General features: G+C 40.0%; 1 protein-coding gene across 6 annotated transcripts; it reads left to right on the top strand.

Annotated features, from left to right (window-relative positions):
• Positions 1-1,589: 1,589 nt before the first annotated feature.
• On the top strand, positions 1,590-25,424 carry ppfibp2a (PPFIA binding protein 2a). 6 transcript variants are annotated; one of them, XM_061666115.1, is made up of 22 exons: positions 1,590-1,630; positions 6,420-6,506; positions 7,784-7,897; positions 9,345-9,476; positions 11,860-12,048; positions 12,431-12,523; positions 13,761-13,872; positions 16,448-16,509; positions 17,112-17,190; positions 17,327-17,451; positions 17,548-17,612; positions 17,696-17,756; positions 19,200-19,311; positions 19,826-19,940; positions 20,518-20,646; positions 20,841-20,991; positions 21,387-21,498; positions 22,476-22,564; positions 22,641-22,763; positions 23,459-23,584; positions 23,675-23,863; positions 24,713-25,424. In XM_061666115.1, exons 1-22 carry the CDS (start codon positions 1,616-1,618, stop codon positions 24,935-24,937), a joined length of 2,505 nt encoding a protein of 834 aa, XP_061522099.1. In that variant the 5' UTR covers positions 1,590-1,615; the 3' UTR covers positions 24,938-25,424. The 6 variants fall into 6 exon arrangements, with proteins under 6 accessions (XP_061522099.1, XP_061522081.1, XP_061522108.1 ...); XM_061666097.1 differs by lacking the exon at positions 1,590-1,630 and adding an exon at positions 3,642-4,106; XM_061666124.1 differs by lacking the exons at positions 1,590-1,630; positions 6,420-6,506 and adding an exon at positions 3,644-4,106.
• Positions 25,425-60,948: the final 35,524 nt, after the last annotated feature.

Here is a 60,948-nt window from a genome sequence, read left to right as displayed (position 1 = left end):
CCAAAGACAACCACCGCTCACTCTGTTTCATTGTGATAAGTGTTTATATAATATATTCATTATGCAAAGGCTTGGCATCTGTAATGTTGTGCTCTGTTATGTTGGCCTAACTACAGTGCTGTAAGAATCGTAATACTTCTGGGAAATCCTCTCATGCGCGTAGTCTGCACGATTTCAAGTAACTTTAAATAAGTAGCACGGTTATGTGTGTATAGCAAATCTCGTGTGAATGCAAAAAGGCTCACGGGAAGACTTGTTGCGTTGGTGCCTCAGCCACATACAGTCTGCATATGCTGCTACCCATTATTTTATTATAGTTTGAATATTACATAAGACCAATTTACTTCATGTTCCGTTGAGAGCTTTGCTGCATTGTTGCCATAACCACAAAAGGCTTTACATAGCTTTGCTGATTCTGTTTAGTGTCTATTATGTTTCCCCTCCGCAAGTGGTCCATAAGGTCCTTAAGCTTATAAAGTACTCCAACTTGTCCTTGAATGCATTTTAAAATTATTATTATTTTTATTTGCAACTTATGTTCATTTTAAGTCTATTAACATAATATATCCATCCATCCATTCTCTACATCGCTTATCTTGTTCAGGGTCACGAGGAGCTAGAGCCTGATGTCAGGTGAAAGGTGCACCTTCACTGGCATACAAGTGTAATAATAACTTAATTTTAAAAGTACTTTTAATTGATAAAACATACCTGGTAATGACGCCTTGTGTTTAGCGAAGTGGGGAGAGGGAGGCTTAACACGGGCCACAATGTCTATTGAAATGAAGCAAAAAATGTTGCAAAAACTGTTTATTCTCTTTACATTCTATTCAATGATGTCATCGTTTTTTTTTTTTCTGAAAGTCTAATATTGTCGAGTGCTATTTTATGTTTGTAATTTTTGGGAGGCTGCAATGGATTAGTGGCATTTCCAGTCATTTCAATGGGAAAAAAATATTTGAGATACCAGCGTTTTGAGTTACGAGCATGGTCACGGAACAAATTAAACTCGTACCTCAAGGCAACACTATATACATTACATTATACCAAATATATTTATTCATATTATAAATGTTAAATGTTTAATCTATAACAACTGAGATGTAAAACTCATTGTACAAACACATGCAGTATGTTATACTATAAATCTGGGGTGGAACAATCCAAAATTTGGACAGATTTATGACAGGGTGATCATGACAAGTCAACTGTTAAACCAGATGCTGTTTTGTTGCCAAGTACATTGTACACCATTTATATACTGCAATGAAGGAATATGTCAACATAAATCAACACAAACTTAAAAGAAAATGCAGGGAGAAACAATTCTAAATATGACAGTTGTGTAAGAGCTCTGACAATGGGTTTATAGTTTGGGAGGAGTGTTTGAAGCCAAAGTGAGAGTCGGGGTGTTATTTCAAGTGGGAAGTTGGTCAGATGCCTCGACAGCTTTTGGAGCTCAGAGTGATGTTGTCTTAGGAGAAAAGCTTCCTCCAGCTCAAAGTGACCACTTTAAGCCACTAAATGAGGATCTAATCGTGCTGCTTTCACTGTCATCTGGTTGTCATGGCGTCAAATGCCCGCAACATGTTGGCGGCTGCTTTAGAGCAAATGGATGACATTATTGCAGGTAAGAATTTCCATTTTACTATGATACTTTCCAATCTCACATCTGCACTTGATTTTACTTTGGCGTATCGCAAATAATTATTTTGTTATGTTCTGACTGATGTGCTTCATTCAAACATCTTAACAATAAAAAAAAGTTTACAGATGAATTCATTTTTTTTTTTTTTTTTTTTTTTTTACATAAGTAGAGAGTAGTCTGGTGAATGCCAACTGTTATTTAAACTTATTGACTTGTAAGCCCTATACATTCAGATTTCCTCTACAAACTTATTAATGACAATGTCCACCATCTAATGAGCATAGCTGGTCCCTTTACCCTACTTTCACAAAGAGGTGATAGATTTTTGGGACTGCCGGCTGTTATTCTGAATTCTCTCCTACTCAGGGGGTCAGAGGAGACACTTCTATTAATAGAAGCAGCAGCCCAGCCATTTGCACACGGCTGAGACCCTAACACGCCTGATTACAGGTTATCACTTGAAGATACAAAGGGTTACAATGGAGAAAGTCGCATCTTCTTCCCTGTGTGTTTGATTTCATTTAGGGATCGGAACAGCGAAAGCGCTTTCTGCTCAGACGATGCCATTATAGCGGCACACAAATTAAACCTTTAATTTGAGGGTGCGTGAGGTGGGAGTGAACTACACTCCAAATCATGTGATGCCATTTACTTTACAGTTGGTAAAAGCCACACTCTTGTGAAATATTGCCCCCAACAGGGAATCTCAGGAACTGCTCATAACAGGGGCCACAACATTAGGTACACAATCCCCACAGATCAACAAATTTGAATATAATTTTTTTTTTTAATGAATATTTGCATGTACGAAGAAAACAATGCTCAGTCTATTTTCAACACTGTGAGAACAGTATTCATTAACTACTTAATTATTAGTTTTATTACCCTGGCCGTAGTAAGGAACTACAGTACAGCGCATTACACACTGGCAGGTGTTTTTAGTAACCTGAATATTAGGAATACCACTGATTATGATACATATGTCAATTGCAGTACTCTATTATGTAACTACAAAGGTAATTAACATACTAGAAACAACTTTTACAGTTCTACACCACTGTAAAGTACAACCACAATAATAAACATAGTGCTGAAGTAATACCTCTCTGTCAGTATCAATCGAAATTGAGCATTTGTAAAGATTAAGTTATTATTATTATTATTATTTTATTTTTTTTGAATGAAGCTCGAGTATGGTATACCATTGGATTGTGCATTGTTACGTGTAATTACGTGTCCAGTGAGTATAATGGAGTACTTACAAACTCAGTATCGATGCAGGGAAAAGGAACTATCACGTTGCACCCCTGCCCACCCCCACTGTTCCTTTACTTCAGGTAAAATAGAAGAAAGGCTCTATTGCACCCTGATGTCATTAAATGCTCAAACCCCTCCAGCACAAATGAAGTCCTCTTTAAAGGCTCTTAAGTTGAACCGACATTTTGAGGGCACTGCAGGAGATCGAGGGGGGTGATGAAGAACATGTTTTCACTGAGGGAGTACAGGCTATATTAACACGATTGCATAGAGACAAAGTGAGTATTCACACACACGCACGCATCATCCAGTACAGCAGCAAATCAAATGAAATTATGAACACCACTTACTACTACAATTATCGTCTTTGTGTCTCATACTTTGATTCTGCTCATCAACATCTGGCTCAGCGTATCCTGAGGGAGTTAGGTGAATGATGGCCCTAATGAGAACCAGAGTCGCTGTTCAGATACAAGCAACCCTATTTTTCTCTCCATTACGTCCTTTCATCTTTATACGTGCATTTTTCCTCCCAAATTGGCCCCACTTCAGTTTTTCTTCTTTCTTTCCATATTTTCTGCTTTGAACTGCTATGAACTCTACACTCCCTGACCTTTCTCCTTCCTCCTCCTTCTTTCTTTACGAACCCCCTCTCTCGACACCACATCTGAGGAGCATGTGCTGCAGAGAACTCCACCGAGCCCCTGGAGATACTTGGGCTGGAGTGACATAGAGTGAAGAACCGCAGGAAAGACGGGAGATGATGAGCGCAGTAAAAGTGGCGTTTTTGTGCATAATGAGGCAGTTTGAGTCATTTTGAGAAAGAGAAATAAAAAAACTCAGCAGAGGAGGTAGAAAAGAGGTAGGAAAAGAAAAGGGAGCCGAGCCAATTGGCATCATTTGAGTTATTCAGCTCAGCTCTAAAACTCTGTCCAGACTCAAAAACCGCCAAGGGCCTCTCGGTATTGTCAGCACTGTGGATAGTCTGCAAGAGGAGCACACAAGTCCAGAAGTGAGACGATTTATCGCTGGGACTCACTTATGACAATGGACTCTTTTATCCTTCCTGGCTCTATGCAGCTCTCCAACTAAATTATCTTAGTAATAGCCAACATTGAGAGCCAGAGCTACTACAGTACAATGGGCCTGCAGAATGGAGTATGATATTGACTTCTACAAACACTTTGCTTGGCTTAGAAAGGTAAGACACTCGCCACGTGCATGTCCTCCCTCCTCTAGTGTTATTCACAAACTCGCTTATTTTTCTCCTTTGTTGCCATGATGTCACACACACACGCGCACACACACACACAACCACACGCACTCAAAGAAGAATGTAAGTGCATGTGATTTTCAATCATTTCCGGCCACTCAAAAGTTACATCGTCAACAGAACACCAGCGTGATGCCATTAGGGAGTCATTAGTCATCCAGCTGTATTCATTACGTTATAATTATACATATAGTGTAGGAGCCACAGAAGACGACTTTTCACACAAACACTCATTTACATTCATTTGCGGTTGCAATGGAAACCTTTCACACACACAAAAAATGCTAAACATAAATGTGCTTTGCTCAAGATATACAGAGACTCCAGCATAAATGCCAAGATTGAAAACAAAACCGTTCTCGGACACTGGTTGACGTACGATTTGTAATTTATGGAAATAGAAATAATCTTTCCCAGAGTCAAATTGTTGGCATCATAAAGCGTTTATGATATGATAATCAATGTTTTAAAATAAGGTAACTGCTGTGAATAAAATCTTAAATGCAATCAATTGTATACTCGCAGCAGTAACTTTCACATCATGTGATGATGTGATGTGCTTGAATAGGAATCGGAATCGATCACGCTGCAGATAAATTTCTCTACGGTTATCACTCTACTTTTATACTTTGCCATCACTACTACCCTCAACTTAATTCAATTTATAGAGCACTTTACCAACAACCACAGCTTAACAAAGTACTGCACGTAAGATTGAACATAAAACATAAACCACGATAAACAAAATAATAAATTGATCAACATTTGTTTTCTAATTAGAACATACAAGCACAGCTCTCTTCTTATTTGCCAATGGGATACAGGAGGTCCAGAGTTTTATTTCATGTTGTTGCACAGTCCACGTTGTGCGAATTTGTTCGTAGATGAAGAGAGAAGAACATAAATGACGTCTCCACTGAGTAGTATGAGGGCACCAGGATGCTGAAATTGGAATCTTGCAATCACAGTGTATCATGACGTCGCTCGTTTGATGCAAGCTGAATTTTGAATGTAATCAAACAACTGCCGTTTTCTAACAGTCGTTATTTCAACCGTTAGTTGGCGAAGCACCTCGCGGTTGTAGCGTCGTAACACACAGCGAAGGTCCAATAGTGCCTATATTCTCCTCTCAATAAAATGCTGTAATAGTTCAAACGGTTTAGCGCAAAGCAAAAAGAATAAAGGGTAGAAAGGGAACTAAAGGAGAAAGTTCACGGAGCTTTTGTCATCAAGCTACCGATTCACAGGCGCACACGACAGCTAGTGCCGATATTCTTCCGAAACGCTGTAAATAGTTCAAAAAGGGTTAGCACGACGAGAAGCGAACATTAAATGATTAAAAAGGGGTGGAAATCACCAAAGAAAAGAGAAAGTAAGAGGACCTTTTATGACAGGCTGCTTATTCTCAGGCACCTTTTGTCCTGTAATAGTATCACACAAAAAAAAACAACAAAGCCAAAGAAAAAGTAGAACACACTAGTGCAGTTAAACCTTTAGACAGCCATATGACATCTGAAGCATTTTGAAACTGTTGATTTGTACTTTGAGAAAATTGTCCTAATTTTACAATTTACAGAGCATTTGAATTTGTAGATTTTAGAGTATAAATATGGGCAGTGTGGATTAACTTTACTGTGTATGAGATGGGTCAATATTTTTCCTGTTAAAAAGCAGTAGTTGAATTACCAAACAAGAGCTTAAATAGTGTACCAGATTCCAAAGTAAGGAAGGATATAATAAATCTAGCAACTAAGACAACATGGTTACATTTGGGAATTATAAAGCCTCAGAAAAAGAGTCTGTTGAAGACCTTTTTTGGTTTTAAACAAAACTATTGCAAACCACTTGGAATTTCTGGCTCAGGCTTGAGGCTGAACTACATAATGTTTCCACCAGTGTGGTTTTGTGAAGATTTCTGAGTAAATGTAGCTTATTGGGCTGCAATCATACATCCCTTGGCCATTGACTGTTCTAAAATATCCCTAAATACACAGGAAACCCTGAGGCTTCATCCAAGTCCCCACTAATCAGATGGAATACAACATATTGTACAATTTCAATACAGGATTAGGAGGAGTAAACCTCTTCCAGGCGGAGGCAGTGAGGAGCTCGCCAAGTACATTTTTTTGCTGCGAGTTGGTGCAGCCTCAACTGAAGAATGCCACATTTGACCTATTGGGGAACTGTTCTGTCTCAGCAGTGCAGTCACTAAGCTTAATAGTTGACCTGTATATTCCTAAGGTAAACCACCAGTCATCAGACAATGGTGAGTCCTACCAGGAGCGTTTATTACGTCTGGAAGGAGACAAAGAATCTCTCATTTTGCAGGTGAGATGAATCCGTATGTGCTTTCAATATATTTTTCGTTTCAATTTTACACTGCATCTGATATTTCCTGCAGTCATAGTAAGATTGAAGCCACCTTTAAAATAGTTGACTCAAAGCAGATCAAAAGGTAGCGGTAGATTTCAGTGTGTCATGCGACAAATGTTGGGTAACTGCTGTGTTTCTCTTCCAGCAGCAGGAACAAAGCTCTAATGTAGGTTTCGTGCTATTACAACACTAGAGTGTTGTGCAAAGATTGTAAAATGGAGTTTCAGGAACAGCTGAACAAGTGCATACCTCTGACAGGTTAAGGCTAGTACACAAACACGTGCTGTCGATGTGTGAGAACAGTTGCTCTATTTGTTGATTTAGTTCTCAGATACAAAATCTAATCAGGGAAATCAACTCCAATTGAATGCTACGTGTTGTAGCTTACATGATGCTGTTAAGCCACCTTTCTAGCCTCTTTGCAGTTTTACATTCAACTTGCATAAACTATTCTAACAACGCTCAGGCCACTGAGTTCTGGGAAGCTTGCACTTGAGCTTGAATATACATACAGTAATGTGAAAATTATGAGTGGTAATCATCTGAGAGCTTTTAAGTTTGAAGTAGGAAATAATATACATCGAAATAAATGGTTACACAATCATAAACTTAACTAAACATCATGAACATTTTAGCAAATCTTTCCTGTCTTAAGTGTACAAACAGGTTAACCACTGCTAGGAGTAATACATAAAAGCAATAAAACAGTCTTAACTTTAATAGTCCTTTATTTTGGCTATTTAGACTTCTATAGAGTGACTCTCTAACATGGACTCAGTATAAAAGTGTCAATTTCATTTTAAAAAACACCTTGGATTTGTCATACGAGTTTGACACAGTTTTGTATCCACTTTGTCCATATTTGGCTCAGACCGCCCCCTTTCCTCTGATTGGTTGCCTCCGTGTAGACGGCCCACTTGTGAGAACACACGTGTTTGTTATGTTGACAAAAAAAATAAAAAATAAAAAAACGCACACTCCCAGAGTTAATCCTTGCTGACTGGTGTAAACTCAGAGGTTTCCCCAGAAAATGTGGTTGAATTCCAAATCGTACGACCTCATTTCACTTAAGATGTGACACTGTTTTGACCTGTTGCAGTGCTCAAAACTTGTTTTGTTTGTTTACACACACACACACACACACACACGCACACACGCACACACGCACACACGCACACACGCACACACTCGCACACACACGCACACACACACACACACACACACACACACAGGTGGGTGTGTTGACAGACCAGGTGGAAGCTCAAGAGGTAAAAATCAGCGACCTGCAGAGTTCGGTGGTGGCGCATCGGCTCAAACTCAACGCCACAGAAGAGATGCTGCACCAGGTACGATTGAGCTTATCTTCCATTACTTTTGATTTACTGTTTCAAACTCAGGAAAGAAACTTTTGACCAGAAGGCAATCTTTTATTTCAACATTATTCTCCTAATGAATGAGCTTCAAGAGGACCCAAGCTGGTCAGTCATTCACAACAGATTCATTCTGCAGATTCAGTCGCTGCTAATCTATTTTGCTCCCTGGAAAGAAATTCCTCTTTTTGAATTCCACTCTATGGAGCCTCAAATTACCTTAGAAACCAAAATATTTAGGATGCCCAGACTCATTCCTGGACGGTGTCTCAGAATCTTTGCGTGATTTATGCTGGGCTCGACTGGTCTGTCTAGGCAGGTGATTAGAGCTGAAATAGCCACACCCCTAACCTTTAACCACAACTTACTCTATGCATGCACCAATACAAAGAAGAGGGAGGCAGAAAGGAAAGGCAAGAGTGAGTAATGGCTTAAGAATGGAGAAAAAGCTGAAAAAGGTGACGAGATGGGCGGGAGACTGGGTAGCGAATCTTCCACTTAGTTATTTACTCTTGACTCTGCAATTTCTAAACTCCATGAAACACACCATGGAAAAGGATATATGACATTTCAAGCTTCATGAGCCTGGGAACTATTCACCCCCATGCGGGAAGCACGCTTTGCTCAACTGCAGGCAAACGTTAAAGTACAAGGTAATGCTCTGCATAAATCCTCTTTTCAACTTCAGTATTCCCATATTACCAACCTGTGATCTTGCCTCGTAATACAATTTCCTGGGACGGGTTTCATTGTTGGTGGTTCAGAGCTTTATGGGTGCAGCGTATCAAAGGGCAGCCAGGGCCGGTTTGCTTGAGGCTTGGTCATTATGAGGCTTTGGACCTGAGCCGTAAATCTCTTCCTGGTGACAAAGCTCTAATATTTTCCATATGCCCTTGAAAAGGAAGGCGGGATATTTTCCAAAGTCAGTCTTTCAAATAAGCTTGTCCACGTTGGCCTCCTTCAGATGCTCATTTTTAGGCTTTGAATGATTTAGCACCTGCTTGGAAAGAACCAAATTAGCACCACATTGCCTGTGAACTCTCAATGTTGAGAATTCTCTGTAGTCGCTCACAGCTTGGCAGCAGTTCAAATTAATTACGGGACCTGTTTAAGTCATTTTACTGTTGTTTTTCAGAATGTTTTGCATGTCTATGTCCCCCTTTGCCCCATCCCCACTTTCTCCCCACCAGTCCTGCTGTGTACTTAGAGTGAGCTGTGAAATAGGCATTATAAATAGTGGTCATGCGTTGTGTATATTTAGCCCCCTGAAAGCAGTGGGTTTGTCCAAGGAGACTGTTATTACAGACCTTGTAGCTTGCTGTGCCTCATACCTAATGCCGCCTTTGTAAGGGTCGCATAGCGCTGTGTGCATTCTGTGCTTGTATTTGCAGCATGTGTTTTGTTTTTTTGTGCCGTATTACAGGAGCTCCTGCATAGGACGACACTGGAGAAGCAGAAGCTGAGTCTTAAGGGGGAGGTGTCCTACCTGAAGCTGAAGCTGTCAGACATGGAGGATAAACATGGCCATGGAGAAGAGAGGCAGCACAAAGCAGAGGTAGGGCTTTTTAATGAGCCGTACAGTAAATGAAAAGACAATATTTCCATTGACAAGAAAAGTTAATGAGGGTAAGTGACGTTGCAGTTTCTTAGTATTCAATCTAAAAGGGGTCATTGGGTTTTGGGAACCTCTTGACTTAAGACATTTTTGCAAGTGAAAGCCTTTTCATTGAGCCATATTTTCAAGGAAGAGCGAGTTTAACTTTAATCTCCCAGGACACTTCAGTTTGGAGACCTTTGGAAATTTTAGCACAAGTCTGCCAAGAATGACAAGGCAACACACGGAAACCTGTGCCATACTGTGGACTTGAAGTCAGCTGCTGATTTTATGGAAGTCCATAAACACTCTCTGGACAGATGGGGAAGAACATTCACAAAAACTCTGCCAAAGGTTTGATGCTTAGGAGAGGGAATATACATTTCTGATTTCTGTTCTCATTTCTAATTTAATTGTGCATTTGCTTAAGACTGCTGTGTCAGATTACTTGTGGAAGATCTGGTAATTTGGTGGCTGCTATGAAACTGAGAAGAAGTACAATTAGAGCCAGACAGAATGCTGTAATGTTACTGTCAAAACATGGCCAGTCAAAGAGCCTTTGTGTCCTCTGGTGAAAAGAGTTCAGGCATAGTAGAGCTGGCATGGTGGACGGAGGAACACGTGCGGTTTCACAGCCCAGAAGATTTTGTTCCTGGAGGTTGGCAACGATTCACAAAGTCATTATGAAGAGAGGAAGTTCTTGGGGAGTGAAGGAGGGGGAAAGCCCAATTTGTTCAAATGCATGTGAACAAAAGTGTGTTTGACATGGGAGCAAAAAGAAATTGCATAGTCGATATAACGATAGCAGATGGCTGTACTTCTTGTCAATGCTCCTTCATCGCATGCACGTTTCCCTGTAACATCTGTTTGGAATCAAGATGAGAGAGAAAGAAAAAAAACAACAACTTCTTTGAACACTTACAAGGCCTCTCATGTGCTTTTTACTACACGAACACACACAACGTGTCGAAGCCCAACCCCCCATCCCCTCAAACCCCTTTCAAACCAGTAAACTCTGAGTTAAAATTAGCCATGGGGGGGCTTCATATCATCTGTCATATCCTCTATACTGGACCCCATGTGAGACTTCCTCTGACCACCGTCCCAGCATTCCTTGAGTGCTGTTTACAACCCCACTGACGAGGAACACTGGCACCAATTTCCTTCAAACTATTCACCCCTGCTGCATTTACCAGTACAAACTATCTGTAGCGGAACTTCGAAAGCAGATTTGCTGGTCGATGAATTAAGTTTGCCAACATTTATTTTTTGGGGGGAAAAACACGGTTTTGAATTCGTACAAAAATCCAGAGCCTAACTGCCGTGATGCGTCTTGTAGTACAATAATTCACCATATCTCAGCTCAGCGGGCATCTAAAGGAGGTGCAAGTATGTTTTTTGATTTCTCTTTGGCTTTTGCGGGTTTTGTTGTGATGCAGCCATAGAGGAGTGCCAGTGATGGCAGTGGGTTAAAATGTGATCACAACGATAGAACTGGAATGGAATGTATTGGGACAGGAAAGTGGTAGATGCATCACTGTCCAAGCTGCTCAGTACAATATGGTATTAGTGAGCTGATTATGTAAAGTAGGAAGCCTGTGTTGACTCATCTTTAAAGTTAAGGTAGAGCTCACGTCTTCTACAGCGCTTTTTCTCATTAGGGTCAGAGGTAAGTGGAGCACTATCCCAAATGACCTTTGGCAAAAAGCGGGATAAACCGTGGAGTAGTCACCAGTCATTGGAAGGACGGACATTGACAAACAACAATTCATACTAACATTCCCACTTAGACACAATTTATCGGCTTCAATGAAGCTCACATTCATGTTTTTCCAATGTGGGAGGAAGCAGGAGTACCCAGAGCAAATCAATGTGAGCACGGGGAGAAGACGTAAACGCCATACAGGAAGGCCGGAGCTGAGATTCAACCCAAAACATCTCGACTGTGAGGCAGACGTACAAACCTTGACGTGCTGTTGACTCTTTAAATTAATAAAGACAAAACCAATTGAAATCAAAATACATGTATGCTCAATCTGAACAAACCAGATGTCAACCATTGGATTAGAGTAATTTGCGCGCATGGATTTAACTAAATGACAAAGCATGATCGTATAAGAAGAGGTTTCAAGGAAAAATGCAACATAGTGTCGTTATCGAGAGCAGATAAGGATGTTTTTCATATGAGTCAACTATTGTACGTCTACATTCTGACCTTGTCTCCCTTGAAACAATGTGTCATTCAAACACAGATAAATACAGATAACTGCATGTCCTCTTCAGTGCTTTTTTCCCCTCTAAAATATTCTTTCAATTTTTCTCTCTCCCACACTGCATCCGGCAGAGCGTTGTGAATTTCATTAGTGAGCTGCAGGAGCAGATGTGTAGATTTCAGAAGGAGATCAATAGCAAGATCCAGGAGAAAAAAGCCTCTGAGAACCCAGCTGACAGCGGCTCACCAGCGCCATGCCCCGCCCCCTCCACGTCCCCCGAGGACTCGCACGCCGACCCCTCGTGTAACACGGCTGCAGAGGTGAAGCCCAAACTTGAGGAGGAGGCTGCAGACGGGGTTGATGAGAGTAGCTCAGACGCAGAGCAGCTGCGACACAATGGAGGAGAGAGCGTACGCAGTGTGATGCATGACTTGTGACGTTGTGCACGGCATGCTTTGTCTCACTTTGAAGTGTGTGCATCCTTGATTTTAGACGGAATGAAACATACACCCACAAAACAACAGTAGCAGCAATTGTCCATGGTTTAAGACCGTTGTGCTCTTTGTTCTGAGATGCACACGCATGCACACTGGGTGTAAAGATACAGACTTTGCACTATTCATGGGGAGGGGGGGGGGGGGGCGATTGGCTGCAAGAAATATTTAATTGCCACATTATCACTGTAAAAAATCCATGTTGCAGGGTTTGGTCCAGGAGCTCAAGATTCTCAAAGACAAAGTGGAACACTTGGAAGATGAGAAGTTAGAGTACGAGAAAAGACTCAAAGCAAGCAAGGTAAAAGTTGCAGCTCAGTCTAGACCAGTGATTCTCAACCGGTTTGTTGGGACCCAAAAGTGGGTCGTGGACCACCACCGCAATTGGTGAATTCCGGGAAGTAGCGACCACATATTGTATGAACCTGTATGAACCTCCCCAGACTTCCACACACTCCTATTAACCTTTACCATACTCATACCTTTTAAACTCTTAAAAATATACTAATGCACCATGGTACGCCACGCTACGTGTATTTTATTCCTTGTTATATGTGTTTTAATTACATTTTCCTTTTTCTCGCAGTTATAATGCTTTAGGCTACGAAATGTTAATTTTATCAGAAAAGAAAATACAGCATACACTTAAAATCCCACTATATGGCAAATTATGTGCAATAGGAATATGAAGAAAAACAAATCTGCAATGTACAGAATATTTAATAGTTGAACAACAATATTGCAAGGGAACACTACTGTATTTCCTGTAATTATGACTAGGTTAATGATATACTATGACACATTTTGACTTAAGTACAAATTGTAAGTGCGAAAACAGGAATTTTCTATGAAGAGGAGATCAGTGCCAAGATACAAGAGAAGTTTTGAGACACTATTTTGTGCAATTGTTATATTTATTTTAATCTATTCATTGATGCACATACAGTGATCAAGTTCATCTTCAGTTTCTTAATAAAGGCGCTTTGAGTATGTAATTACAGTGTAGTTATGTTTAAAATTATACGTTTTCAAAGGAAATGTTTGAACAAATCATTTTCTCTACTGTTCTTAATTTCTATAAAGAGGGTCACGACTTTGCAACAAGGAAACCGCGGGTTCCAGGGTGACAACAGTTGAGAACCACTGGTCTAGAACATACAGTATCAGTGTCCAAATTCCGTTGCTAACTATCCACTCACTATTCCTCCATGCTATCCAACCAATCAGATGTGCAGGCAGTTAAGTGAGTCACTCTCAATTTTATGTGCACTCAGATACTTATGCTTTCTCAGAAACTATTTTGAATATGGTGTAAAAAGAAGAAGAAAAAACTAATATTTATATCTTATACCTATATTTACATTTTATAGGATGTTTGTTTTGGACAAAATAAGTGTATCAGCATTCTTCCTGCTTATATGTGCACTTATATGTTTAAGTACAGAAAGAGTAGCTGTGTGCAAAAAAAAAAAAAAGAAAATTGAAATGTATAATATTTGCTGAGCTTAAGAATATAACTCTGTCTGCTCTACTCACAGGTGGAGATCAGCAGCCTTCAGCAGCTTCTCCTGAGTAAGAATGCTGAGATTGAGAGCTTGCACACTCAGCTGCTGACCAGACCTCCACTAGCTACTGAGAACTCTGAGAAAGGTAAGCAGAGCATTCAGCTGAACATTTAACAGTAGTCCATGCCTTTGTCACCACCCGGCTGGACGACTGCAACTGACTATGTGGGAGTCAGTGCTTCGGCCATTAGTCGTCTGCAGATGGTACAGAACGCTTTTAACTGGTACACGTAAATTTGAGCACATTTCTCCAATCTGGGCCTTGTTGCATTGGCTGCCAGTGCACTTCAGGATTCGTTTTTAAATGATTTATTATATTTATTTGCCGCTCCAAAACTATGGAACAAACTGCCTCAGCACATTGAAGAGGCTTCCTCTTATCTGTTTTTAAATCACTTCTCAAAACTCATCTCTTCTCCTTGGCCTTTGATACCCAGTGAGATGTTGACTCTTTTATATTTATTTATTTTTTCCTGATTTTATTGCTCTTTTTACGACTGACATTTGTCTTCATTTTATTTCCACACACATTTTTGTATTTTATTATATTTTATTTTATTTGAACCTCTAGTGGCGACACTGTGACCGACTGGTTAGAGCGTCAGCCTCACAGTTCTGAGGACCCGGGTTCAATCCCCGGCCCCGCCTGTGTGGAGTTTGCATGTTCTCCCCGTGCCTGCGTGGGTTTTCTCCGGGCACTTTTCATCCCACATCTCAAAAACATGCATTAATTGGAGACTCTAAATTGCCCGTAGGCATGACTGTGAGTGCGAATGGTTGTTTGTTTGTATGTGCCCTGCGATTGGCTGGCAACCAGTTCGGGGTGTACCCCGCCTCCTGCCCGATGATAGCCGGGATAGGCTCCAGCACGCCCGCGACCCTACTGAGGAGAAGCGGCTCAGAAAATGGATGGATGGATGGATGGATGAATTGGAACATCCTTTCAACTATTACCACCCACTGATGGGCTATACATACAGTAAATAACAGTTGCAGAGGCACTTTGAATTACAGGTATAAGAACAATTTGGTTTACAAACTACATTTGTAAGAAAAATTACCTCATTTCAAGCACTGTTTTCAGTTCAGCAACGGTTTTGTCAAAGCTGCGGAAGGCTCGGTTTTCCTTTTCTTGAGCTACGTGAACATCATTGGCTCCGTGCTTCACACGTAGTAATTATCTTAGTTTCTTTGCTCCATATTGGCCGAGTATTTTTCAAAAAGAACATGAAAACTGCTAGTGATAGTGTTATTAGGAAGCCTAAACGCAATTGAAAAAAGTCTGAAGCAATAGCTAAACACGAGAATGGTGTTTGTGTTTATTATCTCGCTGCTCAGTTTGGTTAGGCGAAATATACCATCTATACTATTCTAGTAACAATAATAATAAATCAAATATGCATAGTGCTTCTCTCAACACCCACAGAAGCTTAACATAGCACGTGCAGAATAAAGGGACGAGTTAAAAAAAATCAAATAAAATCCTTGATCCTTGGTGGATACGAGGCCAGCGACGTCGGGAACCCTCCACGGCTGTCCTTCCGCCGAAGAAGGAACCCCTAGCTAGTCTAGCAGCTCAAGGAAGCACCAGTCCCAGCCAGCGAAATTTAATTGCGCTGAGAGTGGTGGAAAGCTGCACCTTCAACCATGGTACGAGAACCCGTTGGTGATAGTGATGCTTATTGTCCAATTTTTCCCAATAAATACCTTTCCCTTTCTTGCATTTTAACTTGTCTGTCACTCGTGTGACAACACAGTCTTGTTTATGTTTTCCATGGATACCATGAACCCAAAATGGCCACCACATCCCACAATGCATCACAGTTCCCAAAGCATACAATGCTGCAAAAACACTAACTGCACAGTGCTTAACTAGCAAACACAGCACATTATTTCTTCATAACAACGTGAGTTGTAACATATTCCCATACTGTACTGTGTTTATTTTATACTACTTATCAATAAAAACAAGATAAACAAAACTTTGTTCTGGGGTTTCCATTCATTTCCACTGGAAACATGACCTTGGTTCATGAACTGAGTGACAGAATGGAATAAATATGTAAAAAGATGTTCCACTGCATTCACATTCAAAATCTTAAGCCGGTTTTGGAGTCACTCGTTCGAGAAAATTAGAAAATATGTTCATGAAGATAGAAGTCATGCACCGCATTTTACGCCTGTCATTACAGTATTAAATGAACACCAACTTTGGCAACATCAAGCCAAGATGGCTTCCAGGAACATCCACTCACCCGTCACTCATGTCTTTATGGCTTCTAAATCACAATGTGCTGTAATTTTTTATTTAATTAAATCTGTCAATCATGTCTGGAGCACTTCATATAATGTCAATCACTTCCCAAGCCGCATTGTTCACTGCTCGCCGACAAGTGTTACTTGGCCGAGTGGCTGAAATGACAACGTCATTTATGAAAAATGGCTCATTTGACTCATGTTTGACTACATGTTTACAATGATGCACAGAGATTTATGAGTCTTCAAATGCCCCAAACGTAGAACATTTTGCAATATGAAATATGTCTAAAAAGTTAAACAAAACCTTGGAAGTTGAACCATCACTTCGAAAGACAAAGTTAAACAAAATGACAAAGTGACTTTCATGATGATGATTTAAAATGTATTTCTCTTCAACATAGACCAGGAGCTGCAAAGATTTAAAAGCAACATTAAATCCCTGGAAGCAGCCAATGATGAAAAGGTAAGTCCCTCTTCTCTATACATCTGTGTACTATTAAGATAAACAGATTGTGGTAAGTTAGTGTACATATAGATAGACAAGGCATCACCAGGAAGCATGGAAGCTTGCACTTTCTAGATGTTGTCATTGCTCACAGGCACCGCCCTCCATCCAATTATAGTACAGTCTTGCTGTTGTATTCTCCCTCGTGGGGACTCTTGGACTTTAAAGAGTTGCAGGCGCGGGTCTACATGTGGCAGGGCTGGTGAACACACACGTACAAGCCCCAAGGCGAACCAATTCAGGCAAGCCACACTTAAGTAGGCCTCGATCTGCCAAGCCTAATTTGGGAGTGAGTTGCAGTATAAGAGAGCCACGATGAAGCCAAGCTCGGGTGCCACTCCAAAAAAAGACACATTTTCTTCTGATGGTCACCACAAGTAGGGCCGATGTCAATCCCCTCCCCAGATGCTCTTTTCATGTAGACCATATGCTGAGAGGGACATTGGTGTGGCCTAGTGGTCAGGAAGACAGGAAGCAGCATCTGTGCGTTTCTTAAGCTTAGATACAAATCTTAATGGGTTTTGTTGACCTTGAACGCCCTCTCATTCCTATTTCTGGAGGACCGCCGCATTGAAGAGCTCTCTCTGCTCTTAAACCAGTGCAAGCAATTCAGAGATCTGACACACAACGCAAGGCAAGGTAATCAACCATTCCTCTCCTGAATCCTCCCCGTCACCCTCTATCATTTTTCTAACCCTATAGTCAAAGGCAATCATTGAAGATAAGGAAATGTCAGCACAAACAAAATAGTTCAAATTTGCCTTTATTACTGTAGCGCCACCTGCTGGACTCTCCCTGTCGAACGGCAGGACAAATTCCAGTAGCAGTGAAGAGGAGGAGCAAGGTCTGAGGAAGAATGCTGATTCTGCTAGTGCTAAGTCTGAGGATCTGAAGTCTGATGTGGGTAACAGCTCAACTGCTTCTTGACTCAAACGTTATTTTTATTTATTTTTTTCTTAGAATGCTAGTGTCTATGATTTTCTTTTCACAATTCAGGGTTCCATAAACAGTGCTTCCTCTCTTCAAACATCAATTTTGTCTCAGAGGGACAGTGATTGCAGGTATTTTTAAGCCCTGTCACCCCAATGACATGATCCTTGACATATTTAGTTTTCCACTAATAATTCTGCTGGTGACTTTTCAGGCGAGAGATACAGACATCATCTAGTAGCTTGACTGACTTAACAACTGCCCAGACTCAAAAGGTATTTCTAGTTCTATTATACTTCTCATACACACACACACAATTAACTACTCAAGGGCTCGGTTTATCAATTCGGTTCTATGGCCTTCACCCTGGACTGGCTGCCAGGGAATCGCAGGGTAAATGTGAGAAATGCATTGCGGCAATAAATTCCACAACAGCTGCAAGACCCCGCCTTAGGTTTACTAAATCGTTTATATTGCCTAGGGAATGCCCTTTTCTGTTCCTGCATGAGTCAATTTTTGCCTCCAAATGTACAATTCTGCCCGTTACACATACCTGTAAATGTACCCAACTGGGCTAAAGGTCATTAGACTTCAAGGAGGTGGTTTGTATCTTTTCCAGGTCTAATAGGTAGACTGACCCACACAGAGGGCCTGATTTACAAAGATCCCAAATTGTGGGCGCTAAAAGCTGCTTTGGGAGAGACAAAGGTGTTTTGTCACAAGTGATATGGCATGACTCTTTCTTGTGACTGGCGCAGCCCTAAGATCACTCAGAAGCTCCAAAATGGCATTGCTGGATGGACGATCTGTTGCAGTATTTTCTTTTCTTTTTCTTTTTGGGCATTTCAAAAATACAAAAAAGGAAAGTTCTCCCCACCGCCTCTCATTTTACCTGCGCCTCCTCATCATGGTAAACACACAGCAGTGCCGTTTGCACCTGCCATTCAGATGCGCTGCTTAAAGATGCAAAATCAGCCATCGTAATTGGTGTAAGGTTTAGCATTGCATGTGCTAAATTCATCTATTTGCATGTACTCCTCCCAGAACGTGTGGGCCCGGTTTGTAGACCCACTTTTACATCTGTCTGCATGCGTCAGTCCTCAAACATCTGCTGTTCCAGTATATTATTAGAATAAGACATCATCAAACAAACTCAGCACTCTGAGCCAGATCCTCAGTGACCTCTGACCCCACTAATGTTGTTCTGGGTGGAAAAATATTACCGCAGACACACTGCAACATCTTATTGAAAGTCTTCCCAGAAGAGTGAAGCCTGTAAGGGAGGGAGTAGATGCTCTTTTTTTGCCCCATTATCACTTCCTGGAGCTATAGTGATCATACAGTACTTTATTAAAACAATTTAGGGTAAACTTGATATAAATCACAATTGTTTAAAACCCTGAAACAGTGCAAAATATTACGTCTCAGAGGATAATACAGCATGTGCTCCTAAAAATGTTTAGAATTGCCTGTATTAATATTATATAGTGTAGTTCAAACTGTAAATATATCAGTTTGTTATTTCAAACTCATCTTACAACATTGCCCTTAAAAATAAACAGATGAATAGATTTCTTGAAAAAATATAAACCATGAATGCAAGCTATTTTTCTGTTTATTTTATGACTGAAATATTTCATATTGCTGATGACCGCTCCGCATGTGCACATAAAATTATGTGTCAATCGTTTGTTTGTCTCTGTGTTGTCTTCAACCAGAGGGACACCAGGACTCTGACACTGCCTGTCCGTTCGTCTCCCACAGAGAGCAGCACTGAGCGCCACAGTGAACGATCGCCTGATGACAGTGAAGATGGAGACTCTAGCCAAAGTAAATACATATACAGATATTAATACAGTTGTAATATTATATTACCAGACAGAACTTCTATTCGGAGCTAACCGCTGGACCTTTGATCATGAGTAATTGCAGGGACTTAAGACAAGGACGGATCAGGGGATAGATGTTTTGGTTTTTTTCCTAACCAAACACACCCTTTCCTCTTCTCTGATGACCGCACACAGCCCAGCTCCACCCACCACTGACCATTATAACTCACCCCCATTGATATTGCTGCCTACATAAATAAATCATATAATTTGAAGCTCAAACCTTACAGCATGTACGCACACAAGTGCACACACACAGTGCAGAGTTAAGCAATAAACTGCAATAATTAATACCATCACATAGACACAGTTAATAGCTTTTTAAGTTATCAAGAAATTAGCTTGATGAATATATGGACGTGCTGTTGTACAAACCCGTAGCCATTAATAGCACTCAAATAGTGAGGCTATATTACGACAGTCTTTGTGCATAGATGTTTTGTAACTTGTTTCAGCCAAGCTGGAGAAAATGAGCAACTGCACTGGGACAAACAGCCCACCGGGCCAGAGAAATGTGGGCTCGCCAGAATACATGAAGACAAACCGGAGCCTCAAGAGACTTTGGGGAAAGTGAGTGTGGGAAATGCATTGCATATGGGAAATAATGAACGATGCATCAGTTTGATATTCTGTGACTGGTGAGGAAGATATTTTACTCCATCCATCAATGCCTCGAAATAGCCTTCGTGAGCACTTATTTAACTCAACAGGTAATGAGACAATTTGCAAAATAAAAATCAAGCATTAAAAACATAATGATTCATCATGTAATAATGATTGTGTACTGCATGTGTGTGACGAAATAATGATTCTCAGGGCCCGACTAAGAGGCCATAGGAAATGGACTTTCAATTCACGGCAATGAAGTGGTAGGGCGGCGGCACGGTGGCCGACTGGTTAGAGCGTCAGCCTCACAGTTCTGAGGAGTGGGGTTCAATCCTCGGTCCCGCCTGTGTGGAGTTTGCATGTTCTCCCCGTGCCAGCGTGGGTTTACTCCGGTTTCCTCCCACACCCCCCCGCCCCTCCTCCCAGTGCACCAAGTTCCTCTTACGCTGTTATTTCATTTATTTATTGAATCAGCCCACTCAGAGAATAAAAGTAGCCCACATCTCTCTAACTGAGGTCTTTGTCACTCTACTCTACCCAGACTTCGAAGAACAAATTCTGGAGGAGTCAATGCAGGTGACACAGATACGGGTCCTTTTAGAAGAGGGGGGCTCCGTGCAACAGCAGGACCTAGACTGACCCGTACCCCAGAATCTCCTGATTCTGTACAGTAAGAGTCCACAACATACAGGTTGTGCTACACTCAGCCTTGAGTGAATACTATTATATACTACGCTGTTGGTCTCAAACATTGTCTTATTTTCTGAATGAAGTACTGTACCTGTTTTACAATTTGTACTGTCACTGTCATCATCCAAATTTTTAAACACTGATTATGTGCTCATTTGCTTCTTTTCCTACCAGTGACATGAATCTCCCATTCAGCCAATGGACCAAGGAGCAGGTGTGCGGCTGGTTGGAGGACTATGGTCTTGGCCACTACCTCAACCTTACAAGACAGTGGGTTGAATGTGGCCAGACACTACTTTCCGCTACACCTCAGGATCTTGAAAAGGTTAGAGAACAGAAACACTTCTACATCAGTAGCAACGGGAGTAAATTGAAATTTAAAACAGACACTACCATCATGATCATGAGGTAGATATTGATCAAAATTGATGGTCCATTTGGTTGAACTGATTTGATCTTTTACAGTAGCTCCATCGGTAGTTTACAGCACCCGTGCACCGTTATTAATAGGGTTCTTCCAAGAAGAACTTATTGCAAGAAGTTTGGGAAATTTGGCAGCGAAAAGCTGTGCCAATAAACAGATACAGATGCGGCAGACTGTACAAGTCAGACTGTGGGGCCTGCAATTATTGATAAAATTAAACCGTTACCAAATTTAGAACATCAATTACAACTCAAACAAGTACAAATATTGAGATCAAGCGTGCTTTGTAACTTCAGGAGATGGGCATGAAGCACCCTCTGCACAGGAAGAAGCTGCAGTTGGCATTGAATGCGTTCACCAGTAAAATGACAGAGAAGTCAGCAGAGCTGGACCACATCTGGGTTACCCGTAAGAGTCTTTGCTTTTACTGAAAAAACAAATCAAACCAAACAAGGGACATGTATAGTGGCTGAAATAAGAATTTCAACATTTTTCTCACTTAATATACTTCCAAAGGTGCTATTGACCTGAAATGTTCACCAGATGTTGGGAAGAACCCAAGTAATCCATGCATACAAAGAAAGTAGAACACATAAGATCAGAAATGCAATTGTGTGTAATAATGTGAAATGACATTGGGAAAAAGTACTGAGCACGCCAACTGGTATTTATTTAATACTTTGTACAAAAGCCTTCATTTTCAATGACACCTTCAAGACACCTCCTGTATGGAGAAACTAGATGCATGCATTGCTCTGGTGTGATTTTGGCCCATTCCTCCACACAAGCAATCTTCAAATCTTAAAGGTTCCGAGGGCTTCTTTTATGGACCTTGAGTTTCAGTTCTTTCCATCAATTTTCGATTGGATTCAAGTCAGGTAATTGGCTTGCCCATTCTAGCAGCTTTATTATTTTTTCTTTCTGCTGAAATGTCCACCCTCGTTTCCTTTTCATCATCCTCATAGATGGCAGCTTATTTTTGTCAAGAATGTTTCGGTATACTTTCCCAGTCATCCTTTCTTCAATAACTGAGAAATCTACCCGTACCATTTGCTGAAAAGCAGCCCCACACCATAATGTTCCCACCTCCAAACTTCACTGTCGGTATGGTGTTTTTAGGGTGATGTGCAGTGCCATTTCTCCTCCAAACGTGGTGTGGGTTATGGCATCCCAACAGTTCAATTTTGCTCTCATCAGACCAGACTACTACTTTGTTCTACTTTCTTTGTACGTATGGATTACTTGGGTTGTTCCCAACATAAGGTGACATTTTCAGGTCAATAGCAAGCACCTTTGTAAGTATATTTAGTGAGAAAAACGTTGACGTGTTAAATACTTCTTGCAGCCGCTGTATGATACCTATCTGATACATCTGACTCTCATAGGATGGCTGGATGATATTGGTTTACCTCAGTATAAAGACCAGTTCCATGAAGCCCGCGTGGACGGCCGCATGATACAATACCTCACGGTGGTAAGTCGTGGTGCAAATGCAATTCCACATGTACACATTTAAATGAAGCTCATGTTGCCTTTTCCAACGTTCCTAGAATGATCTCTTAAGCTTAAAGGTGGCCAGTCAACTCCATCATCTCAGCATTAAATGTGCCATCCACGTCCTCCACGCTAACAAGTTCAACCCCCACTGTCTACGTCGCAGACCTGAGGAAGAGGTAAGAAAGCTCAAACTGTGTGCACATTTGTGTGTATAAATCACATTTTTTGTAAAAACCCCAGAACAGTGCAATGTCTTTTCTACCTACATTACAGCGTGGGCCCACAAGAGGGAGACAAATACATTTCTATTAATGCTACTTTGACTACAGTGAATACATTTGTATCAATAAGACCTTATGGTATTTATTCATTTAAGCAAGCATGGGTTTGACTACAGCTCTTAGTCCCCCGCTTAATCTTAATTCTTCCTCTGACCAAGACTTTGCTTCCATCTTTGAGTGAACTGTTGGGGAAAGTTGTTGTTTATTTCCAGCGTACAAAGAAAGGGCCATAAATGCATGTTTCTGTGAAAGAACCTGAGACCTATCTGTGATCTCAGCCCCATCAAACACTTTTGGAATGAACTACAGCAGACATTATGAGCCAGGCCAGGTCTCGTGACCTCTCACCATACAAAAGTTCTTCAAGATGAACAGAAGTTAAAAAAAAAGAAATAAATCACTACACAGACATGCTTCAGCATCTTATAGAAAGTCTTCTTAGAAGAGTGGAAGCTGTTACATACTTCATATTAATTTTCACTTACTTTATATATATTGGTCAGTTTCCCTTTAACTTTGCCTTAACGGCATATGACGAAAAATGAATGTGGATTGTAAAACCTTAAGTATCTGTTTTTATTGTACTTCAGAAACAGCCTTCCCCCTCTGAGGTGGTGCAGTGGTCAAACCACCGTGTGATGGAGTGGCTTCGAGCAGTCGATCTTGCAGAGTATGCACCTAATCTCAGGGGCAGCGGTGTCCATGGCGGACTAATTGTAATTCCCATCTTCACTAATGCTTACGACGCAGGCATGCAGGCCCTAACATAGTACAGTAACTGCAAGTGTCAATATGCACCTCTGTAGATCCTGGAGCCTCGCTTCAGCGCAGAGACTTTGGCCCTGCTCCTAAATATTCCCCCGCAGAAAACGTTGCTCCGTCGCCACCTGGCCACAGCCTTCTCTGCCCTGGTGGGGACTCAGGCGACGCAGGAGAAGAGAGAGTACGGCAATGCTACAGGCCATGTGCCCCTCACAACCACATCTAAAGTGAAGGTAATATACAAACGGTACAAGTAATGAATGAATAAATAAATGAGTAATGGATGAGGAATAAATATGTCAGAGTAGGCTGTGTCAGTGTTTTCGTCCGTGCACTACTTCAATTAATTTTGGGATGTTTACGTTGGAGGTACATTAAGTTGTTGTTACGTGTTACGTGTTAGACTTGGGGAACTTCTTTTGAAGCACTTACAGAGAATAGTCTGGGTCTTGCTGACCACACGATTTCCATCCAATGCTCCCATAGTGCTGAGCTAAATGAGGTTGGAGGGTCACAATTACAAGGTTGTTATGGATCGTGGTACGAGCCATGTTTCCTCCTCTCCTCCGCACCTATTAGCATTCGCATTGGTGGGAGCTACAGTTTTACTCACTGACCGTCACCAGAAAAAGTTATCATATGACACACAATTGAGGAAGCTTGCGGAAGAACATCCATCCATCCATTTTCTGTACCGCTTCTCGTCACAAGGGTCACGGGCGTGCTGGAGCCTATCCCAGCTATCTTCGGTCGACAGGCGGGGTACATAGACACAAACAAGCATTCGCTCTCACATTTACACCTACGGGCAATTTAGAGTTGCCAATTAACCCCAGGATGCATATTTTTTGGATGTGGGAGCAAACCAGAGTACCCGGAGAAAACCCACGCCGGCATGGGGAGAACATGCAAACTCCGCACTGGCCGGGATTTGATTTCTATCGCATATATTTTCTGGGCAAGAATTACACATTTTCTTGACAGTGTGACCACAATACTCTTTTATAACACATCAGAGAATCCAAAGAATACATAAATTAATAAAATATGTCCGTAATGTGTTTGGCTTGTGTGTGTTACAGCCTAAGAAGCTAGGCTTTACCCAATTTAGTCACCTCCGGAAGAGGAAACCTGACGAATCTGCAGACTACATCTGCCCCATAGAGGGTGGATCGTTGACTGTGAACGGGATTTCAAGGATGCCTTCCGCAGCACTCAGGGGGATCAGCCCCAATTTGGACAGACAGCCAAATATGCAGGAGCATGGCGAAGGAAAGTTATGGAGGACTAACACAAACAACTGCTAAGAAAATCACAGTGGTCATCTTCACACTTTGAGCTCATAAAATCCAAATATATGCATTGCTGGACAGTGTGAAATGCACATCATGTATTTATGAATCACATAATGCTTGAACATGGTTTCTCTGAAATGAATGTGTGAAATGTTAGGTGAAAGCTGCCCCCTGCATTCCTTTTACAGTTGTTCCAAACATTTCAAAGGACTTTAAGGACTTTTTAAAAGTGTGTTATGTGTCGCATCGAAACATCTAGTTTTGATGCTTTGTTCATATTTTACATCTGGATTCGCTGTGGACTTCTGCATTGGACATTTGTGAACATGGCTTTTTCAGTCGGACACACGCAAAGCCAAAGACAACTACGAGATCTCCAAGGTAGAGTCAGGGCCATTTTTCTTCCTCCTGAGACTAACGTTAGCATTATGCATGTTTGTAAATTGACAGAGTGACATACAATGCTGACAACACACACTGACTGTGAGATCTTTATTTTGACCCACTTATGCATTGCCGAGCAGCAGCAACATATCTTATAAAATAATATACCATAAAGGTAAATATTATAACTATATGATATAAATGTGCATCTTTTACAAAGTTATTTGAAATGTTACTTAAAACATGATCAGTAAAGTATTTCAAAGTTTGAGGGGGTGACGCAAGTCAAGCAAGCCATGATATGCCACTATTGCCATCGTCTTGCTATTTTAATCACTATAGACTTCAGCACTTAACGGTGTTATGTGAAGAAAGTTGCGATCTTTGAATTTCTTACCATATTTATTTTGATGAGTTGAATGTTTAACCGTTGTTGTTCTGTTTTTTGAGGGGTACCCCGCCTGGTACAAAAGAAAAACGTAACGATTAGCAAGCCTTACAACAAAAAAAGTGTGAAAAAAATTCTATGACCAGCAGATGTCAGTGTTGCCCGTGGGTTTGCATTCAGTCATAATGTCAAGCAGCGCACAAGGCTCATCAAATATCACAAGTGATATTTTCATATCACATAGTTGAAACATGGTGTCACTCGTGGGTCGGTTACCGTAGAATATCTATTCAGTTGTCTGTCACTTTGAATCAGGAAAATATTAATATTGTGTGAGCATGAGAAGATGTTTAATCACTCCTACCCGTTTTTTTTTGTTTTGTTTATTTCATTAGGTTAAGTGGCATTCAACTGAATTGCACAAATTGTACTTTCTACATCCTTACGAATCTATATTACTAATGCGTTATTATTGCCGCATCCACATTTATTTGCAGGTATACTACGTTTTGTGTTGAGAAATGCTGGCATTGTTTATAATAGTGTATCTCGGCTAATTTCACTAATGTGACTCAGCCTCCACTAGCTGACAGCTTAACAGCTATTATTTGTGTCACACTCTCTCATAACACTTAGCAGTAAATTGCTGCACGCAAGAGACACCGCGATGAGTGACATTTTACCTTGCAGTATGATATCTATTGTCATAATTAAGTGAAAGCGATTGTGGCATTTATTGTTTTCTAAGGCACTTACTAATGGCAGTGTGAGGGGGGGGGGAAAGTGGCGAGTAAATCATCACGGTTTACAATACATAAATATTTTGCAAAGCATTTGCTAATGATTACACATTAGCCTCCGCTGTGACTGTCAACCTATTGGAATATATTACAAATCAAATCCCTGTCACGTTCGAGACAACTGTTTATTCATCCTGTATCACTTTTGCGCTAAGTTAAAATGAAGGTGGAAGTAAAGCAGTAAGATTAAAGCATCACTTATGAATGTGTTGAACCTTTCAGGCAGCACCCACCTGCATGATCTATGGACTTACTCACATGTCGTAAGTGGATCCTAATCATGCTTTTCTATGATGTCATCACTTGTTCTTGTCATTAACTTACCACCAGCTTGCCACTTTGAGGAACATATTCTGGGGAAGGGCGGTGCATGCGTCGCATACTCCCCATCCAGACACTAAAGCTGAATCTCTCTCCCAGCACACCAGTTTGTTCTGACAGGCCCGCCACATTGATGACGGCCGTCACCCTGATGCGGCCTAGCAGCGTTGCTAGTCGACCCTGACGCGCCGTCAAAAGGAGCAGCCGGACGTCAGCGTGGACCTTTTTCTGCCCCGTTGAAACTCAGGCTGGACATCCTTAACGTACTGATGTGTATGGATCGGATGTTGAGTTGCAATAGATAATCAATAATTAAGGGACTATAAATGTAATTGAAATAAATGACCTTAGCGCTCAAGGTGTGCCGATGCTGTCATGCTGAGTGATGAGGGCTATTCACAAGTTTGAGGAGCCCCACAACTTTACAAAGATTGAGGATTAGGCAAACACTTTTGTTAATGTGTTGGAAGATGAGACTAAACACTTGCAGAATTAAGTAAAATCTATATTAATGACCTTTTATAGTCACCAAACAGTCTGAATAGAAAGATCAGGCTTCTTGGCTGCAGTATACAAAGGACTATGAAGGCCACACTGAAAAAACAAAAAAACAAAAACAAAAACATTATAAATATATAATTATTAAACGTATTATTATTTAGTTTTTATTATTTTAATTTTATTGCAGTTGTTCTTAGGATTGCATTATCATAATATTTTTTACTTTATTCTCATAGTAGTAATATATTTATTCTTTTCACTTTGGACTTTATAGCAAAGTGTCAACTCTACTCCTGATGAAACTGAAAATACCCCCAAAAAGGTAACACGTTAAAAGCATTTGGGGATATAAAACATGCACAGGGCAAGTCTCAACAGTCCAAATGGTTGTTCCAGCTGCCAAAACTATCAGAAAAGTGCTGAAACATAAAACAGTTTAGATGTCAAATGAAAGGAAGCTATTTGGTTTCCTGGGGGCATCATCACGGTTGATCAAGACTGACATACATCACCAGAGGCTTTCATGTCCAATGAGAGCACCTGTCCGACTCTCTGAAAGTGGACAGAGGCATGCCATTGCACATAACATTTCACATGCACCACAAAGCCTTAGTAGACACAGTGGGAGTGCAGATTATACAGTTGTAAAAATACAGAAAATATTTAAAGAGAGTTGTTTTTAAATGGAAGACAATGAACCTTCAGCATATTCACAAAATATGTGGCCATAATGTTGAGTGGTTGTCTTTGAGCAATGACACTGGCTGACCTCTCCTGTTGTGTTTGTTTCTTTGGTACACTAAATATTGTATGTTCATGGGTTAATCTGACCCCAGTGCATGTTTAACTACAGAAACATTAGTAGTAATTAATGAATGAATTCTGCCCATGCTGTAGCTACTTGTGTCACTGGCAGGTCAATAGTGTAAACATGTAAATTAAAACATATTTGAAAGAAGAAAATAAAAAGGTCATTTTTAACATGGGTCAATTTGAGAGATATGAGGAGGAGAGGTAAAGAAGCTCTGCATCAACCAGGATGATGCTGGCAATTAACTTAATTTAAGACCCACACCGAGCAAGGCGGCCGAACACGACTTATCTGTTGCGCAGTGTGCAGGGTTGGCTTCCAATGCAGCTAGTTTAGAATGGCAGGTGAAAGCCAATGAAATGTCGTCACAGATGTATGTACTGTATGTGCATACACACACACGCACACACACAAACACACACACACAGTGAAGCCAAAAAGTATTTAGTAAGCCACCAATTGTGCAAGTTCTCCCGCTTAAAAAGATGAGAGAGGCCTGTAATTTTCATCATAGGTATACCAGACATATGAGAGGCATAATCAGAAAGAAATTCCATACAATCACATTGTCTGATTTTTAATGAATTTATTAGCAAATTTTGGTGAAAAAAAAGTATTTGGTCACCTACAAACAAGCAAGATTTCTGGCTCTCACATACCTGTAACTTCTTCTTTAAGAGACTCCTCTGTCCTCCACTCATTACCCATATAAATGGCACCTGTTTTAACTCATCAGTATAAAAGACACCTGTCGACAACCTCAAACAGTCACACTCCAAACTCCACTATGGCCAAGACCAAAGAGCTGTCAAAGGACACCAGAAACAAAACTGTAGACCTGCACCAGGCTGGGAAGACTGAATCTGCAATAGGTAAGCAGCTTGCTGTGAAGAAATCAACTCTGGGAGCAATAATCAGAAAAGGCATACAAGACCACTGATAATCTCCCTCGATCTGGGCCTCAATGCAAGATCTCACCCCGTGGGATCAACATGATCCCAGAACCATATGGGGGTGGGGGGGGGGGGACTTAGTGGACTTAGACTTCTATTCACACTGTTTCGTGACTATGAAAGGTCCTTAATATAGATTTTACTGAATTATGTAAGTGTTTAGTCTCCTTTTACAACACTTTAACAAAAGTGTTGGCCTAATCCTCAATCTTTGTAAAATTGTGGGCTCCTCAAACTTGTGAATAGCCCTTATCACTCAGCATGGCAGCAGGGGTATACCTTGAGCGCTAAGGTCATTTATATATGTTAATATATATTAAGATTAATTAATTATTAATTAATTAATATGAATATATACACGTTTTTCATTAAATATACTTCCAATGGTGTAGTAGTCTCGCCACGCTGCACTATTTGCATATCTGTTGTTGACCAATACTGGCCACTCATGCCAGAGTAGCATCTGCTCCATTTGCACACTGATTGAGGAGTATCTGCAACATTTGCACAATCAACATTGTCACAGATTATCACACTACTTGCTTGAAGTCTCGGCGCCCTTTGCACAACGGTCATTGCACCGGACTATTGCAATATTAGTCTTTCGAACTGCTGTAAGTGCTAGTGGACTCCAACTACCGGAGAAAAATTCCTTGTGTTTTTTGGACATACATGGCAAATAAAGATGATTCTGATTCTGATTCTGATTGTGGACCTAAAAATTTCACCAGATTTTGGGAAGAACCCAAGTAATCCATACATACAAAGAAAGTAGAACAAATAAGATCAGAAATTGAGTGTAAAAATGTGAAATGGCACAGGGAAAAGGTTTTGAACACACGAAGAAAGGGAGGTGTAAAAAGGCATGGAAAGCTAAGACAACACCTAAAATCTAGCAATAATCAAACAGCAATCCAGCCCCTTGTCAGTGGAAAAGAATATCAGCTGGTTCAGTCCAAATTGATGGCCTACAAAAAGGTCTCATTGTCAAGGTGTGAGTCAGGACACATCTCATGATGGGTAAGAGCAAAGAGCTGTCTCAAGACCATCGGAAACTAATTGTTGCAAAACATAATGATGGGATTGGTTAAAGGCCCATATCTAAGCTTTTGAATGATCCAGTGAGCACGGTTGGGGCCATAATACCAATCATACCACCATAGATTTGGTGCCCCTTGCAAGATTGCTGACAGAGGAGTGCAAAGAATAATCAGAAGAGTTGTCCAAGAGCCAAGGACCACCCGTGGAGAGCTTCAAAAAGACCTGGAATTAGCAAGTACTGTTGTCACAAGAAAAACTGAGTAATGCACTCCGGCACCGTGGCCTGTATGCATGCTCACCACGCAAGACCCCATTGCTGAAAAACCAACATGTCAAAGCTTGTTTAATGTTTGCTGAACAACATTTGTACAAGATGTTTAGAGGAGAAATGGCACTGCAGCTCACCCTAAAACACCATACCAACAATGAAGTTCAGAGGCGGGAACATGATAGTGTGGGGCTGCTTTTCATAAAATGGTACTGGTAAACTTCACATTACTGGAGGAAGGATGAATGGGGAAATGAACCGAGACATTCTTCTGCTACCATCTACCAGGATGATGAAAATGAAACGATGGTGGACATTTCAGCAAGATAATGATCCAAAACATACTACCAAGGAAACATAAAAATAAAAAAATTAAAAAATAAAGCTGCTAGAATGGCCCAGCCAATCAACCTGACTTGAATCCAATCGAAAATCTAGTGTGGAGAGTCTCTGTCGTGGAAATGCATAGCACATTCAGTGAATAGCACATTCAGTGAATGGAACCAATAGCGTCTCAAATATCTGCACTCTCTCCTTTTAATTCTCACCTGTTTCCTCTCTTTGTATTATTATCTACAGCCGCTAGGGCAATTCGTTTCTTCCTTGACAATTGCACCGTTTTTGTTTGTGGGTCAATAGTATAATAAAGTAGTGTATGTTGCACCTCAAACCGTTGTTTCCCCATACGAACACCGAGGGGTCAGTCTTCCGTTGCAGTGAGGTGGTATATGGGCTAGATCCACTCGCTTAATGTGTGGGTGAAATGACTGAAATGACTGAACTGGACATTTCAGTTCAGTCATTTTGGCCGCATTGGCTCATTGTGCAGCGGGCAACTATTTTTAAAGATATACTGTAAAATCGCATGTCATACTTTATGTACAGTATGTTTGTGAGTTTCAGTTTTCTAACTCATTACAGTGCTACGAATGAAAAAGTCTGTCATAAATTGAAGAAAATGTAAACAGCATGTACAGTGGTACATGCAATGAAAGTAAAATGCGCTCCAAGAGTAAAAAGTAAATACCTGTTGAAATGTCCTATGCAAAAATTGCTTTCAAATTCGACAGGAATAAATAATTTTACAAGAGCTTAGAATTATTTTGCAGTGGTAATATAAAACTTATGAAAAGCTTAAGGTTTTATTGTGACTGTTATTACTGAAATACAATAAATCACATAAAACGTAAGCTCTAATTTGCATTTTAACTGAGTTTTGCCACTATATATGAATGTTTTATTCGGCCATTATTTTAGATAACGTAATATAATGAAAATTAAATAATCAGAGGTAAGTACAGTAGATACCTGTACTGTGAGTGTTTTGTTTTCGTGGGCAAAGATCCCAGAATGTAAACACAGACATGGTCCATGTTGCCCCCAACTGATTCGCCTTGAGGGGAGTTACAGTCTCATACTGAATCTTCACAAATCACACAGATTGGCAACACTTGGAGTACAACCAGAAAAAGTTGGATTGTAGCCAGTGTTACTTTTTTACCCCCATTGCAGCTCCTGTTGGTGTTTCAAGTTTGAGCAATTGTGTTCTAAATGTCTTCCGGGCCTCTAAAGAGTAGGTAGTAGGTAACTGCGTTCATCACCCTTTTGTAAATGATCTTGGCAACAATGTGGACGTCTACGAACTGATGGTAGTAACATAACTGGTGACTCTGCTGGAGAAAACACTTGCTCTTGTTGCGGACGAATGACAATGGAAGGTTTGCTGTGTCAGTCAGCGAAATGAAAAACAACACCCATGTTGAATAGGACCTCCGGATTGACCACCGGGCCAACACCAGTGAAAGAGGTATTGCATTACAGACAACAAGAACGTAGTGTAATGCCTGTTTTCCTCATCTCAGTCTAGTATACTGTAGCTGTACTTTTATGGTAGCAGTTCAGTTTAAATAATTAGTGTGCAGGAAATCCCCCCAAATCCACTGAAGCCTGGCTCAGTGATTTATTCTATAGTCCATTCAGTAGAACCTCCATAGTTTTGCGCAATCTGCTCCAGGATTTGTTTGGATTTTTTACATAGTAAAGAATATAAACATTGTAGTAATAAACATTTCCAGGATGAAACTGTTTCCATTACAAAACCTGATAACCTGATGATTCTCTCTCTCTAACTGTATTTTGTGACTGCCAAGAAATCCAGTTCTGCCCTTAGTGGGCTAGACTCGGTTTTGGTAATTCCGTGGAATAGCGTAACCCCAGTCCATTTTAAATGAGAGGCCTGCACATGTGTGGGCAGCATCACAGCCGACTTCAATCTGTCCAATCAAAGCCGCTTCTTTCATCCCCTTTAAGAGTGGAGCAAATAGTCTCACATGGAGTCGTCTCTATATACGGAAAAGGACACAGCGATCTGTGCATAAGCGGAGCATTGACCATTATGGTACACCCTTATTAAATACAGAACAAGCTGGTGAAAAACCGCTCACGACTTAATTACTATATTTCCACGAACCTCATTGATCTATATCCCCTTTGTTTCCACGCAGGCCCCCGGAGATGAGTGCCGGCCAGTACGTGTGCTTTTTTAAAAAATATAATAATGATGATAATAATAATATTGCGTTGAATGAATTCATTTCCACAATAATTCAGTTCAACTTCACCAAAATCACGTTAGACCAGTCATCAACATTGCGCCAAGAGCTAGAGGTGTAATTAAGTGTAAGCCGTAAGCTTAGACAGCAAATTGTCACGTGCGCCGGGCGGATGTCAAAGGACACATGATTGTTGCGTCGGTACGCCCATCTTGGACTGGACTGCACTTATATAGCGCTTTATCTACACTGTCACAGTGCCCAAAGCGCTTTACAAAGCCTCGCACTCACCCATTCACACACACATTCACACACCAATGGGCGACTACTGCCGTTCATTGGCAATTTGCTCCCATTGGGAGCAAATTAGGGTTCAGTGTCTTGCCCAAGGACACTTCGACATGCAGACAGTTGGAGCCGGGATTCGAACTAGCTACCCATCGGTCACTGGATGACCCGCTCTACCTACTGAGCCATAGCCGCCCAGGTCTTAATGCAGACTGGTCTGCCAAACTTGCATACATGCCACAATCATATACGCCATAATATACACTCCGGCTTATGAAAATGGAGCCCATGCTGTCAGTAAAGCACTTAAGAAAATTAATTTCCTTATTCCATCCATCCCTACATTTTCTTCAGCTTATCCGGGATGGGGGAAACAACCTTAACAGTGAAGCCCAGACTTCCCTCTCTCAGCCACTTCATCCAGCTCTTCTGGGGATGACCAAGAATTTCACCCTCTGTTTAAGAGAGACTCCATATGGAGAAAACACATTTTGGCCTGTTGTGTCCGCAATTTTGTTTTTGTTCAGTCATGACTCACAGCTCATGTCCATATGTTAGGGTGGGAACATAGGATTGACTGGTCAATCGCGAGCTTTGCCTTACGGCTCAGCTCCTTCTTCACCACACAGACCGATGCAGTCCACATCATTGCAGTCGCTGCACCAATCTGTCCATCTCCCGCTCCAGTCTTCCCTCACTTGTGAACAAGACCCCAAGATACTCGAACACCTCCACTTGGGACAAGACCTCACCCCTGACCCGGGGAGGGTACTCCACCCTTTCCGGATGACGGACCATGGCCTCAGACTTGGAGGTGCTGATTCTCACTCTAACTGCTCCACCAACTCAGGCTGCATTCTCTGGATTTTGTTTCTTTCTTCTCAAAATCTTCTGTTAACACGCCTCTTGTTGAGGCTGGCCCTTCATTTGCCATAAGAGTTGCAAGAGCCCCCCCCCCCAAAAAAAGAACAACAACAGACGCATAATTAATGACTTAAGCTCCAAACTTTGGTCAAATTCCGACCTGTACAATCAAATAGCATTCAACATTAGAAGTCCCACGGTACGTGCAGTATCTGACCAAGCCATAGTGTGTAATGACAAATAATGGCGTGGTATATCACTGTAGTGTGTTCGTGGGCCAGTTCTTCCTTTGTACAATCAACTCTAGTTTGATGGCACGTGAAGTACAGGGGCAGTGCAATAGTGTGTTATGCACACTTGGTAATCAAACTAGTGTTTACGTGTGTGTGTTTGTGTGTGTGTGTGTGTGCATGTGTGTGAGTGTGAACCGCACAAAATATCCAGAAAAGAGGCTGTTTGGTGATACGCGAGCTCCTTATCTGGAAAATATTGCATAAAGAAATATGCAGGAAAACAAACCCCAACAGCGATGCTTGATGAAATTAACAGACAAAAAAAGGTCTCTAATGAATAGGCACTTAATTACTGCTTGATTAGCATAATTATGCACGTTAATAGCTTCTCAAATGAATTGCACTTGTCAGGAGGGAGGAAGCATCTGTAGCAGCGGCAGTCTGATCCATATTTTCTCCTCTCCAACAGCGTTCTCTAACTCTTCCCCTTAAGTGTTCACCATTAATCACCGCACACTCCTTTTCCTTTAGAGTAAAATTTGGCATTTTGGGATAATTGGGCTATTATCATGTGCCTGTCACCTTTACACTAGTGGGCTGCCATCGTTCTTATGTGCTGGCATTCAGGGAAGATGGAAGAGCAGGGATCTGGGAAGTATGGCAGGCAAAGATAAGGCCAAGTAATACAAATAAGCAGTTTTAACCATACAAAACCTACCCTAATATATTGCAATTTTTGCACAATGGCTTGCTCTAAAAAGAACTATCACAACACAAATCCCACCCAATGTTTAACCATCTATCATGAGAAAAGCAATGTGCTGCACACAGGCTGGCTTCTAGAGTGAAAATAACCTTCAGGTGGTCAATTTGCATCTTTTATCCCGTAGCAATCGAAACACCGATAAACCAGCGCTCTACGTAAAGCAAAGATGAGACAACCATGTTGAACATTTCCTCTTGAAGCTACTTAATCGGACTACTCGCTATCGGCGGACCTGAGAGTGGAGGGAAGATACGGGCGAGACGGGGTGGATCTCAAGGTTGCAGGTGTTAGCCAGGAGCACTTATGGATTGAGGCAAAGGGCAGGGTCTGAGATGAGCTGCGACTGCATCATCGGGAATTCTCCTCAGGAGTATGTGGCATTTAGAAACATTGCTAATCACTTTTGGAACAATGTGTCAGGCACCAGAGTGAGGAATGGGAGATGCTGAAATTGTCGAATCGCAAACAAAAAGGGAAAATGCCTATTTGTGAATTTAAAAAAAAGAAATAGCTTGGACTCAAAATGTTAAAATGGGCCATATTAATATGACAGTAATGTTTCTGCCAGTAGCCATTGGGGGTGTGGTGGTGATGGCTGTATTGGATATTAACTCACTGACACTGGGTGGTATGTCATTCTCCCAGACAGCCTCTTAAAGGCCTTAATGGCTCATTTACATTATTGATGAGCCAACCCTGTGTCACCTCAAACGCAGACCATTTAAAGGATATAATTTTATGCAAACTACTGATTGATGCACTAATGATCCATTGGCCCTGGTTTTGTGTGTTAATAATACGCAACTGTTGCAGTGAGACGTGCATCTTCAATGACTGATACCCTACTGCAGTCGCAATCAAACACACACAAATACGGTTGCAACTGCATTTACCTCTATGATTCATATCAAAGTGATTCAATTCATAGGCAGCCTTCAGAATGAAAAGGTTCAATTGATGGGAGAAGCTGTGGTAATATTTTTGTCCTGAATTAAACTGTTGGTAGTCTCCATGTGCAGCTCACCATCATTGGAGTGGTTAATAGGATTACATAATGCAAATTTTTCCTTGTTGGTTTACTGCTTGCATGATAAGATAAAAGATGCAGGTATCCATTACTTTTCTGAGGACATCTGTACTTTAATGGTATCTAACATTCATTTTCTGCATGTTAAATTTTTAAATGTAAGTCCCAATTATGACAAAAAAAAGTTGTAATACGAAAGCTAGAATTTTGAATAAAAAACAATCGTGTGAGGCGATAGTCCTTTCATAATTAGGAAGGGAGATAATTAATATAACAATAAAGAAAGATTATACAGTTAGACAGGTAGAAAAGTCAAAAGTCAGCTGAGAGGACAGAGTTTTAGGAGGAAAGTAATCTGCATGTAAACAATTTTGAACAAAACAGGCCTACTCAAATGTATCCAATCTATTTTTGTCTTAAACCGAAGGGACTTTCAATGTTGAGGCGACGCAATGCCGCAGAGTCCAGAAGAGGTGGAATTATAACGACACTGCTTCAGAAAGTTGTCACAATTGTGCTCAAGATAGGATATTTTCAACACTTTACATTGGTTAGTAATTTGTAAAAATAACATACCACATGGGGACTGATCATTAGTATGGTTTTGTGGGAAAACAAATAAGAAATTGACCATATTTGGTCATAGAAGGTTTCTGCCCAACAGTGATGTTATACAAAACAGTTTTTGTTTTTTTATTCCGGTGGAGAAATTGTTTCAAAATCCAATTAGAGGTTGACCAGCTCCACAGAAGTGAACATGTTCAACTATGGAGATTCTACGATGAATTCCCAAAAATAATTAAATAAAGGATAGCAGTTAAGCAGTCGATGAAATGAAAAATGTTAACAGCTCGTTGAAATTTGTTGTGCCATTTTGGCTTCTTTGGCCCATCAACAATAGATTATGCTCAGTATGAATACTTCGAACAGATTCTGCAGATGGTTGAGTTCAGTCCTATCCAACACAATAGTCTGTAACAAATATTTAATGATATTCTCTGCCGAACAGCTCCTGAACAGGGGCTGCTGCAGGACGTTTTTGTGTGATTTGTTGATAATCAGACTTATTTGTCAGAATATATCAACTTTATTTCTACAATACCATAACACTGAGGAGTAAAATAATGACAAATGATAAAATGTTCAAGTAATTGAAACTTGTTGTCTGTAATTGCATCACTAAATTTTTTTCAGTGTGAACCCATTGCTTCTTTTTATATCGTGACTTGTTCTCTACTTCCCGCCCACTTTTTGGCTATCTTTAGAAAAAACGCCAGAGAAGAATGAATAATCTGATTGTTCAACTGCTCTCCAGAGACATCCCGTTCCTTCAACAAACAATAATCAATAATTCAATCAATCACATTTGTTGTTCACACAGTAATGCAAATGGGGCGCTATTGTGTGCCTGACAAATTGGGAAGCTCGTTGGCGTGCAGGGAGAATGGCTGTCTCGCGCAGAATAGCACAAGAGTTTAGAGCGACACGGAGGATTTGTCTTCCTGATTGACTGGTCTCATGCTTAAACGCTTATCAATCTTTTGATTTCAGAGGTGTCGTTGAAATAATCAACCCCTAGTGGCCACACCTTTTTTGTAGTACTGTTAAATTAATATTCCTTCAACAAAAGTGCACTTTTTCATAGTCTTTGGTGAATGAATTGATTATACATCCTGGACAGAGACGCTTTGGACATGCCTGTCTTATATACTGTATATATCACTGACAAGTCATCTGGATGTCACAACATTCTCACCCAATAGCAGCTAGATCACAACAATGGACAATACAAGACCACAAATATGCCTACATGGCTCACTGTTTCATACGCTAGTGCCAGATCATTTCCCATTATCCTGAATGTTCTCATGTGAATGTTTCACCCATTAATTCACATCCATGCACAGAGGGTTGACATTGTTCAACTTGTGGTCAATCATTGTCGCCATTGGAGGTCAGCACCCTGACATGTCTTCTATGGCGGAGTCTGCCTCTCTAAATTAAGAGGCCCATAAAACAGCTTCACATTTAGGATCTCAATCACAGGGCGAAGACCCATCTCCACCCCTTAGGGCTCCTGCAGCCAACCGAGACCCTTTTAAAATGAGTTATTACCTTATTCCCCCATGTCCACAGATCCCAATCAGATTGATGGCCAAAATTAAAATGTCCCATTTTACTTTTGCTCCTTCCACATATATCAGCTGCCAGAAATGCCACTGTCTAACATGTTCAATTCTTGTATTAAGTATGTTGATTGCTACCTTTAGGATAACATAGTGTACAAAAATGTAAAATGGTTTAGGATAGGTTCATAGTGCAGATAGAATTTAGCTTAGTGAAGGGAAGTCTACAAGGAATAACACCAGAATTACCATTAAACCGGACATAGGGCTTTATTTTTGTAGATGGTGCATCTGCAGCAAAGAGCAAAAACTGGCATATCTTGATTTTCATGCAAGCACGTGTTTGCCAATTTGGCAGACCGGTTTGTGACAAACTGGGCCGTACCGGCGCATTGAGGGTGTGTCCTCTGACGTGCGGCCGGCGAAGTGACTATTTTGTGGCAGAAAGTTGGTCTAAACTTATGCTTGCTGGGACCACGTCGAACCTTTGGTAAATATGACTGGGGCACAGGCAGACAGATTCCGTGCTCTGCAGATATGTGGTGGATGCCATACATAATCCTTTTTTTTTTCAGACCCCCAAAAAATTCTTCAATTAACACCAATACGTGTTTTTCATGTAAAAGGGTGTTGGTCACTCCCCCCCAAAAACAATTTTAAAAATCTGTACTTGCAGTCGAATCTGTATGTGCCGAACCGTTGATATGCAGGGGATCCACTGTAGTTGGGGTAAGGTGGAATTTTTGAGGTTGCGTATGATTAAAGGAGGAATATGACAGCCCTGCATGACATTCAAAAATTAGTCAAAAGCTGGTATTGGTTCTCTTGGAGTCAAAGTATTGGTTACAAGTCCTAAGTGCACTAGGTTAAAAATACAGCCACCAAACATGCCGTTTGAGTGTGCTTGCATAAAAAAAAAGCTATTCCAACTCAATGCTGGTCCCAAACCCAGATAAACACAAAGGATTGGAGTCGGGAAGGGCATCCATCCATAAAAACTATGCAAAAACCTATGTAGATGAAATGAGCGGCTTTAGCTGTAATATTTAGAGAAGGCTAAAAAAAGCAAAAGTTGGGATGATGAACATATACATATGTATTGCTATGCACCAAGATGGCATTTTAAGGTATACTTGACGGATTTCAGATGAGAAAAAGGACTCCATATAAACAGGAAATTAGAAGGGAATGTGGTCAAAAGTAATTACCTCCCCTTCTCACCACTGTCCATTAGCACTGACACAATGACACAGGAGGAAAGTAACATCCATGTCAGCTCTGGCAGCCGCCTGTTTTGATCAGATAAACAGTTTTTGTTTTGTTTTGAAGCCTGATTACAAAATGATTAGCCAGCGTGTCTGTCTCCTCCTTACCCTTCACCTTCCCTGTTGTTTGATTGACGGATGTGGTGATATGCTGTTAGGTCTAGCAGCATATCAGACACACACACACACACACACACACACACACGCACGCACACATGCGAACACACACACACATGCACGGCCACAAGAAAAAGTTCAACCCCAATTTCAATCAAGTTGGGACATTGTGTTAAACATAAATAAAAACAGAATACAATGATTTGCAAATCATGTTCAACCTATATTTAATTGAATACACTACAAAGACAAACAATGGGATATTCCAAACACCTGTTTGGAACATCCCACAAGTGAACAGGCTAATTGGGAACAGGTGGGTGCCATGATTGGGTATAAAAGGTGCTTCCCTGAATTGCTCAGTCATTCACAAGCAAAGATGGGGCGAGGTTCACCTCTTTGTGAACAAGTGCGTGAGAAAATAGTCGAACAGTTTAAGGACAATGTTCCTCAACGTACAATTACAAGGAATTTAGGGATTTCCTCATCTACGGTCCATAATATTATCAAAAGGTTCAGAGAATCTGGAGAAATCACTGCATGTAAGCGGCAAGGCCGAAAACCAACATTGAATACCCGTGACCTTCGATCCCTGCATCAAAAACCGACATCAATGTGTAAAGGATATCATGAGATCAGGAACACTTCAGAAAACCAATGTCAGTAAATACAGTTCGGCGCTACATCCGTAAGTGCAACTTGAAATTCTACTATGCAAAGCAAAAGCCATTTATCAACAACACCCAGAAACGCCGCCTGGCTTCTCTGTGCCCGAGCTCATCTAAGATGGACTGATCCAAAGTGGAAAAGTGTTCTGTGGTCCGATGAGTCCACATTTCAAATTGGTTTTGGAAATTGTGGACGTCGTGTCCTCCGGGGCAAAGAGGAAAAGAACCATCCAGACTGTTATGGACGCAAAGTTCAAAAGCCAGCATCTGTGATGGTATGGGGCTGTGTTAGTGCCAATGGCATGGGTAACTTACACATCTGTGAAGGCACCATTCATGCTGAACAGTACATACAGGTTTGGGAGAAACATATGCTGCCATCCAAGCAATGTATTTTTTATGGACGCCCCTGCTTATTTCAGCAAGACAATGCCAAACCACATTCTGCATGTGTTACAACAGAGTGGCTTCATAGTAAAAGAGTGCGGGTACTAGACCGGCCTGCCTGCAGTCCAGACCTGTCTCCCATTGAAAATTTGTGGCGCATTATGAAGCGGAAAATACGACAACGGAGACCTCGGACGAATGGAAGAATGGAAACAATTCCACCTACAAAGCTTCAACAATTAGTGTCCTCACTGTCCTCAGTTCCCAAACATTTACTGAATGTTGTTAAAAGAAAAGGTTAAAAGAAAAGGTGATGTAACACAGTGGTAAACATGACCCTGTCCCAGCTTTTTTGGAACGTATTGCAGCCATAAAAGTCTAAGTTAATGATTATTTGCTAAAAACAAAAGAGTTTATTAATTTGAACATTAAATATCTTGTCTTTGTAGTGTATTCAATTAAAAATAGGTTGAACATGAGTTGCCAATCATTGTATTCTGTTTTCTGCGATTGGCTGACAACCAGTTCAGGGTGTACCCCGCCTCCTGCCCGATAATAGCTGGGATAGGCTCGAGCACGCCTGCGACCCAAGTTAGGAGAAGCGGCTCAGAAAATGGATGGATAGTTGTATTCTGTTTTTATTTATGTTTCACACAACGCCCCAACTTCATTGGAATTGGGGTTGTACATGCAAACACACTGTGGCAACTATATTATGAAGTGGAAAATCATATACTAAAGTTAAATTGAACAGTCATTTAGCAATGGTAATACCATTGTGCTTGCACAACTTTATTCCACATACTAGAGCAGGAAAAAACTAAAACAAAAAATCCTAAACTCCACTGCGCAACAATCCATTTTGGAACACTGGTTGACTGCAATTTGTTTATATTTTCCAACAATTATCCACACAGGAAATACTGAAAACATAAATAAGCCATTCCAGAGTGAAACTCTCATGATAGTGAAAACTTTGTCAAGGGGAGTCTGCAATTTTCAAAAAGCTTATTTTTAATGGAGTCGTTTTGAAATTTTATATTTTGCCAGGCAGCGGGGCTATGCCCTCTATGAGCGTCCCCACAATGAATGACACCTGCATGGTAGGTTAATTGACAACTCTAAATTGCCCGTCGGTGTGACAGTTGAGTGCGAATTGTTGTTTGTTTGTATGTGCCCTGCGAGTGGCTGGTAACCAGTTCAGGGTGTACCCCGCCTCCTGTCCGATGTTAGCTGGGATTGGCTCCAGCATTCCAAGGAGAGGAGAGGAGAAGCGGCTCAGAAAATAGATGGATGGATGGAATTCAAAATTGAAAACTCCCCTTTAACTGTACAGACTGTTCTTCGCTGTCATAAAAGTGTGAAAATAAGGTAACTACTGTCAATATGTATTTTTTGACAAAATTAAAAAAATACAATGAGCCACCTTTTGCTGATGTGTGACATAAGCCTGGCAAACAGTAAGGAGAGGCGATTGATCAAAGCGAGTGTTCAAATGTTCTATGCTAAACCATACAAAAAGCAAATGACGTCTCAATAAGTTCATTGCAGGTTCGTCCGTTGTAATATTAGCACTACTTCTGTCCTAGCAACCCCCCCCCCCCCCCCCCCCCAACAGACTTGTGGATTTCGTCCGTTAGATGCTCACTGAACTGACTTCTCACATCACACACGATGGTTAGAATGTTTTGTGCAAATTTTGAAGCACTTTCCCCCCAGATATTTGACTGTACTATAATGAGCAGCAATAAATAATAAAAGTGGATGTTTTTATTCAAAACTCTAGAGCCCGACCGATTTATCGGTGGCCCAATTATATATCAACAATATATCGACATCGGTCAAAATGTAACAGATTTGTTGTCTTTTTTGCTGGGCGGAGATTCAGTTACAATGCCGGAGTGCAGCGTACTTGTCGACCACTCACTTGGCTAAGAGAAACAACTAGAGAAGCTGATTTTTTTTTTACTCTATGATAAACTATAACTTTGTAAAACAATATAACACTAGACATTAGTGCCCCATGACAATAAAATCCTCACAGCAACAGGACTGTTAGGCCATGTCAATGAAAGCATTCCAGTTTTTTTGTTTTTTTGTTTTTTTCAAACACCATTTTGAGAGTGTATTACAACATTTTAACGTCGTGTAAGTTGTGGTAGTTGCGTATATCAATGTTTTTATTTCATATGTTGGCCAATATATCGGTTATCGGCCAAAACATCGGATACTGGCCGATATTTGTTTGATATATGTTGTCTTTTTTTAAACCCCCAATATCAATATTGGCCCCAAAAAGGCCATACTGGTCAGGTTCTCCAAAACTCATACAATATACTGTAGGTAGGTAAAACAGAAGAAAATAATAAAGTACATCTTACCTTTAAATCTACAAATGTAAAGCATGGGTAGGGATATAAACCCAAGTTTTATGCAGCCAGGTAAGGGTGAAATGGCAATAATGTGCTAATCTTGTGTATGAGATTTCTACTTAGATTGGTGTGACAGTAATAATACCTAATTTGCATGATAAAATGCGTTTTTAGGTAGGCACAAATACATTAGAGAAATCCAGATAATTAAATGTCCCTTTTACGATTATTGGCATGTCCTTTGCCAAGACATAGTTCTCTCAGCGGAAATTAAATAAAAACACACTTTTGTATGGTATTTAAAATAATAAGCATGCTGTCACATCCCTGACGTTGATCATTTACTTCATGATCCTGATGTTTGACACCAGCTTTACACTGCTAGAGATAACAACAAAAGATAAGAATGTCATCAAGTAAAGCCATGTTTCATGCTCTAAGACTGACTCTGAACATTTTACAAACCTACAACGAAAGAGACTTGGGAATTCTCGTTCTTTCTTTTTTTTTTTCCCCAGCAAGTAATTTCATTGACATTTCCCTCTTACTTCGTTTGGCAATAGTTTTAAAGGTGGAGAGCGTTCTCGTTGAAGACGTTTGCTGAAGACTGCGACCACTGATGCACTCATGGATTATAGCCACGTGATCATTTGTTTCGATAAAGAATGCTTGTACACAGGATGCCCTTGTGTTTGTTTCAGTAGCAGTAAGAATGTCCGCTTATCCTTGGGGGTGTACGAGCTTGAGTTTTGATAAGGATGGTATAAAACATGATAAGGCCACTGTCTTAAATCTTTACATGTATTGATTTACTCTTGTGAGTAAAAATTGGTGAGCACCACCACGATCACCGCCATCTTTAATTCTTGGCTAACCCAACACAGGCGGGGATATTTTTAAAAACGCATACGTTCTCCTCTATGGGTCACAATGGTACTTTAACAAAATATTGCATGTAAAAGCACATTTTGTAGTAGGCAAGTGTCATTTAGCCAACCAGAAGCCTGCAAAAGCAACAATGGTTGTGCATTCTGACACTGTTCCTCATAATAGTGAAAGATAAGGTTAATATTCATGTGTACAAATGCTAAACATCCTGGAAGTATGTTTAAATCAGCACTCATGTCTGGTATGTACCCTCACGTTAAAATGAAATTGGTTGACATCAGGTGAGAACATTCTGCTGTTGTTAATCTGTTGTTGTTGTTCGGACATACACTAGATAAAACATCGTAATACAATGTAAATAAATAGAAAAATAATAATACAAATAATACAAAATACATTAACATTGATGAGGACAGAAAATTGGGATCGTGTTCAAGAGGACAAGCCAAAAAATGCTGTTTTCAGAGCCCTAAAAAAAAACATTTGCGGATAGACAAAAGACCAAAACCAAAAATTGTATTTATTATATTCATTTTTATTATTATTTTTTTAAATGTCACACTCTTTTCTTCTGTAGCCAAATGTAATGAAATGTCGTGTTGGTGTAAATGTGAGTGTGAATGTCTGTCTCGACTACTCTACTCTCTGGATATAAAGTGTATAAACAGTCCAGTTCAAACTCCATATTTTGTGATTTAAAAAAAAAAAAACCAAGACATATCATTTAAAAACATGTTTCCATCAATATTGTGACCTAAAAAAACATAATCTATTTTTGTTGTTGTTGTTTTTGATTGTTTTCAATCATTTCAGTATGGAAGGTAAAAATAAACAACTGATATAATGTGTCTGAAAAAGTGTGCACACCCTCTTATAACTGTGATGTGGCTGTGTTCAGAATTAACCAATCGCATATAAACTCATACTAAATAAGCCTCACACACCTGCCAACATTTAAAGATTAACCCCAAATAAAGCATAGATATTCTAGTAGGCTTTTCCTGAACTTTGTTATGCTTTTTAGCAGAAACCTGAAGGTTTTGTGCTTACACTGCCTGTAATTTTTAACTGTGCGTAATTCCTTCCACCTTATTTTGGTGATGAGCAGTGTTGTGTTTGCACCAAACATACCTTTTGGAATTATGGCCAAAAGGTTTTAAGTTGTAAATTCATTTGATTTTCCAGAATGCTTGTCTCACTGTTATCTTCAGAGTTTATATTGCGACAAATGTCAATCATCATTTCCCCCTTATTAAACTCATAAAAGACAACACTTTAACTTTGGACCCAACTGACAAGTGCATCCTTCCTCAGTAAAGATTTTTGTGACCGTATGACGGTGGTGCCAATTATTACAGTTACTCCTTTCTAATAAGGTATATTCATATTTAGCTTTAGAATATATATATATATATATATATATATATATATATATATATATATATATATATGCACCTTTTCTTAATTATTTTTTTGTTAATACCTCCAAATTGAAACCTGTGCAGATGTGGTGTCTGCCTTGTTTTTCTTCTCCCAAAAACACCTCGTAGCATTGCAGTGGTTGTGATAACAAGTGTTGTGCAATAAAACTGATGTTCTTGACGCCCTTAACCGACAGAATCATGTGCTTCTACACATGGTGGTGTGCCTTGGCCTTTGATCACTGGGTGACTCAGTAACAGCAGTCACATTTCGCAGCATGCTCAATCATAGATGTGCGAAAAGCAATTAACCAAAATCACCAAGACCTTATCAGAATCAGAATCAGAATCAGAATCATCTTTATTTGCCAAGTATGTCCAAAAAACACACAAGGAATTTGTCTCCGGTAGTTGGAGCCGCTCTAGTACGACAACAGACAGTCAATTTACAGAACACTTTGGAGACAGAAAGACATTGACAAAAAAAAAAAAAAAAAAAAAAAAAACAGTCACTGAGCAGTAAAGGGTTGCTAGTTATCTGGTAATGCCGGTACATTTTATTTATTTATTTTGTTTGTTTTTTACAATTGCGCAAAAAGATGCAGAGTCCTCTAGCACTTAGAGCAGTTCGAATGACTAATATTGCAATAGTCCGGTGCAATGACCAATGTGCAAGGGCGCTTAGACTTCAAGGAGTGTATGCGGTTTAAAGTGACGAGTAGTGCGATCATCTGGGACAATTGTTGGTTGTGCAAATGTTACAGATACTCCTCAATCAGTGTGCAAATGGAGCAGATGCTACTCTGGCATGAGTGGCCAGTATATGCAAATAGTGCAGCATGGCGAGACAACTACAGTGAGTGCACGAGTAATACATAATTGGCCCCACAGAAATGTGACAACGAACTCAAGTCAAAAAATTGCCAGCATGTTGTAATGGAATTGTAGGTCAGTACAATACTAAGTTTAGAAATCTGCAAAACTCACATTGAAAACAATTTATTTAGCTATAACAACAGGATACTTTTCCACAATCTGAAATGTGCTACCTTTATGGTACATTATTTCTAATTATTTTTTTTTTCTTCTAAAATTTAAGGTCTAATACAGTGGTGCCTTGACATTCAAGATTCGAGCCAAAAATTTGAGATACCAGTGCTGTATGGTGGCAGGAAACTCAACACAACTCACTTCACACTTTTGCTTTGACAAGTAAAAATTAGAGTTATGAGTGCAGTGAACTCAACACACTTTAGCTGCAGTTTAGCAGATTATGAAAAAATCATAGGCTTCAAGCTGTTTAATGCCATTCCCAGTTGAAGTTGACTGTTGACTTTACACAACTGATCCAGCCTTTTTTCACATGCTCTTTTCACACTTGTTAAACTTGTCAGCCAATTCTACAATTATCATGGGAGGTGATTTTAACCGCTAAATCCCCTAATAGATCGTTCAAATCTCAAAAATAGCAATCAGCCACAATGCCCCAATATATTAGAGCAGTATATGGACGACTTTGGTCTTGACATATGGATGCTGAAAATGTTTTTTCTCATCAGTTCACCGCTCTTTCTCAAGAATAGATTTTTTTCTTTCAAACAATTCGGCAGCTCAAATAATTACCTCCAAAATATATCCAATCATTATCAGCGACCATGCACCAATTTCTCTCACTCTAAAAATTTTGTCAAGTTTGGGACCCCCACCAACATGGCGCTTCGCTTTTGATTATTTCGTGAGGAAGGAATGGGATGAGTTTTTGAAATTCAACGACTTCCCAATCATATCCCCATCTCTGCTGTGGGAAACCGGAAAAGCTGTATTGAGAGGTTGAATCATATCAGACACTTCATATAAGAAAAAACAAGAATAAAATGGAATTGAGGAAAAATTAAACACCTCACAAAAGAATATGCAATTCATCCGGCAGATACGCTTAGAAACCAACTTCAAAAGGCAAAACATCAATTTGACGTTACCTTATCAAAAAGAACAGATTTTCTTCAACAACAGTTAAGAGACACTAACTTTGAGTACAATAATAAATCGGGAAAATTCCTAGCGAACCAACTTCAGCGCAATAAAGAAAAGTCTTTAATTACAGCCACAGATTCAAACGGCAACTGTACACAGTCACTGCTGGAAATATTTTACAATTATTATAGTCGCTTATACGCATCTTCGAACAACCCATACCAAAAAGAAATTGAAACATTAAATACACAAATTAAAGACAGTCTTGATGTTCCTTCAACCATGACAGAATTACATAACGCATTAAAAAAAATATATAAGCGGGAATCTCCGTTGAATTCATCAAACATTTTTGGCCAATACTAGCGCCTCTATTTTTCAGAACAGTCAAGGAGATAAACGATAAAGGTCAAATTAGTAGCCATATGAATACAGCTTCAATTAAATTATTACTAAAGTCAGGTAAAGACCCCACTCTGCATGTCACAGCGTGAATATCAAAACGCAATCATCATGTCACTGGATGCAGAGAAAGCTGTTGATAAAGTTAACTTGGCTTTCCTGTTTGCAATACTTTGCAAATTTGGCTTTGGAGATTAATTTATACATTGGATAGCAACATTATACAATTTGCCGAAAGCGACAGTCACCACAAATACAACCCCAATTCCAATGAAGTTGGGACATTGTGTTAAACATAAATATAAACAGAATACAATGATTTGCAAATTACGTTCAACCTATATCTAATTGAATACACTACAAATACAAGATATTTAATGTTCAAACTGGTAAACTTTATTGTTTTTAGCAAATACCGTATTTTCACGACCATCAGTTACGGGGTCTATTTCTGTATTTAACACATACATAAGGTGCACCGTATTATTGGGCGCAGGCATGGTAAAATATATGCTATCTTAAAACATATGGTAGCATGCATGCACGCTAAAACAATCTTTTTAAAAAGGCAGCAGGAGCAAAACTGAGTTAGGTTGTACTTTATTGAAGTATTTAACAATGTGCTCACGTTATTTTTTGATCACTCCTCATCCACAAATCCATCAAAGTCCTCATCTTCTGTATCCGAAATGAACAGCTGGGCAAGTTCTCAATCAAACACGGCAGGTTCGAGACAGTTTCGTTGCCGTGCGAAAGCTCGAACAACAGTGCAAGCAGACACATTAGCCAAAGCATTCCACAGTCCATTCACAAAATGTGCCGTAACTCGCCCGGCGCTGCCTCCTAGTCTTAGTAAAGCTGCGTTCGCCATCTGTGATCCATAGCTCCCACGCCGCGCACTTCACTTTGAACACACTGAAGCCTCCCGGAATGCCCCGAGTTATTGCAGTCAGTCGAATGGTGACTGCAGAGACGCTTCTCCTGGCTGTTCTTTGCTCATCAATCCAGTTGTTCGAGTTGCTCTTCCAAAAATATTTGGAAGAGCAAAGAACTCTTCAGGAAGGTAAACAGGAGGGAGGCCTAAATGCTCCCAACTTTAAACACTATTATTTAGCTAACGAATTACAATACATCATCAAATGGTTGCACCACAATGAGGAGTATGATACTTGGCTAGAATTGGAACAAATAGACTGCAAGATCATCAAATTCCCCAAACTCCCATTCAAGTCTTTAAACACCATAAATGCTTCAAGAACCCATTAATCGCATCCACCTTAACGGCTTGGTGGCAAAGATTAGAATAGACAGGATCTCAATTAGCTCCCAGTATGCTCTCCCCAATCAGGTATAATCCAGATTTCAAAATTAATAATATACCCCTTTATTTTAGTACATGCGAACAACATGGCATTAACCACCTAACAACAAGTGTTTAACAATAATGTTTTTAGGACACGTGATGAACTGCTCCAAGAATTCCAAATAACAGGCGGAAACTTTCTTCAATACAATAAATTAAAAGCAGCAATAAGAAAAAGAACACCAACAGTCCAGAGCACCTTCGAACATCTGGAGTTTGTCAAGCAAATAGCGAAGCTTTTCCCGCAAAGTAAAATAACTCTCTCAAAAGTTTATAAATTAATTTTATGTACTAAATCAATACACTTACCAATCACCAAATGGGAAGAAGACCTTTCCGTGTCTGCTGACCTGTAGCTACTGGATACAAATTTGTAACAATACGTTTAGAATGACAAAAAACACAAATCTACAGCTTATACAACATAAAGTGCTCCATAGAACACACTTTACTCAGTACACTATGCATAAAATGGGCTTCTCTCCATCTAATATATGCGCGCAATGCACCAAAAATACCCCAGACACCTATTTTCATGCTATATGGGAATGTACACCAATTCAATACTTTTGGTCTTCGGTTATACAAAAACTCTCGTATATTTTGAACTGCAGGATTCCACTTTCCCCAAGATTGTGCATACTTGGCGACTTAGGCATAATTGACCTCCCTAATAAATATTCACAATCATTACTTTTCGCGTCAGCTACTGCTAAGAAAACAATTCTATGAAACCGGAAAAACAAACATCAATCAGTGGCTAAATCTCATCATAGAACATATTGCGTTAGAAAAAATATCAGCAGTACGAAAAAATCTATTACATGTACAATATTCCCTCGCTATATCGCGGTTCAACTATTGCGGATTCAGTGCATCGCGACTTTTTAAAAATCATATTCATATTGCTGATAATTACATGTTTTTTAATTGCCCTGGTAATCAATACTTTATGTCAAGCCCTACAATTCCGCCCAAACAAGGTACCTGCTGGTTGGCAGTTAGCGGCGGAGCAAGATGCTAGCAGTCGCAGCTATCTCGCAGTAAAGATGGAACTTCTCGACCAGTTGAATAAAAGGCAGACCGGCACAAGGTTTATGCCTATCTGTAGCCATTATGGCATAAATGAATCTTCGGTCCGCATCATGAAGAAGGATGAAAATAAGATCCGGGTGACAGCTGCAATGCTCTTGCCACAGTACAATCGAAATCAACTTTAATGGTACCTTCATTTTAAACACTGTTAAATATGTATAAGAGTATCAAAAGTGTTTAAGGAAAAAGTAAATGTTTATGAGTACAGTAGAGGTTAATAAGAGTCATGGAAACAATAATTGTGGGATTGGAGAGAGCCATACAACTTAAAAATCTGTAAAAGAAAAAAAAAACGTATGGATGCTACATCGCGGAATTCACTTATTGCGCGGCCGGTCCGGAACCTAACCCCCGTGATAAACGAGGGATCACTGTATACGCAGATAGCTGGTCACCTTTCCTCAACATGCTAAACCTAGACTCTTGATTCCTTTGCCTCGGTAGAGTGGTGCCATTTGACAATAACAAGACTATTTTCACAAGTGTGAAAGTAAACTCTTGAATTCTGTATTCTTTGTTGTTGTTGTTTTATTATTATTCTATTTTGTTATGTATTTTTATTTTCCCACACATTTTAGATCAGTTTGCATGGTGAGACGACATGCATGGGGTTGGGATCTTCTTCTCTTGTCCCTGTGTTTGCGGTTCCGGCGTCTGTGGGGACGGGACTTTCTTCACTCCTTCCTGATCTCGGGGATGGGGGGGGGGGGGACCACTGGGGCGACCTCCTGCGGAGTATTGGTGGTGTGATGGTGACTCGGCCATGTTCCGTGGGTGCTGGAGTGGTGCCAGCTGGCGCCCGCCTGGGTCCCCTGTTCTGGCTGCTGGTGGGGGCGGTGAGGCTCTCCGTCGCTCCTCGGGGCTTTGTTGTAATGTTGTAGATAATGTAATGACTTACTTTTGTCATCCTGTTTACAATTAGTGCTTTGTCTTTTGTCTTTGTTTCTCTCTCCCCTCTAGAAACTTTGTTCTGTTCGACTGATCAACTCTGATTCTCAATAAATTTCAATTATAATACTAAGAAACCACAGCGGAAGCCTAAAAACTCCACTGTGACACAGTTAAACTGTTCTGGCATAAAAGGGATACAGATCTCCCATTCTGCTTGACCTAACACCCGAACAGGACAAAAAAAAAGTTGACTGTCGAAATATACATCAGATTAATTGAATCACACGCTGTGTATTTAAAACAACCCCATAACTTTGTGTTGATGTTCACTAGCTTAATGCTAATACATAATAGGAAATGCCAAAGATGGGCTAACAAATAACAGTGTTATAACAATTCAAGCAATGGATATTTGAACACAAAAGGTCCAGCTAGACATTTGGACAGACAATACAACAATACTGACAGGCATACATATTCTTTGTAAAAAAACGATTAATAGCGTAGATCAGGGACTCACTTACAGTAGCTGAGTGAAACTCTTCTGCGTTTGTCTGCATGACCGCATTTTACTGCCACGTGGTGGCCAAGTCACAACAGAAGGAGCCGCAATAAATTATTCATCATGGACAAACTGCTTAATTCTTTACGTTCTATTTAATTATGTTATTACGATAATTAGAGTGACATTACAGACATTATAGATGCCATTTCATTAATCAAAACCATTTTTTTCTTACTTTTGGGGGAGGCTGGAACAGATTAACGGCATCTCCATTCATTTCAATGGGGAATGATTTAAAATAAAATATAAAATAAATATAATAAGTGTTTCAAGTTACAAGTGTAAACTAAACTCTTGTCTCAAGGCACCACTGTATTCAAATGCCTCTGTAGTCATACAATTTGAAATTCGATTAGATGTTTTTGAGAACAATAGGTTTCTAAACATGAGACCTCTGTCATGCATGAATTCATGAGAGGCCAGCAATTCTCAGGAGACTAGCTGAGTGAGAATTCCAAGAGTTAACTGTGTGTTTTGGGCAAGTAATATAAGTTCTTAGTTTGATAATTCAGGTATCAATTTATTGTTTATTTTTCACTTGTTTGACCTCAGAGGTTCTGCTGCAATGTCCAAAATGTGTCAGTTTACAATGACAGTAATGTCTTTTGCATACCAAACAGCCTGATTAGCTCCAACAGTTGAAGCGGCTACTCATGTTTTTTGTTCTAGCCATCTGGTGTGATCAAGAATGGTGCTGACCTATGATGATTGCTGATGGAAATAGGAATGAGCCAACCCCTCTCTCTCTGTGAAGGCTTCCTGTGGAATCTTCAATATTCATGTTGAAATGTGATGAAGTCATAGCTAAGTTCAGGATGAGCTAAGTTCGGGACCTTCCATTATGCCACAACAGAGACTGGACGCTTGGCTGATTATAAATCACCTTGGAAACACACGCTGATGCAAAATCCATACTGCCAACATCATGCTCGGAACCATATTTAAGTATTCAGGAGCTTTGCCGCGATTGCCTGTTAGCATGCATTTTGCATTTATTTACCAATTAAAAATGCATTTGGTATGGATTTGAGAGTACTATGCAAAGCTGCAGCGCTCCTGTAAACAGATTATGGTCCTGGGGGACAGTGTGGTATTGAATGTCTAAATAGGCCTGCTATGATTTATGATAATGCATAAGAGAACAGGGCCCGCAACTCCAACTGGGAATTGGAATATTAACATATCACTACTATTATATTTTTGTACTTCTTAATAAACTTGACTTAAATGTAATACATAGCTATATAATTGTATTACCCCTAATAAATTAGTTATAATGACCATTTTACATACAGAATATGATGCTGTTGATGCGACGTATCTTGTGAAGTGAAATGAGAGGCATACAGGCGATGTAAGCTAGCCAAAAGAGTTCAAGTTTCCTTTCCTCCAAAGGAATATGGGAATCAAGCCCAGCCTGCACTTCAGCGGCTCTGATCTCCCAGCTTTAGCATACAGCTGTCACGAGGGGCTGCGGCCCATCTTAAACAGCGACTCCATGAGTGGGAGCGAGGTGTTCATTAAGGTCTCTTTCATTTCATTTGACGGCTTGAATGCTCAGAGCAAAGGGAGATTTGGGGCATCACTATATGTGACAGAAGAGCTTACAGAGGTAATCCAGCCTGCTTATCGAGGAATCATCTACTCTTCAAATTGCTCTTATTAACGGGGGTTTGCGCTCGCAGTTGGTGTAATTAAGCAGTCTCTTAATTTACACCTATGTGACTTAGTTTCTGTATTCAGCAGAGCAATTGGACTAAATATATTTTATTCCGTGGCTCAGCTATGTTTCAGTCTAAGGCCAAGCTATTATCCGTTTTGCTGTGGGTTTGCAAAGACTTCAGATGTAGTAGTCTTGTAGTTTTGTATTACAATAGGCCTCTGCAGCACTACACCTCATTACAAGGGTTCCTGGCAAAGTCAAAGTGTGTTTCTTTTTTTCTTTTTTTTTCTCAACCACAAGCAGCTTTACAAAGTCACAGGTCAAACTAGTTCTATTATATGTTCATTGGGCAAATCTGAGGTTATGTTCATATCATCTTTTATTTCATTTGGCCTCCAACCCACAAAGAAGGCTACATCCAAGTTATAGTATTAACATATTATTCACATTTTACTGTGGGTTTTAATACTGGCAAATGTCACCATTTTTTTAAAGCAGAGAAAGGAAAAATGGCCTGCTATTATTTTTCTCTAGGTTGCCCCCTGTTGTTTTGAAGTGGATGCTATTAAACAATATAACAACTCAGCTGCACACAAAAAAAGAATGGGTACTAACAGAATTTGTCTATATTATAACATCATGACTTAAAATAGACCATTTTAGACCATTTTAGGTCTTGAAAATAGTCTTATTTTGACTTTCCAATATGTTTTGAAAAAACTGACCTTTGACCTAAGCCATCTTTTCTGAGAGAGCAGTAAAAACAAAAGGACAATTAGAATTGAATTGTCTATTCATCCATTTTATGTAGGGGAGCCCATCACATAGCTTTATGAGAACCCGCTTCATCTGTTGTCAATGACAGGGCAATGGAGTTTGCATTAAAGTCTGGTATGTGCACCACTACACTACCATTGACACTCTATTCCAACATATTTGATGATCTGATTTTTCGTAATGTGCATCCAGGGTCAGATGTTGTAATAACTTGTAAAACCACATTTAACCTGTTTCAAAACATAGAGCCATGGAGGATATTATTACGTTTGGTACATATAGATCCAAGCAATATTCTGGATCTGGAGGATATTCTACCACCTATTAAGATCCTAAATAAAAGCTGATATTGTAAGGTCAATTCTGTCATCTCTCTTTTATGCATATTTTCAATATGCATAGAAAAAGCAAATAATCAGTATTAAACGAGTGCTGTAATAAATACAAGAGATCACTGTAATCCTTGTACCATCAATAGAAGATGATAGAAACACAAGGAGACAAATTCCTTGTGTGTTTTTGGACATACTTGACAAATAAAGATGATTCTGATTCTGATTCTGATTATACTATCATGATGGTAACACGGGTGTTTCCCTTTGTTGGTCCTGCTTCAGGAACCTTTGAAATGTAATTAGATTTTATGAGTCAGTAAAAAAAAAAAAAAAACCTCACCTGTATATGTCATGTGATTACAGCATTATATTCTGATAAGAGAGGTATTTCAGTATGAATGAACATGCGGCCTTTGGCCTTCTGTGCGCTTCAATCTAGTCACACTCCCGGCTTGTAAAAATAGTGACTTTGGTTAAATGGCTTTGAACGTCAAACAGTAAGGCTGCGGGAGCCCCTGAAGCATCCGTCTTAGAGCATTTGCAAAAGACACAATAAAGGCTGAGACACCACATAACTGAAATGCCTTGTGTTACAGGCAACATTTAAGTGAAATGTAGAAGACTTTTAGAAAAACATGCTGTTTGATTTTTAAAATATCGGTCATCACACGTTGTTACTCTAAAGAGTGTTATATTTAATGGAAACATATGCCATGTTTAAAAAAAGTTGGTGTGTTTGAAAAATACTTGATTGAAATTCAACACATTTTCATCACAATTGTAAGAAATAATGGAACTATCAATTATCGGTAATTGCTATCATGAGTACTCAAATGTAAGTACTTAACGTGCTCGTTCTGAAAAAAAAGTGGTCAGTGAATCCCTTACTTAAAATAAGACAGCATAGTGAGCAAAAATGTGACGACTGCATTAAAAACAATGGCTAAAAAAGTAATCAGTGGGTATTTTGTCAATTATGACACACTCGTCATCTATCAATTCATCCATTTTCTATACCGCTTGTCTACAGTAAGGTCGTGTTTAACTGGAGCCTGACCCAACTGACTTTGTGCAAGAGCCAGGCTACACCCTAAACTGTGAGCCAGTTAATCACAGAGCACACATAGAAAAACATCTATTCACACAAACATTGGATTTTAAGTCTTTAATTAATCTAACATGCATGCATTTAGAATGTCAGAGGAAACCGGAGAAACCCCATCCACGTAAGACCGAGATCAAACACGCTATCCACTACGTCACCGTAATGCCTCCTTGGCAAGATGTTCTTGAAAAATGAATGTTCTGCTTTTGACAGCACTTCAACATTTTGTGTCAGATAGCTTTCACAATATCGCAGTGTGTGGTTGTGTGTCTATGAAAAAAAAAAATAATAATTTCGAACTGCTGTGGTGAATTCACAGATTAATATTATAAAAGTTAACATTTCTTTCTCAATGGTGTTTGTTTGCATTTCCAGATGGCTTTCTCTAAATGATAGGAGTCGCACAAGTTTTTATGCCCCAATAACCATAAGCACTAAAATCAATAGTAAGAGTTTAGAGGCAATAACGGAAATGAAATCAGACAAAACATTTTGTACAGAAGAGTTAGCTCTTAACAAAACTTGTGAGTTTTGCTCTGCAACATTTTGTGAAGATTATAATTGACTTCGGTTATTAGCTGTATAGTATACTGAACAGCATCCTTTATCAACACAGTTTCACTTTGTTGTTAGCACTACACTAAGTCTACAGTACGTTTTCTGTCAAACATAACTTCTTACACCAGTTTCATTCCTTTGTTTGACAACATTATTGCCCCCCTTTCAGACCTTAATTAAAGCACACTACCCAAGCCTACTTTCCACCCCAGTTGTGGGACCCCTGCGCAGGAGGATTATGGGATTATACCGGTAGGGTACTGCCTGTGTAAGCCCTCACGAGCAGCCAGCGTACAGCAATAGCAGCCCTGTGGCACAGCGGAATCCTGTGCGGAATTCTTACCCAGGGCTACTATATCCATGGCCTTTGTAAGCAACACAGCGGGTGAGAATCTAAGAGTATGTTTTCATATTGGCTCACCTGCAAGCGTAGAAAAAGTATTATCCATATATTGAGTTAAGTAACTCTACTCCACTGGAATGTTTAAAATGCCCCTCAAGAGGGTGTAGTGCGCCTCGTTGTATACTCCCTTAACTGGAGCACAATTAATAATCAGAACATCACTAGTAAAATTACAGCTCTTTGCAGGAGCCACAATTCACTTCTGCGGAAGTTCGATGAGGCTAATTAAAACTGCCGCCATCACTTTGGCCTGAGTGTCTCAAAAGATACATTTCCCGTCCAATTACAAGAACGATTTTATGAGTAAGAAAACCGAGAGCAATTATTCTATCTAGAATAAAACGTTTTCTATTGAGCGGTGACCATGGCTGATCTAATATTAGTGCTTGTACTGAAAGCAGGAAAATGAAGAGGAGGGCCTAAATGATTGCACTTCCTCAAAGGGCTGTAAAACAGGGGGGTGTCGACCTCCTACTGCTACTCTATGTGTGGCCAACGGCTGTGTGTGCCCTTGGCCAACGCAGCAAGCATTTTCATGGGATGTGCGTACACACACGCACAATTATTAAAGGCTAATATAACATGTTCAGCATACTCATATGGAAGAAAAATGTTTCAGTGTGTGGAGGACATTAGCTTTCATGTGAGATAAAATAAGTTCTTTCTCACACTTAAGGCTATGTTCACAGTGCAGGTCAATTCAGATTTTTTTTTTGTCCAAAGTGAAATGTATTTGATTTTTTCACATTAACGTGAACAGTACAAATCAGATTTTTTCGTATCTGACCCTGGCCTCTTTCCTATATGTGGATATACAGTACATTGGATATGTATCCGACACAAGTGCAGTATGGACGCTCACGGGGCGCGCATCCGACCTATACATCATCAAACGGCGACAAAACTCACAACTGCTCGACAAAACAGACACGCCACAAAACGGCAACGGCGTACAAAGGAGCGGAAAACAGGCAGCGGTGAAAAGAAGATGCTTTCAAACTGATAAATATAAGAAAATGGTGGTTCTGGTTGCACAAGATCCTTGAAATTGCCACAAATGTGTCATGATGAGACCTTCGCGATGGGCTGTATTTACTTCCATCAACATGGCAACTCATGGTTGTGTGCAAGCGCAATGTGACCTCCTGTTTTGTGCGCATTGCGTGTGACGTCACGGAAACGTTACATCAACAGTAAAAGCCGCATTTGTTTTTGGAATGTTAACGACTACATATAAAGATCGGATTCAACAAAAAGTCCGAATTAGGCATCATGCCGTGCAGTGTGAATGTAACCTAACTGTCACAAAACTACAAACGAGTGTATCCTGTCGCATTTGAGTTGACAAGATAAAGCCCAATGATCGTAAAAAACTGGATGCGGTGGTATCGTAATACAAGATTTTATTGGAGTAATCTGACATAGTGCAATCGTGAAAGAGCAAATTTGTCCTGTAGTCTGATCTGGGTATTACGTGTTGTCTGTCTCAGACGTGTTGTCTGTCCCACACCCCCGATGTTTTTTTTTTTTTTTTTTTTTTTTTAAATAACTTTATTGGCCGTCAGATATTTCCAATACTACGTCAAAAGACACGCGACAAGGATAAAAATAAACTAGCTTTTGGATTCAAATATACTGTGCACGATGGCGACGCGGAGTAAATGTCTTTTGCGGAGCCGATCAATGACGTCATTGATCGGATCGGCGAAATATGACATTAAAACCGATCAGCCGATCAGCATAAAAAGCTAAATATTGGCCGATACCGATCAGCCTGATAAAATCGGTGTAAATTCTAATGATTAATGCCGAATGTCAGTGATCGGCAAGTATATAGTATAAAATGTAGCTTCAAAATGGTGCAAAATCAAGCAATTTTCGCACGTCTCAAACTCTGTGTCATCCATTGCAGCGCATCATTAATAATTAAAGTTAAGACTGAGGGCTCTATTTTCGTGGATGGCGTATCTGTGGTGGAGAGCAAAAACTGGCGTAACTTGATTTTCGTGCAAGCAAATGCTCGCTACATGTGTTTGCAGACTGGCCTGCGCCAAGCTGGGCGTTTTGGTGGACTGAGGGACATGCGCCCAGCCGTGTGAGAATTTGGTGACAGTTTGGTCTAAACATATGTCCGCTGGTACCACGGCTAAGTATGGCGCAGTAGATATACGCTGGTCTAACGTGATTTTAATGTGATCAGGTCACAGGAAGACAGATCTCTACTGACTTGTGTCATGGGTGTAAATTGTAATCCATTCATAAATGTGCGATCAGCGGGCATTAAAGTCTTTAAATCAGTGTAGAAAACAGTTAATTGAACGCATTAATATTATTATTATCATTACTATTATATTTTTTAAATCATCCTGGTGGCCGACACAGGAGGACACTGTGGCAACACCAACGATCGGGGCCGCACTTCACAGCGCATATATTTGTGATCTCCTTTACATCAGTGGAGGTCTGCTTGCAGTTCGTGGAGGTCTGCTTGCAGTTCCGTATAAACGTACTTGGCACACTTCGACCTCCAGGACTCGAGCAAATCAGTTTCTTCCTCCGCATTGTCAAAGACTATCAGTGCACTCTAGGACGCCCCATTTTAAGGTAATGAGAGGAGCCACTTTGATTGAAAATAGAGCCCTAAGTGTTTTATTGTTATAATGTTTTAATAATTAGGTAACTTTTTTACACTTTAATTACCCTTAAGAATGTTAACAAGTTACTTCAAACGTAATAAAGGTTTTACAATGGCAACAGTTTGAAGATTGAACAGATTACTGCCAAAGTAGTTACATTATTTCCTATGGCTAACATTGTTTCCAAATCGGACCAGCTTGCCAAAACAGATTTTTTTTTTTTGTTTACTTTTGAGGTTCCACTGTATGTTGGTTGTTCAACAAACAGCCTTTTGACTTTCTAATGTGCTGATTCTTCCATTTTAAGAGCAATTTAATTCAACAGAAATTGAGGTGAATGAGAATTTGACGTGCCCTAAATGCACTCACACCATGGCTTGTAAAACTGCGTGCCACAGAAGGTTCAAACAGAGCTGATACGAAATGCCCTTTCACACAAGACCTGAGCGCAATGCTGCCTGTCTGTACAAATATAAAATGAGTCTCCTCTACATTTCCAGTCCACACACATTCATCCGGCCTCCCACTAAGTCCAGCAGCATGCCTTCATCCCCCATTATATTCCCAATTAATGTGGACTTCAGAGTTAATTTTATTTTGTCTTGTACGACATAACGTTTAGTCGACCACTGTGTTTGTGTTACATCTCTAAAAGTTGGATCATTGGTGACAACAACATCCAATGTGTCATGTAAAGGAAACTGGACTGTTAGGAAAAAAGCATTGTCAAATTGAATAGAGAATTTCTTATAACACACGCCTTCTGTGAAACTATATAAAAATGGCTGTACAGTAGTTAATAAAACTTTTAATAAAACTCAAAGAATTGTGATTTGTAATGAGTGAAAGTGAATTACTTTCTTTAAGAATCCCTACTAAATTCTTGTAAAACTTAAATGTTTCCCTGTTCAACTACGGGAAAAACAATGAATTGATGATTCACAATATATATATATATATATTTTGCTCTGATACTTTTGTTCTGCTCTGAATACCTGTTTTCATTCCAGTGTCATACTGAGCAGTTGCAATTGCATACAGCTCAACTTCAAATAACCTGTAATTAATGTCATGTTCTTCTTTTGAGAATGAATCAAGTGTGCTTCTGCTGTTTGCAGCCAGGTATGTACTCCATTTGCCTTAACAATAATCATCTACAATCAATTCCTTACAATAAAAATAATTGTTAACATTTGATTTGTAATATCTTGTGCCAATCAATAACGATTTATTCACTGTTTTCAAGCATTTGCATGTCTGTCCATGGTGTACCTCACCTCTCGCCCCTAAGTCAGCTGGGATAGGCTCCAGTTCATCCGTGACCCTAGTGAGGACATGTGGTAAAGAAAATGGATGGATAGATGAACTTTCGAATGTGGTTTCAACCAGAATATATTTCACTTACAGCACAAACATAGCATGCAGCTACACAAATGCTGACAATTGTAATCAAATGTCAAATTATGCAGTCATTAAGATATAATGTAGTTGCACTGTAACTACAACCCCAATTCCAATGAAGTTGGGACATTGTGTTAAACATAAATAAAAACACAATACAATGATTTGAAAATCATGTTCAACCTATATTGAATTGAATACACTACAATGACAAGATATTTCATGTTCCAACTGATAAACTTGATTGTTTTTAGCAAATAATCATTAACGTAGAATTTTATGGCTGCAACACGTTCCAAAAAAGCTGGGACAGGGTCATGTTTACCACTGTGTTACAGCACCTTCTTTTTTAACAACATTCAATAAACGTTTGGGAACTGAGGACACGAATTGTTGAAGCTTTGTAGGTGGAAT

The sequence above is a fragment of the Phycodurus eques genome, chromosome 2 (genome assembly GCF_024500275.1).
Source record: "Phycodurus eques isolate BA_2022a chromosome 2, UOR_Pequ_1.1, whole genome shotgun sequence".
In the NCBI taxonomy this organism is placed as follows: Eukaryota; Metazoa; Chordata; class Actinopteri; order Syngnathiformes; family Syngnathidae; genus Phycodurus; species Phycodurus eques.
Note: the sequence above shows the minus strand (reverse complement) of the source record. Positions and strands in the feature narration are given on the sequence as shown.

Coding starts and splice junctions, on each gene's coding strand:
- ppfibp2a (XM_061666087.1), top strand. CDS start 6,210: ATGGAATACAACATATTGTACAATTTCAATACAGGATTAGGAGGAGTA. Junction 12,524..13,760: donor AAAGACTCAAAGCAAGCAAG/GTAAAAGTTGCA, acceptor CTCTACTCACAG/GTGGAGATCAGCAGCCTTCA. Junction 20,992..21,386: donor CACCTCAGGATCTTGAAAAG/GTTAGAGAACAG, acceptor TTGTAACTTCAG/GAGATGGGCATGAAGCACCC.